At 42.7% G+C, this 72,089-nt stretch overlaps 2 protein-coding genes and 1 long non-coding RNA gene across 3 annotated transcripts; 1 reads left to right on the top strand and 2 right to left on the bottom strand.

Moving 5' to 3' along the window:
• Positions 1-12,111: 12,111 nt before the first annotated feature.
• Positions 12,112-14,667, bottom strand: S100Z (S100 calcium binding protein Z). The gene is made up of 2 exons (XM_045566433.1): positions 14,478-14,667; positions 12,112-12,626 (listed from the first exon to the last, which is right to left on the bottom strand). Exons 1-2 carry the CDS (start codon positions 14,616-14,618, stop codon positions 12,468-12,470), a joined length of 300 nt encoding a protein of 99 aa, XP_045422389.1. The 5' UTR covers positions 14,619-14,667; the 3' UTR covers positions 12,112-12,467.
• Positions 14,668-36,016: 21,349 nt separating this feature from the next.
• Positions 36,017-46,583, bottom strand: F2RL1 (F2R like trypsin receptor 1). Its single transcript, XM_045566432.1, has 2 exons — positions 46,353-46,583; positions 36,017-37,845 (listed from the first exon to the last, which is right to left on the bottom strand). The coding sequence occupies exons 1-2, from the start codon at positions 46,432-46,434 to the stop codon at positions 36,734-36,736; spliced, it is 1,194 nt and encodes a 397-aa protein (XP_045422388.1). The 5' UTR covers positions 46,435-46,583; the 3' UTR covers positions 36,017-36,733.
• On the top strand, positions 45,492-47,336 carry LOC123648570. The gene is made up of 3 exons (XR_006738660.1): positions 45,492-45,737; positions 46,373-46,563; positions 46,856-47,336. It is a non-coding gene; the product is annotated as an uncharacterized LOC123648570 (long non-coding RNA).
• The last annotated feature ends 24,753 nt before the right edge of the window (positions 47,337-72,089 follow it).

Below are 72,089 nucleotides of genomic sequence, written 5' to 3'. Positions count from 1 at the left end.
TGAGACAGAGTCTCACTCTGTTGCCCTGGGTAGAGTGCAGTGGCATCATGATATCTCACAGCAACCTCAAACTCCTGGGCTCAAGCAATCCTCCTGCCTCAGCCTCTCGAGCAGCTGGGACTACAGGCATGCGCCACCATGCCCGGCTAATTTTTCTATTTTTAGTAGAGACAGGGTCTCACTCTTGCTCAGGCTGGTCTCGAACTCCTCAGCTCAAGTGATCCTGCTGCCTCGGCCTCCCAGAGTGTTAGGATTATAGGCGTGAGCCACCGCACCCAGCCTTAAACTACCACTTTCATTTTTTTCCCTCAAAGCCAATTACCTGAATGTTGGGGGAAATTGACCTTGTTTTTGTATTTCCTTATTGGTGAAGCAAACATAAAAGTGCATCTCCCTGGAGTACTATCAGCTTCCACTTGGCAGCCAGGACTGCAGCATCACACTTTGCCACCCCTGTGGCTATGAATCAGCAACTCTGAACTTGTCACCAGATTGGATAATTCTTTGCTCTAATATCCTCAATTAGGCCAGGGTAGACCCTGGGTACGTTCTAATTGTCACTCTTCAGACGAAACAAGTTTCTGCACTATCCTGTATCTAAACCATCCCCTGCAATGCCCAGGAACTTCACCTCTGCTGTCCTCTGTAACCCATGTGCCACAGCTACACACACTGAATCAACTCCTTTACCAAGCTTAGAAGCTATGTGCCCTTGTATTTTTATGTAACTTTATATTAAGTGATTTCTTACTGCCAGCCATTAAATTCTTCCTACAACAAGCAGCATAGAATATATAAAGAGGTTCCTAAAGAGTAAACCTATAACTTTTAAAAAAATATATAGCACTTGTGGGAATTGGGGGGGTGAGAGGTGTAAATCACATCTAATAAAGGACTTATCCAAAATATACAAAGAACGCTTAAAACTCAACAATAAGAAAATGACAACCCAATTTAAAAAATGAACAAAAGACCTGAACAGACACCTCACCAAAGAAGATACTCAGAGGGCAAATAAGCCTATGAAGCGGGCTCCACATCTTATGTCTTAAGGAATTACAAATTAAAACAACAATGAGATACCACTGCATACCTATTAGGATGGCCAAAATTCCAAACACTGATGACAGTAAATGCTGGCATGGATGTGGAGCAACAGGAACTCTCGTTCATTACCACACGCTCCGGCAATTGCATTCCTTGATATTTACCCAAATGAATTGAAAACTTATGTCCACACAAAAACCTGCACATAATTTTTTATCAGGTTCATTCATTATTGCCAAACCTTGGAAGCAACTACGATATCCTTCAGTAGGTGACTGGATAAATGAACTGTGGTATATCCAGACAATGGAATATTATTCAGTGTTAAAAAGAAACAAACTATCAAGCAATGAAAAGACATGAAGGAAACTTAAAGGCATGTTACTAAGTTAAAAATGTCAATCTGAAATGGCTGCATACCGTATGACTCCAATTATATGACACTGTGGAAAAGGCAAAACTATGGGGAAAGTAAGATCAGTGGTTGCCACGGGGTACACGGAGGGAAGGCTGAATAGATGGAGCCCAGAGGACTTTTAGGGCAGTGAAAGTATTTTGTTTGATACTACAATGGTGGATACATGTCATTATGCATTTGCCCAAACCCATAGAGTGTACAACACTAAGAATGAAATCTATTGTAAGCTACAGACTTTGAGTAATAATAATGTGTCAATTTAGGTTCAATTATAACAAATATGCCCCTCTGGAGAAGGATATTGATAGTGGGGGAGGCTGTGCACACGTAGGGGCAGGTGGTATATGGGAACACTGCGTCTTTCCACTTAATTTTGTTGTGAACCTAAAACTGCTCTAAAAAATAAAGTCCATTTGTTTAAAAAAGCAAATTAAAAACCCATTCTATTGACAAAAAATAAAGAAGGCTAATATCCAATGTTAGCAACAATGTGGAAAAGCAAGACTCACATAGGGATGCTAGAAGTACAAATGGGTGTAAGATTTTTAGATGGAATTGTACAGACACATCAATCAAAATTTTAAATGCATATACCTTTGACACGAGTCCAATTTTAGGAATTAACCCTCCAGATAGACTCCCTTAAGTATACACAGACATATGTTTAAGGACTGTCATTGCAGCACTGTTTGTAGGAGCAAAAAGCAGGAAACAAAAACTAAGTGTCCACCAACAGGAAACTGGAACTTTGACATAATGGAAATATTGCGTATTGAGGTTCACTAAGAATCAGTTTTGACCTTGGTACTCAGTCAGTTTCTGATTTTTGACCTACCTTTTCTCTTTGACTCTGGAAGACCAAATAGCCAAATGCCTACTTTAGTATCATTTCTGACATCCCTAAACTTGTGTGTGGTTGTGAAATTGTGTAAGGACTTAGGCAGCCTGACAATGTCAGTAATACCAACAAAACCTGTCATTTAGAATGATTGTGACTGTCTATGAATAGCATATGGAAGCATACTAGATAAAAAACAGACTGGGAATCTCATGTTTTATGTTTTAAAATTCTATTAGATGAATGAAATATATATTAATACATGTTTAATTATATATAATTAAACTTTTTCTTTTGAGATAATTGTAGATTCACATGAAGTTGTGAGAAATACTGATTTTAGACTTCTCTTTTCTAATGTAGGGATTTAACACTATAAATGTCCCTCTCCAGATTTCTTTAGCTGTGTCCCATAAATTTTGGTATGTTGAATTTCCATTTTCATTTAGTTCAATGTGTATTTTAAATGTTCGTTAAGATTCCCTCTTTGGCCCATGGATTATTTAGAAGTGTGTTATTTAAGTTTCCAAGTATTTAAAGATTTTCATGTTATTTTTCTGTTATTGATTGCTAGTTTGTTTCCATTGTGGTCGGAAAACACACTCTGATGATTTCAACAGGTTTTAATTTTTGAGTTGTTTTGGTTGTTGTTTTATGGCCTAAGACACGGTCTGTCTTGGTGTACGTTCTGTGGGCACATGACAAGAACATGTGGTTGCCTGTTGTTGGGTAGATTGTTCTATAAATGTCAATTAGATCCTGTTAGTTGATGGTGGTGTTGATTTCTTCTATGTCCTTGCTAATTTTCTGTTGTTCTATCAATTGTTGAGAGAGAGGAGTTGAAGTCTTCAACAATAATTGTGAATTTGTCTATTTCTCTTCTCAGTACTAACATTTCTTGCTTCACATGTTTTGTAGTTCCATTATTTGGTACATATACAATTAGGATTGCTATGCCTTCTTGGTAGATTAACCCTTTTATGATTAGTAATGTCCCTTGCTGTCTCTGGTAATTTTTTTTTGCTCTGAAGTATTAATAATTTTTTTAATCAATTTCAGTATAATTTTTTCTGTCCTTTTACTTTCAACCTAGATTATTGTATTTGAGGTGAGTTTCTTGTAGAGATCATATAATTGGGTCATGTTTTTAATCCATTCTACCAATCTCTGTGTTTTAATTGTTATAGTTAAACCATGTATATTTAATGTAATTATTGATATATTGGGGCCTAAGGTTACAATTTTATTTTTTCTTTTCTATTTGTTCTCTGTTTTTTCCTTTACTTTCTTATGGGTAACTTGAATATTTTTTAGAATTTCATTTTGATTAATCTGTAGTTTTTTGAGTATATCTTTTTGTATAGCTTTTTTAGGGATTGCTCTCAGTAGCATATTCAGTACAGAAGCAAATCTAGCTGTGGAAAAATTATTGTCCCTGTAGTATAATATTCAATGGGTAAAACTATGACTACCCTAAAATTTAATAAAATAATAATTATTATTTTAAAATCTTTTTTTTTTTTTTGAGACAGAGTCTCGCTCTGTTGCCTGGGCTAGAGTGAGTGCTGTGGTGTCAGCCTAGCTCACAGCAACCTCAAACTCCTGGGCTTAAGCGATCCTACTGCCTCAGCCTCCCGAGTAGCTGGGACTACAGGCATGCGCCACCATGCCTGGCTAATTTTTTCTATATATATTTTTAGCTGTCTAGATAATTTCTTTCTATTTTTAGTAGAGACGAGGTCTCGCTCTTGCTCAGGCTGGTCTCGAACTCCTGAGCTCAAACAATCCACCCGCCTCGGCCTCCCAGAGTGCTAGGATTACAGGCGTGAGCCACTGCGCCTTGCCTAAAATCTTAAATTTATAATGAAATCTATTTATTCTTTTATACTAAAATTTCTTTCTACAATGGTGATATTTAATTTCAGCCTCAGCTTTGACCAAATATTGAATTTAACGGTTGGCCATTTGCCAAACACTACAAGCTACAATCAAAAAGAATGAAGTAAACTATAATAGCAAATATAATTTTGAAAAAGAAACACAGTAAGACTCAGACTATTTTATCTCAAAACTTAGTATAAAGCAATAGTTATCAAGACCATATGGTATTAGGAAAGGATAAACATGTAGATCAATGGAATGGAATAGAATTCAAATAATAGGATGGGCCCACAAATATATAATCAATTGATATTCAAAAAAAAGGTGCAAACGCAATTCAGCAGGAAAAAAGGATAGTATTTTCAACAGATGGTGTTGAAACAATTGGATAACTTGCCAAAAAAAAAAAAAAAAGAAACTTCAGTAACCAAGATATGGAATCAACCTAAGCGTCCATTGATACATGATTAGATAAAGAAAATTTGGTGTATATACACAATGGAATACTATTCAGCCTTTAAAAAGAAAGAAATCCTGTCATTTGCAACAGTGTGATAAACCTGGACATGATATTAAGTGAAATAAGCCAGGCACAAACAGGTAAGTACTGCATAATTGCACTTACACATGAAATCTAAAAAAGTTGAACTCCTAGAAGCAGAGAATAGAATGGTAGCAGCAAGTACTAGGGGGTGGAGGGGGAAGAAATGGAGAGATGTGGTCAAAGGTACGTAGTTTCAGTTAGACAGGATGAATAACTTCTGGAGATCTATCATACAGAGTGGTGACTATAGTTAAGAATATGTTGTATACTTGAAAATTGCTAAGAGAGTAGATCTTAAATGTTCTCATCACAAAAAATAATAAATATGTGAGGTGATCAGCAAGTTAATTAGTTCAATTTAATCATTTCACAACATATACATATGCCAAACATTGCATTGTATATCATGACTATATACAATTTTTATTTTGTCAATTATGCCTTAATGAAAAATAAAAGAATAAAAACATTTATAAAGTACTGTGATGGCTTAGCTACTGACATGAGTTCTTGATTTAAAGTTGAAAAAATAAGAGACTCAATCCATATCTTACACTATCTACAAACATTCTCCCACAATGAATCATAAACTTAAAATTTAAAATTTCTTTTAAAATAGGCCAGGTACAGTGGCACATGCCTGTAGTTTCAGCTACTCAGGAGGCTGAGGTGGGAGGATTGCTTGAGCCCAGGAGTTTGAAGCCAGCCTTGGCAACATGGCGAGACCCCATCTCTTAAAATAATAATAATATTAATAATAGAACAAAATCTTAGTGACCTTGAATTAAGGTTATCAACCTTGGTACTATTGACATTTTGGACTGGATAATTCTTTATTTTGAGAGGCATTTATTCTGTGCATGGCAGGATGTTTAGCAGCATTGCTGCCCTCTACCCACTGGATGGCAGTAGCACCCCTACCCTTAGTAAATCAAAAATGTCTTTAGACAGTTGAGGCAGCCCCTCCCCCTTCCCCTCAAACGTTCCAGGGGTGAGGGGCTGCCCTCCATTTGAAAACCAGTGGGATGGGCAAAGATTTATCTGATTCATCAAAAACATGATCCATAAAGGAAAAAATTGATAAAGTTGACTTCTTCAAAATTAAAACTATCTGCTTTGCAAAAGACAATGTTAAGAGAAGGAAAAGGGAGAAAATATTTGTAAAACACATACTTGACAAAGGTTTATATACAGAATATATAAATAACTCTCAGAACTCAAGAATAAAAACATAAACAACTCAATTTTTAAAATGGACCAAAGATTTGCAGAGATATTTTATCCAAGAAGAAATATAGGTGTCCAATAAGCACATAATATTCAATATCATTAGTCATTAGGAAAATTAAAATTAAAATTATAATGAGATAATACTATGTGCCTATTAGAAAGTTAAGATTTTAAAATCTGATGATACCACACTACCCATAAGTACTCAAACTTAAGTATTTACCCAACAGAAACGAAAATTTATGTCCTTGTGAAAACCTTTTCACCAATGTTTATAGTAGATTTATTTACAGTCATCCAAAAGTGGAAACAACCCAAATTTCCTTCAATTGGTGAATGAATAAACAAACTGTGAAAGACTACACAGCAATAAAAAGGAACACAAAATCATAAGTAAAATGTTCCTAGGCACTAACTTTCAATTATTTCTTTGATGGCACTAGATAATATTTGATGATCAAATTTCTATCATTTAGGAATTGTTGGTAGGAATGTTTGCCAATAATACCTTTAAAAAAATCATTTCTTTATCCCTGAGGAACGCCACGGACCAGCACATTGTAAGTTGCTCCTTCTCACTGAAGGGGCAGGTGGCTCTGTGATTCGGCTGGTGCTGTAATTGTATGATAGAAAAGCTTTAAAATGGTGATGATGTTAACAAAGAAAATCCTTGGCATTTTCAAGCTAGATTCATTTCAAAGCGCATGCACGTAGTTTCTTTGATTTGCTGGTCCTGTGCTAGAAGCTAGCATTATTATAAAGAAATTAATGACAATTCAGAGGGGAAGTGGCAAAGAGTGTCCGAGGAAGTTGTCTCAGAAGATGTTTGAGTTTGTAAGACTAGGGCAAGGGAGGAAGGGAGACATTTAAAGCTAGAGTTCAGAGAATTCTCTAATAAAAATAAATAACATAGCACTTTTTTCTGATCATTGTTCATTATTGAAACATCAGAATCTAGATAAAAGTATAAAGAAAGAATTTAAATTGCCTATAATGCCACCATTCATAGTAAACACCTCAGTGAGTTTCCTTCCAGTCTTTCTTCTAGGCCTATGTATCTGGATGTTAAAATTTTGGCGGATGCCTCGAGACAATAGATGCTACATTCCAAAGGAAAATTGGAGAACATGATATAACACTTGCAAAAGGAGATGACAGAAACCCAGAGTGCACCCTTAGCTGACCACCCGCCTCCAGTGGCGGGTGTATGTGCGTGTATACAGAGGAAGATGGGAGGCTGAGAAAAGGTTGGATGGTGGAAAAGGATTCCTTGGAGATGTCATGTGTCCGTCCTCCCCTGGGGACCCACACACCTCTCTTTCTTCCAATGCTCGAGGGACTCTCTGAGGAAATACTTCTCTCAGGGCAATTCCCTTTCTCTTGACATTTTCCTTGGAGGCACGCAATATAATTGCCTTAGTGGCTCAGACTCTCGAAAACAAAAGCTAGAAAGGGAAGTGGTTTGGGGTCAACTTTTGCTTTCCTCCCTATCACAGACCTTCCCTTTGCAAGGAAACCCGTTCTCTTCTTGATTGGAAAAAAGAAAATAAAAAATTGCAAGTAGAAACAAAGCAATACCTTAAAAACTCATGCTACAGTGCTTTTTAAACCAAATTTGGACCAAACACCCTGTTGTTTAAAGTTATTATATAGCAAATACTTTTTATCATAGTAACTGTTCTCTGAAAACATGTTGTTTAATGACTGCATAGTGTTCCATCTCTTGAAAAGGAACCCTTTGAGAAAGCATGAGAGGTCCAGGGACAAACAGCCGTGTGGGAGTGCCCCACTTACCCTGTGGCAAGCAGCTGGCAGACGTTTTCAGTAGGGACCAACTTGAAAGATTAGCATGATAAAACCCCTGTTCTGCAGAATCTTGCTGGACCAGAGATGTTTGCCCTATCACCATTACCACCATCATCACCATGGTTACTACTTATTGAGCACTTACTATGTTCCAAGCACTTGCTATCTTATTTTAACCATCAAAATTCTAGTTCTCCTGCATAATAATCACCCAGCGTGCATGCTATCAATTCTGATTCTTACCCTTCCTCCTCCTCATTTTGGTTCTTTGGATGAGGTTGGGGCCTGGGAATTCCAATGTTCAATAAGTACCCCTAGTTGATTCTGAAACATATGAGGCCACTGTAGTAGAGACACCCCCCTTCCCCCCACCCCACCAAAAAAATGAGGCTTAAAGAAGTTAAATAGGGCCGGGTGCGGTGGCTCACGCCTGTAATCCTAGCACTCTGGGAGGCCAAGGCGGGTGGATCGCTCGAGGTCAGGAGTTCGAGACCAGCCTGAGCAAGAGCGAGACTCTGTCTCTACTAAAAATAGAAATAAATTATCTGGACAACTAAAAATATATATAGAAAAAATTAGCTGGGCACGGTGGCACATGCTTGTAGTCCCAGGTACTTGGGAGGCTGAGGCAGGAGGATCGCTTAAGCCCAGGAGTTTGAGGTTGCTGTGAGTTAGGCTGACGCCACGGCACTCACTCTAGCCCGGACAACAAAGCGAGACTCTGTCTCACAAAAAAAAAAAAAAGAAGAAGAAGAAGAAGTTAAATAACTCGTCCCAAACCTTTACCCTGTGACATCCCTTCTGTCCTCCTCCCCACTCCCAGGGTCCTTGGAAACGTTTGTCCCTGGTCTCTTTCACCTCTCTCCCCTTCCCCCTGCCCTCTCTGGGCCTGTGTTGTCTTACTTCTTCCAAAGGAAGTATGCTCCAGCAAGAACTATGCCACAGATGTCTGTGTTCCCAAAATTTTCCTCCATACTTCCTTTTAAACCCTCTCTTCTTCATCCTAGAGTCTAGACCATGTCTATTAGCATCATCAGCATCACCTGGACATTTGTTGCAAGCGCAGCATCTCAGCTCCACCCCAGCCAGTCGGTTCTCCGGGTGATTCATAGGCACATTAGAGTCGGAGCAGCTGCCGTCCCAGACAGTTCTCAGTCAGATGTTGATCTGATTATTTGATCGCAGCAATTCACCATAAAAGCAACGATTTTCAACCCTGGTTAAATTTAGAATCACCTGATGCTCTTTGAAAAATGCTGATGCCTGGGTCCCATCCCCAGAATACTGAATCAGAATCTTCCTGGGGTGGGTTTTATTCTGCTACATTTTTAAAAATACCACAGGTAATTGCCAGGTACAGTAAGGGTTCAAAACTACTGCTTTAAAAGTTTAAAATTTTTTAGGAAGATATTTACATATACAAAACTGATTTAGTAAGAAGGAAAGACTAAAGTCTTACAATGGTTTCCCATAATATTCAGGATGAAATTCAAATTTCTCACATTAGCATCCAAGGCCATTTCTGATTCTAAGTCCTGTTCTCCTCTCCAGCCCCATCTCCGGCCCTCACACACCCAACACCCCCGGGCACCCCAAACAGAACATTCTGCCATTGCACACCTGCATGACTTTACCCATATTCTTTAATAACCTTCATCCATTTCTTTGCCTCATTAAAGACTGGACTCAAAGCTCTGCCTCTGGAAAGCCTTTCTTGTCCCCACTATCCTTCGGGGGGGGGTGGGGGGGAAGAAAAATATCTGTTTTCAAAACTAAATTTTAAGGTGTTGTTTTGTTTGAGCTTTGTAGCTATTGGCATTGTCAGTCACATCTGAAACCCAGGGTTCTAAGCAGAGTTGGGCTATTGTTTCCCACAAGATGTGCTGTCTAATAACCACAGTAGGAAAACGTTAAACATTAGAATGTGCTCATTCACAGATGGCCCTTGAATGTTGTTCAAACTTCAAGTTTATTTAAACTCCAGAAAATGCAAAGGCCAGTGCCCCTGGGCATAAGAAATAATCAATTTTGCCTCCTAAAAAATTATTGTGTGTACCTAACATAAAAAAAGAAAAAGCCTCTCCTTTACTAGAAAAGAACTTTTGGTACATCACGTAATTCTTATTCATTTGAAATTTAATTTGAAACATAAATTGCTTTTCCCCACTTTTGATCGATTTTTAGAAACACCATGAAATGAACATTGTTTTTCCATTTATTTCCCTGTGTTGAGAATGTCCTTCCTAGAATAGAACGTGAGGAAAATTTTGGATTTACTTTTCACATTTTGGTGACCCACTTTAGAATATGTAAACTTTGGAGCAAATTAAAATGAAAAGTTTAAAGGCCCCTGAGAAATGTTCAGACCCTGTCTTGCATGAAAAGAACCTGAACACATCTAAAATATATGTTCAGTTTTTTTTCTTGTTATTTTTTCTTCTAACCTTTTGAAAGACAAGAGTAAGTAAATGCCAATAGTATACATTTCTTCTCTTGAATGCTCTGCCTTCTAAATTCTCCCTGTCCTATCTGCTCAGTACTGGTTTGAAGGAGACAAAAAATATTGTTCTATTTAAGGAAAAATATGACAAGTCTTTGTGTTAGAAACTCAACAATTGGCAAGTTCTTTCATTTGATCTTCAAACAAAGATTTATTGAGCACTCCCTCCCTGCCAGATGGGGGGATCGGCTCTTTTGTCAGTGTCACTGATACCTACCTCGCCAAATCTACCTTGCCAAATCTAGTGGTCAAGTCTCAGTTCTTGTCTTACTCCTCCTCTCAGTGCATTTCACTCTCTTTCCTTCTCCAGATACTTCTGAAGCACCACACCCTCCTGGTTTTCCTTCCATCTCCCTGGCCATGCCTTTGTTGTATTGTTGCTGGCGCCTCCTTTTCCTGACAGCTAACTGTTGGACCTTTCTTCTTCTCTAGCTAAGTCATCTCCTCTAGTCCTGAGGCTTAAGACCATGTAGATGCTGGTCATTCCCAACTCTGTGTCTCCAGTCCCCTCTACCCTGAGCTCTAGCCTAGATCATACATGCAGCTTCCCATCTGTTATCTCTGCCTGGATGTCCAATAGCCATCTCAACTAGAGCTATTGATTTCCCACCAGTGCCCTCAGCCTTTCCCATTCAGTGAATTGCATCATTTGTTTGACCAAATCTAAACATTAGAGATGTGTTTGGGCGCATGTAACAGAATCCAACTTAACTTCAGAGTTGCCTGTTTTTCCTCCCACATACTGGGAGGACCAGAAGCAGGCAACCAGGGCCGTGCAGTGCCTCCTCAGTGACAACAATGTCCCAGGTTCCTTCTATCCTTTTTTCCCACTATCCTCATGGTTGAAAGATGGTATCCCCACCTCCAGCCTCACATGCACATTCCAATGGAAAGAAAAGGAAGGAAATAACAAGGTGGAAGGCATAGGGCCTCTATGGAAATATTGAAACATTCCCGGAAATTCCTAGTAGACTTGTGCTTATCTCTCATTGCCCGGAACTGTGTTACAAGCCCCACCCTAGCTGTAAGAGAGGCTGGGAAGTATAGATTTTTAGCTGAGGCACCTTGTCACCCTGCGCAAATCAGGGTACTTATGTATGGGAGAAAAGTAGAAGGGATATCAGGTAGACAAACGGCAGTGGCTGCTCTGTCGTTGTGGACTGTTCTCTTTTCCTCACACTTCACTATGATTTCATCCGTAAGTCCTAGCAGCCCCACCTCCAAAATACTTAATAAATTCAAGTGCTTCTCATCATCTCCCCTGCTGAAATCCTGGTCTCAGACACAATCATCTCTTACCCAAACCACGGCAACAGCCTCCTAACTGGTCTCTGTCCTGCACGACTGGCCTCTCCGTAGGCCTTTCTTTACAGAGTAGCTAGGGTAATCATTTCAAAGCACAACTATAGTCATAACATTCCCTTTCTTAACATTCTCCAAACGATCTGTCATAGTTTGGGTCCCCCCAGAAACAGACCCTGAGACGAGGATTCACGTGCAAGTCATTTATTTGAGAGGTGCAGAAACACAGGGCAGGGGTAGTGCAGTGAGACAGGGAAGGGAAGCTGCCTCCCCAGGGCCCACCGAGGCTGCACCCCAGCGGGGAGCACTGGGAAATTGTGGAAAACACTTGCCTCAGAGTTAGCCAACCCAAGGGGCAAGGGAGGGCATTTATACACCAACCCCCAAGGGTTGCTGGCTTCGGCTCTCTTGGCTTGAGCACCGAGCCCTGAATCTACCTGATTCCTAAATCACTCAGAAAGCCAGCACTTCTACTTATCAGCCTTCTGCTGACCAACCCTCACAGCTTCTTGCATTGGAAGTAAAAGCACAAGCGTATGGGGAGAGCTAGTTAATTAATAGAGTAAGAAGTTCAAATACAATTTAAGGATGTCTTAGAAATTTGCTAAGTTCTAGTCTCATTTGAAAGTAGCTAAATTTTTGTGATGCTCTCTTTTTGACAGACCAAAAAAATGCATATAACATCTTTAATAATAGGCAAATTTCAGGTAGGGAATATAAGACTTGGAATAATTATATAAAGTCAATATATTAAGGTACACATAATTTAGTAATACTAGCAATTCATTATATGTACTATATATTATATTTGTAAATGACTTTACTGTGTCTATAGATCTGAAGGGTATAGATGAAAACTAAGTAAATAACTTTGGATATTTTCTGACTTTACTACTTATCTTTACTTTCCTTTCTTCTTCAATTGTTCTACAAAGTAATCATTACAAGCCACTGTCAGAGCCGCCACCATGACCACGAATTCATTAAAATCCACTTCGTTGTCCTTATTGGCGTCCAGGTCCTGCATTATCTTATCAACCAACTGGGGATCCTTTTGGCACTAAAAGGAAAGGGGAAATTTCTAACTCTCAGGGTTTGAGGTTCATGATGACCATTGAAATCACATTGTCCTTTTATTTACATTAAAGCCTTAATTTCCATTTTTAGCATCTAAAGAAAATTTCCAAGAGCCTCTTTGCAGGAAGATTTGAACCAGGCACAAATTCTAAATGAGCCCCCTGCCCAATGTCCATATGATCCTGGCTCAGACCTAAAGACCAAGCAAAGCAAACAGAAGCTAATCAAAGTGAGCTACAGCTGCTGAATATGCACTTACAGGACATCCCAGGTGGGGGCCAGGACACTGGGAGGCAACCAGGTGACATGAGGCTTTGAAGCCAAAGAGGGATAGTGAGTGGCTCTACAATTTACCAACAATGGGACTTAGAGCAGATCACCTAACATTTTTACATTTTTTAATTTATAAAATGAGGAGGATAATATTTACCCACACATTTTAGGAGATACGTCAACATGCTTTTGAGAGTGCTTAACACCAAGGTTGCTAGATTTAGCAAATAAAAATACAGGACACCCAGCTAAATTTGAATATTACTATACAACAAATAACTTTTTAGTATGTCTCAAGTATTGCATGGGACACAGAATAGTTTATCTGGCAGCCCTACTTAGCCCAATGCCTGACACACACTGGGTGCCGGGCACCCAATAAAGGGTAGACCTTGTAAGGATGGCTGTATTTTATGGGTGGAAAGCGAAGCAGGGAGCCCAGAAAGACCAGGCTTCCCGAGGGTGGGCTCGTGAAAGTGCCACCTCTCCTACCACGGTTAGTGCTTGAGAAACGTTTCCAAAAGCAATTCACTTCCTGCAGGAATTCCCCACTGTCCTCTCATTTGTTGCCAACCATTAAATGGTCAGAAACTTAACTGAACAAAATCAACTTGATCAAAACAATTACAAATTTCACTTGAATAAATGAAGGTGCCAAGTCTGACCCACTGAGCTTTTTATTCTAAATGTTATACAATATAGGAGCCAAACTGAATTTAAGAGGGAAAAAAATAAATTTCTGGAAACTCCTAAAATCACTAAAACGTTATTGTCAAGAATGACTATGTTTAAAGATAATAATTTGCTTTAAGCTTTTCCCACAGAGGGTGGGGAGAAAAGAGGATTGTAATTGCAACCTGTAGTCTTAATACAGGGTTTGGACAGAATAGTACACAGAGCAGTACATTGTGCTAAAAATCAATTTAAAGCAACTCCATAAACATCAGAGAGAAGTGTTTTCCTCAGAGGGGGCCCCAACCCTTCACTGCAAGGCTTCACATATAGATTTCTTCAACTCTGGCTATTTTGAAACGTGAATCTGTTGGCTACCCCACTGGTCCCTGGCCAAACACATGCATTCCGTCAATTCCAATCAGCTTGTGCTTGCCCGACAAAGCCAAGCGTTTGTTACTCACTAGAAAATTTGTCACCACAGCATGAAGTGCCCCAGGCCTCATCTCTGACCCAATATATAATATTAATTCACAGACAGCAGGACGCATCTCCAGGTATAACTAGCTAGAGCTAGTTATAACTATAGCTCGGGGTATAACGAGCTCTATCTTTGATTGCTGCAGCAGAATGTTGAATAATTGGTGAAAGCGTCAAATATAATTTTCAACCCTTGGAAACTCTTACCCCAGGAAATATGGAAAATGGCACATGCCTGTGTACATAGAAAACAAAGGTCTCTAGCGTTTGCTTCCCCTGCATTTTGAATCTGTATACAAATTATGCTGTGTTGGTGACAGAATCCTAGGACAGTATGGACATAAAGGCTGTCCCTGAAGCCGTACCTCATCCACCCTCGACTGAATGAGGCAGAAAAACTGTGACTCACCGAGAGGAATTCCGTGAGTTCTCGCTGTAGGAGCATTTTCAGTTCCCCCTTGTTGAGCTTGAATCTGTCCCCTTCCTTGCAAGAGTAGCGGTGGAAGATTCTAATCATGGTATCCATGGCCATCTCCAGCTGGGTGGGCATGTTGGCAGCAGAAGTGACCACTCCAGCAGCAGGCCACCAAACCCTAGGAGAAGACGCTTACTCAGCATAAACAGAAGAGGAAACATCAACGTTTTCGTTAAAGCAGAATATTACAATCCCCCAGTCGGCTCACTACACAAGTGGTGGTTGTTAAACCATAATCATCCTTCTTAAAAGAGACTGTTCTGCCCATTCTAGGGCAAGCTGCAAATGAGAGCTTTGCAGATGAGCTTTTTCTCCTTCCTACCCCTACTCCCCTAAGATGTAGCAGTTTCAGCGCGTTCATAAGACAGTCAGACAAGTACAGTGTCATATTAAAACACAGAACTAAAAAATAAACAAAAGAGGAAGAAAATACCTAACTTCATACCTGTTCAACCAATACACACCTCTGTCCACAGTTGTTTACAATTAAACTCTTAAGTATTCTTGCCTGGGGTTCCACCCCAGCACACCTGTTCCCAAGAAGATGAAAGTTACCAGTGACAAGAGACTCAAATGGAGGTGCCTCTGCTGTTTTTAATCACCAGAATGAACAGGTGTGAGCTGCCCCAAGGGGCAGCCAGGAAGACTGGAGCCATGGTGTGCAGCAGAGGAGAAGGCAGGGAGAGGGAGAGAGGAAGTCCTCAGTTACCTCTCATTAACCGAAATGCAGTTGCTTGCTAGGAAGTTGATGACCTAGAAGAACACTAAAAATAGCGGAGCAAAGAAGAAACTCTGATTCAGGCCCGGAGACTCCCCAGCAAGGTCAAGGGAATGAACTCAGAGCAGAATAAACTAACCCAAAGGACAGTTGTACAGCTGAAAAAAAAAAAAGAAAAAAAAGAGGAAGCTCTCCATGTGCTGATTTAGAAAAATACAAAGTGGTGATCCAAACTAGTAAAAAGAAATAAAAATAAGAGTATACATCTTATACAAGCAAGCATATATGTGCATGTTTGCATTTGCCTAAGGAATCACCGAAAGGAAACATAAGAAAGTAATAAATTGGTAGCTGTAAGGGGAAAGAGGAGGAAAAGGGTAGAACAGAGTAGTTGGGAGTAAGACCTCAATTTATATCTTTTTCACTGATTTTAACTTTTTCAGTAATAGGAATGTATTACCTAGTCAAAAAATTGAAATAGAATAAATCTCGGAGCAGCTGTGTATGCAGGAACCCACAACGGGATTTCCAAGTGAGACAGACTTAATAAAGAAAAAGAGCCCCTGGAAAAACCAAAGTCAGAAATTGGCCGTGGTTTTAAATGTGCTGCCTGTCCTCTCAGGACTGAAACTGAGTTATACAGAAAGCAAGCCAGTGTCTCCTCTTTATTTCTTCCAACAAGCCAGTCGGGGGAGGGGCACGGGCTGGATGTGACCTTCCCCACCCGCCCTCACCGCCTCCACACCCCACAGCAACCTGCAAGGTCCCCAGCGATGCTCTCACTGTACACCCAGTGCCCAATTCTCAAACATATATTTAAATTAGTGTTTTATTATTCATTTAATATATATCATTTAATATATCTTAAAAATCTCTCTATATCAGCACTTAGAGATCTGTTCATTTCTTCATTAAAGTTGCATATTATTCCACTGGGAGTGGAATAATACAGTGAAGAAATATTTATCAGGTTCTTATGTTATTCCTATGACAACATGACCGAAGACTCTTGCCCTTGGAGCAAATCCCATTGCTGTTTTTATCAGGGTTATGCTAAGTACATAGAATGCAGGGACACTGATGGCTTTTTATGTTGGGTCTTCCTCTCCAAGAACACCCCTATGGCTTTGTGACCACACTTTTCTGGGTCTCTTCCTCATTTTTTAATGCACTTTCTCCTCTCCAACTTTTAAATATTGTTCCCCTGGTGGTCTCAGCTACTCCTTTAATTTCAGTCACTCCCCCAGATCAAGTCTTTTGGCCCAGCTCTCTCTGTTGAGCTTCCCAGCTATCCGACTGCCTCCTGGACCCCATTCCTACTTGCGTGTCGCACAAGCTCTTCAAACTCAATTAGGACCGTTAACTAAAGAAAAGCTTTACAAGAATCTAGTTTCATTTAGAAGTCTCACTGAGGACTATAGACCAAGGCCACAGCGTGGGAGTGGTCCTTCAGAGAGGTTCTGCCAGGCACCTCGGTACAGGATTTCAGCCCCCTGCTTACATACAGCGGGGGGGACGGGGGGTGTCAGCATGTGCAAAATCGTCACACTTGCTCAGAAGTTGCATTAAAGCAGAATCACGCCAAAGTCTGGGTGTAAGAGTACATCTGGTGATAGATTACAGAAGCATAATCGCTGACCCCGTCGGAGGTTATCTCACGTGCAGGAGAAGGCAGGGACTAGGAATATTTACCTATTGATGAATGCAGTGACTCAGGCAAGAGACATGGGGCCATGTGCTTGATCCTGTTTCGTCTTCAGAGCTTTCTGCGCACATTGTCACAGAGTCAGGGGTTCAAGCAGAAATGAACAAACATGGCTTCTTTCGTGTGCCACTTTGCCTCACAGGACCAAAGCAGAACTTGTCCCCTCTTCCCACCTTTACCTGTTCCTCCTCCTGTGCACTGTCTCAGTCACCCGGCTCCACCAGTCACCCAGGCTTCTGTCACCATTTTAAACACCGATTGAATGCGTCCACTTCTCTTCATTCTTCACCATATTCAGGACCTCATAACTTCTGGTGTCTGTCACTGCGCTAGCTTCCTTACTGCTCTCTCACTGCTCTCTCTACTTTCTTTCTATGCCCCTCTGTTCTGATCTCCATTCTGCTGCCAGAGTAGTTGATCTAAAACGCAAATCAACAACCACACTCCTGTGCATTCAAACATCTGGCCCTGCCAGCAAACTGACCACAATGTTGGGCTCTGTCATCCGTCCAGGCCTTTGCACACTCTGGGCCCGCCGCCTGGAGTGCCAATTCTACCTACTGCTCTAAGGCTCAGTTCAAATACCATCTCCTCTGGGAAGTTTTCCTGCACTCTTCCCCGCTACCTATCCCACGTCCCCCACGTCTGATAGGTGCCCACCCCTGTCCTCTCTTACCCCTACTGCAACTGCTTGTCTTTTTTATCTTTGCATTTATCATACATGCCTGGAATCACTTTTTTTTTGGTCTGCCTTATACTTCCCAGTCTCTGAACTTTGAATGAGTTCCTTGATTTCAGGGTTGATATCTGATTCATCTTTGTATTCCACAGCATATGGAAGTGCTCAGAAATCTTTGTGGATAGATGGATTAATGAAGAAATCAATCAGGGAGGGAAACTGTAAGATCTCCCAAGAATTGAGCCTTGTCTAGTTTAACTGTCCAAATTATTATCTGATTGCCTTTATTCCACATAAAAAAGTGCTTTTTATGTGGAATAAAGGGGGGGGGGATAACATACATACAGACAATAGTCATTTCAATGAACACAAAAAGTTTGAATTTGAAATGAAATATTATCAGGTTAAGTTGCTTAAGTTAAATGCACTGATGTTTTAGATGCACTAAAATTGGTACATCTTACAGAGTATGTGGGTCTCAGCTGTATTATATTTAAATCGTATTCAACCACAAAATAATTTACTTGGAGAATTCAACTGGCGGATAAAACTCTTATTAGAATATATATTGAAAATTGTAATGCTGTAATTTGATTCAAGTGATGAAAATTTGGCCTCTACATCTTGTGCTCTTGGGGTTTAAAAGCAAGGTGGTTTTCTCCTTTCTGCTGGGCTTTGGCAGAACTAAATGTTTCCTTTGGTGTGTGCTGCCCCTTAGTGTCAGGCCCTGGGGACTGCATCTGGGAGCCCTCTAATTGCCCAATGTGTTTGAAATCATGTTTATAAGGCAGGTGACCCTTCTTCAGGGGCTTATCTTTGGTATAAACCAGCCCAAGCCTCTGCCTTCTAGGAGGCCTTCAGAAACAAAGGTAATGTCCAAAGGTTCAATGGGAATCTGTCAGGCTAGAGACACAGATTTACAGGTGACAGGAAATCCTAGGATGGGGAGACACACCTGCTTATAGCATGGCCAGGTTGTCCTGTGCACCTTGCTTGCTCTATTAATTATTACCATTGTACTTTGCAATTTTTAGTATGAGTCATGACCTTTAGAGCTAAAAGGTCTGAGATAGTGTGCAAAGAATGAGGGAAATGGAAATATAAGATTTGTAGGAGTTTAAAAGTAAGGACTATTTTAGAGAAAAAAAGCTGGTATAAATCCACAAAGATGGGAGCAAAAAGAGTACAGATATTTGAAAGTGAGGCATTGGCTGTGGAGTCTGAACGAAAGGAAGTATGTGAAGAAAAGGCCATCACATTACCTGGGGCATGGCTGGCACCCTCCTCAGGCTAAGGACACCCCCAGGGCACCTGAGCCCGCCACAGATTGCCAGCAAGTTCTGCCTGGCCCTAGGAACTGCTCTGGGCCCAAGACAAGAGTCATGCAGGAGGATGAGCTGCTTCCTTCTAAAGTTTTCAGTTTTTGTCTTGTTATGTAACCTGGTTCAAATGTTCTGTCATTTTCATAGCAATGACAGGAATGAATCTCAGTAATGAGGGGTGGGGGGAGGGACCACAGAAGGCCATGAGGAAACACTTGGAGGATGGATATGTTCATTGTGGTGACAGTTTCCCCAGGGTAAACTGTGTCAAACTTACCAAAATATAGAATTTAGATATGTGCAGTTAATTGTATGTCAACTACAACTCAAAGCTATTCAAAAAAGGAAAGAAAGATTTCTCAGGCTCATATAACTAGATTGTAACAGAGCTGAGACTCAAACCCATGCTTATCTAAAAAACAAAATCATGCAGTCATTTAAAATTGGAATTATAAAGGCTACCAAAATGTAAAATATTTTTCAGTAAAATGGTAAGTGAAAATAGCAAAATAAAAATTTTATGTATACTGTAATGGCTAGATTTTGTGGAGAAGGAAAATACAAATAGTCATGTATCACTTAACAGCAGGCATACATCTTGAGAAATACATCATTAGGCAATTTGTCATTGTGCAAACATCACAGAGCTATGCAAACCTAGATGGTATAGCCTACGACACACCTAGGCTATATGGTATAGCCTATTGCTCCTAGGCTACAAACTTGTACAGCATGTTACTGTAGTGAATACTGTAGGCAGTTGTAACACAAGGGTATTTGTGTATCTAAACATATCTAAGCATAGAAAAGGTACAGTAAAAGTGCTGTAGAAAAGATAAAAAATAGTAATATCTGTAGAGGGCACTTACCATGAATGCAGCTTGCAGGACGGGAAGTTGCTGTGGGTGAGTCAGTGAGTGAGCGGTGAGCGAAGGCCTCGCACATGACTGGACATTGCTGTGGACTTTATAAACACTGTATGCTTAGGCTACACTACATTTATTTTAAAAAACAGTTTTCTTTCTTCAATAATAAATTAAACTTAGTTTACTGTAACTTTTTTACTGTATAAAATTTTAATTTTTTTGACTTTTTGACTCTTTTGTAATAACACTCAGCTTAAAACACAAACACATGTACAGCTATATGAAAATATTTTCTTTCTTTATATCCTTATTCTATAAGCTTTTTTCTATTTTTAACTTTTTAATTTATTTTTACTTTTTAAGCTTTTTTATTAAAAACAGACACAAACACACAGATTGTCCTGGACCTAGACAGGGTCAGGATGATCGCTATCACTGCCTTCCACCTCCATGTCTTGTCCCCCTGGAAGGTCTTCAGGGGCAATAACATGCATGGAGCTGCCACCTCCTATGATAGCAGTGCCTTCTTCTGGAATACCTCTCAAAGGACCTGCCTGAGGCTATTTTACAGTTAACTATTTTTTAATATGTAGAAGGAGTACACTCTAAAATAACAATAAAAATTATAGTAAATAAGCTGGTCCAAGTGAGTGGTATTTACAACTAACTGATCACAACCAGTTACAGATTCCTTTGTTCCTTCTCCACTCCCACTGCTTCACTTGACTAGCCAAAAAGAAATAGAAGCAGAGTAAATACATAAAGCAGTAACATAGTCATTTATTTTCATTATCAAGTACTATGTACTGTACATAATTATATGTGCTATACTTTTAAATGACTGGCAGTGTAGTAGGTTTGTTTACACCAGCACCACCACACACACAGGTGCTACTACACTATGATGGATATGACTTCATTAGGTGAGAGAAATTTTTCAGTTTTATTATAATCTAATGGGATCAGCATTGTATATGCAGTCCACTAATGACCAAAAAGTCATTATATGGCTCATGACTGTAGTTTTAGTAGTTGTGCAATAGAATTATGGATGATTTAGAAATTCTCTCGCTGCCAATAAATTGCATTTTCAATTAAAACATTTATTGTAATAACACAGTATTTAAAATTCTAACCTATCTCCATATTAGGCATTGTCTTTTAAGGTATACCATGGAATTAAAAACTTGCAAAGGCCTAGATTCAAAATTTCCAGTTTATAAAGAAAGCCTCTCTCACACACACTATTAATATTAAGCAGTAACTATTTGCCCGTGCTGGATAGAGTTTTTGCAAGATAATATAATTCAGGACAAATGTTCAAAATAATACTGAAAATACATTAGAGATTATTATTAAATGCTGAACCAACATGGGCCTCCTTTTTCACAAATGTAAAATGACAATCTTGGGCTAAATGACCTTGAAGTTCCCTTTCCTTTAAAAAATTTTTTGATTCTAAAATTTGTTTCAGGGTCAGTGTGTGTGTGTGTGCATGCTCATGTGGGTGGGTGTCAGTGTGTGTGTCTTACATCCTGCAAAAAAACAATTCACACAATGAAGTGAAAGTCAAAGTTCACTGGAGGAACTTCAAGGAAAGCCCTGTCTGCACACTTTTCCTCCTGGCCCCTGCAGTCTAGAAAAACAGGTTCAGAGAATTTGCCCCACATTTCTGCCAGGAAAGTCAGATGTCTCTGCTCCAGGAACTACAGAAAGTGTTCTCTCTTCTCCAAATGGTGTCCCTACGCTCGAGTTACGGGTACTTTGTTACGGGTACTTTATTTTGCCCTTTACCTACGGTCTAAAGCTGAGAGAGAAAAAAAGAGGAATTTTAAAGGCAAGAGCTTGGCTATTAATTGTCTTTTCACAAGTCAAACACCAGTTTCTCTGGATGAAATGAGAAGGTTTCTGCAGTTGTTTCATGATAATCCTTTGGGTGGGAGGAAGGTGGGGTGGTGGGAAGTGTGTAGGGAAGACTTTAAACCAGATAGGCCATGAGTCTGGGTGCTGGGTACATGGGAGTTCACTGGACAGCTCTTCTATTTTCTATGTATTTGAAATCCTGCTTTATAAAAAGTTTACACACACATGCACACAATCCCCATCCCTGTCAGCATGAAAAAAAAGGTGACGAAACTGGAATTATTCTACCAGAGGAAGAGGAGTAACTTAATGGCATTGAGTATACGGAGGATTATTGACAGACGAGAAACGGACTACTTGCTTTGTGTCAGTTTGCAATCAGATGAAGGTGAATAACTCAAATAATACTAAAGAAATTTTTTTAAAATCCCCTCACTATGAAGGCTATTAAACACTGAAATAAGTTAGTAGCAGAAGATAGCTAAGGAAATTCTTCCTCTGAAAATAGAGGAAAACTGAGTTGTTGATACTGATTACTAAGAAGTAGAACATGAATGCTTACTCGTTGCCCAAATTTATTCTTTGGGCAAAAGGAAGTAGATGAATTTTAATCTGAACCTCAGCCAGTCACATTAGCCGGACTGAAAATAAGCACCTAGAATGTGTCCAGGCAAGTGGCAGGAAACTACGCCCCGGGTCTGAGCCTCAGCTCCTGTCTACTGTCAGGACTAGCCATTGGCGAGTCCAACAATTACACCTTCATGCTCAATTCAAACCACACCCATCCCCCACAGTGATGCCAAACAAGGTCCCACACGTGGCCAGCATTCAAAATGGCCTCCAGTGACCCTTCTCTCCTGTTATTCTCGCCTCTGTGGAGTCCCCTGCCACACTGAGGACAGCTGACCTGTGTTCCTGCAAGGCCATTCTGAGTGACTTCTGAGGCCAGGGCATACAAGACACCCTAGTTCTGTCCCGCTTGCTCTTGGATCACTCACTCTGCAGGAAATCAGCTGCCACATTGTGAGGACATCCAAGAAGCCCCATGGAGAGATCCACATGACAAGGAACTGCAGCCTCCTGCCAACACTAACTGACCAGGCCAAGCCACCTTAGAGGTGGATCACCCCGCTGCAGTCAGGCCTTCGAATGACTGCGGCAGCATCCTTTGAGAAACCGAGAAAACCAGAACCACAGCTAAGCAGCGCCTGGAGTTTTGTCCCACAGAAGCTGTATGAAATAATAACTGTTTGTTGTTTGAAGCTAAATTTGTGGATAAATTATTATGCAACAATAGATAACTAATATAGCTTCTTAGTTAAACGTTTAGAGTCTTTCTTACAGGACTCTTCAGAAAAAATGGTACAATGTAAATAGATGTATTTCTTCTATTAGAATGTTTCAGAAATAAAAATGTGAGTAATCAAATTCTCATGTGTAGCTTCAGAAAGAACACGCATGCCAAGTTCTTACAGGAGAGGGCACTGTTTCCTATTTTCTACAGTACCTTTTACTACAAAGCAGGCAACGAAAATTTAAGAGAAGTGACAATGAGTTTCTACGTGCGAACTCCTTGACTATCTTAATAGAGTTAATACAGGGCTTTTAACTAAGTACAGTGTAACCATAAGTCATTGTTTCTGATTCTGAAAGCATCACCACATATCATAAAGCATTGCTCTGTCACTCAGCATCAGCTGAGCAACATCTGCTTAATTAGAGCCTCCCACCAGCCCCTCCCCAGCTTCCCCCAAAAGGCAACGGAGAGGGCAGGGCCATTGCAGAATCTCTAGGAGAAAGGTTTCTCCTGGCTCCCTCTCTAGCCTCCTTCAATAAATAAATGGCAACCCTAGTGTATGTTGTTGTCTGCTTTATCAAAGATCAGTTGGTTGTAGATAGATGGTTATGTATATGGGTTCTCTGTTCTGTTCCATTGGTCTATGTCTCTATCTTTGGACCAATACCATGCTGTTTTGTTTACTATAGCCTTGTAGTATAGTTTGAAGTCTGGTAATTAGTTGCCTCCAGATTTGTCCTTTTTTGCTTAAGATTGCTTTGGCTATTTGGGCTCTTTTCTGGTTCCAACCTACAGCCAGGATTCAAGTATTACAAAAGCAATCCATGTAACCTGAAACATCTGTACCCCCTTAATATTTTGAAATTAAAAAAAAAAGAAATGGCAATTAACAAAAAATATATATTCAAAAAAAAAATAAGTGGGAACCCTAAAAGTCTTCTGTTTTTGAAATTTGATCTATAGTGCAAGCCTATTTTTTCCTTCTGTTTTCTACCACAAATGAGGTTAGAGTTCCTGGCATACATGTAGTGTCTCTATAGTGGCAATGGTTGCATAGTCAGGCAGGGCTACCTGTGGCCTCCAGTGCTTGGTGGCCACAGTGACAGTGGTTTTTCTCATCTGGCCAATTTTGTGATTTGGTTTTGGACATCGTTCCTGGAAGATTCACCTGAAGCCTTGTTTCTTCACAGCTCTCGAAAGAGTTCTGTGGGCTACCCAGACTTTCTTTTTTGCTTCAGCAGCTAGAGTCAGCTTCCATGGCCTGCAATTAAGAGCCCTGCCCAGGCTGGGTGCAGTGGCTCACACCTGTTACCCTAACACTTTGGGAGGCCGAGGCGGAAGAATTGCTTGAGCCCAGGAGTTTGAGACCAGCCTGGGCAACAGTGAGACCCTGTGTCTACAAAAAATAGAAAAATTAGCCAGGTGTGTTGGTGAGCGCCTATAGTCCCAGCTACTCGAGAGGCAGAAGCAGGAGAACCACTGGAGCCCAGGAGTTTGAGGTTGCAGTGAGCAATGATGGCACCATGGGACTCTAGCCCGGGCAACAGAGTGAGATTCTGTCTCAAAACAAACAAACAAACAAAAAGCCCTGACTGATATACTTCATTTAAGACTGATTCTGCCAAGCAATGCGTCTCCAGGGAGCCCTGCCCTTGGTCCAGAAAACCAGCAGCCTCTCTTCTCCACAAAGAATTGGCCTTGAAAGACTGGATTTGCCAGTTTGGGGTTAGGTTACAATCCCAATTTATCCAAAGTCCCAGAGGTTAATTATGATTGCATCTTTCAAGACAAATAGACTCCCTAGGGTTTGCAGCTACCCTCCGTGTGATGAAGGCTCCCCACTTTCAAGCCAAGCTGGGTGTGGCCATGGGTGTAAAGATCCTGCAAGATTTGATTCTCTTTGGGGCTTTAACACTATATGTCTCCAAGAGACCTGGATTCCAGAAAAGGGATTCTCTCATTTTCCATGAGCTAACTCCTTTTTTCAGAAGTTCAGACATAGGTTATGGTGATAAATGTGGCTCAAAATGCTAATCTTGTCAACATAAGTTCCAAAGTTCATTTAATAATAATATATTCCTCCTATCTTGATTTCTTTCCTGATTATATAGACGTCATGTGCTTTAACATTTACATTTCTCCAGCAAAAGCAAACCATCTGGTTGTAATTTAATAATCTTTGAGGTTTGTTTTTTTTTGGGAAAAGATGGCCCCAGCTAGAGTGCAGTGGCATCATCATCGCTCACTGCAACCTCAAACTCTTGGGCTCAAGCAATCCTTCTGCCTCAGCCTCCAGAGTAGCTAGGACTACAGGTGCGTGCCATCAAGCCTAGCCAATTTTTCTATTTTTTTGTAGAGAGCAAGTCTGGCTCGCTATGTTTGCCCAGGCTGGTCTCAAACTCCTGGGCCCAGCAATCCTCCTACCTTGGCTTCCCCAAGTGTTAGGATTACAGGCGTGAGCCACTGCACCTGGTCTCTTTAGATTTTTCTTTTTATAGTCTATGTATCCACCAAGTTGAAACCAGAAGGATTCTTTCTTATGTATCATCCGACCAAAGGGATGTGAATTGAAAAACTCCTGTCCTTATTTATAAACATAATTTATCATTGTGGAATAACAGTTCAGAGGCTAATTCTGAAGACTTTGTATTTTAGACTTCATAACAATGAGCTTCCACCCTGCTTGTCATTGTCCTTGGATGCTGGGCACGCTGGACCTGAGTTGGATCAGCCATCTCCCATCACCTTACTCTTGACATGATGTTCCCTGAGCCAGTTTGTGCCATGACTAGACGCCAGGAGTAGATGGCAGAAGACTGCGAAGGAACGCAGTGTGTTGGGAACTGGAGTCTCACATTCTTCTGAAACTCCATTCTGATTGTCTCAAGAGAGAGAGGCTCCACTGCTTGTACCTATCAAAAGAAAAGTAACAAATTGAAACTGGTCCTGGCAGTTCTATCTCTTAGCAAGTGCAGGCTTTACCACTTCAACTTCTGGTTAAGTAAGAAATTCCAGAAAGCCATTTTAAAAATTGGTTAAGGAAAATCGTGATTAAAACAAAATAAGAAAGTAGTTTCTAGGGGATCATGGAGTTAAATTTCATTATAAAGTATTTTTATCATTTCTAAAAAATCTTGGGTAAGAAAGTTCCTGGGGAAGACTCTAGGTTTGGTTATTAAAAACAACAATGGGATAGATTTGGGGAAATATTTATCTACAGAATGACATCTCAGAGGGAGTATGTATTATCTGTAGCACAGTTATCATTTGATATGTGCAAGCCCTTATGTTATTGGGGTGTATTTGACACTCTTCCCCATTCCTGCCTTTCTGAAAGCCTTTATTCTCTGGTTTCTGTGACCTCTCACTATGCTAGGTTTCCTCTAGCTTCTCTAAATCTTCTTCCTTCATGTTCTTTCCTAAGAAAGAGCCTTGTCTTCTAAGGACTGTATGTTGGGGGCACAGGGGAATGGAGGGGATGGGGGCAATTGGGGAGCCTATTCCCTCTCAAGAAGTAGTGACTGCCTCTCAGCTCCAGCAATTGTTGCCAGACGGGGAATGGCTCAGAGTTCCCAGAACTTCCAATTCTTTTTAGAAAAAGCCAGAAATTCTATTTTTTGAGAACTCCTGAATTTTAAGACGACAACTCAAAAAACAAACAAACAAACAAATCCTACAAAAACCAGACAAACATAAAACTGACAGCCAGCTCAAACAGTGGAATTCAGCTAAACCCAGCCAGCTTGAGATCTCTGCTTTCTGCTGTGTATTTTGTATTAACCTCACTCCTCCCTCTGGGCTACATTTCATTCTTGTTTTTCTTTTGCTTTCTCTCCTACTTGATTTATGTCTTACTCTATTTTACCTACCTCTGTGAATCACTTTAAACTCTACCCAGGACAGAGCCCAGTATAAGTAAACTGACCCCAAGACATCTCCACTTAGATAACCCGCCAGCATCTCCAACTCCAAGTCACAGCAGACTGAATTTATCGTCTGCACTCCCTGCCCCAGAGGGGACCCTCCTTTGTTTGTCTGTGTCTCAATCAGCAGCAATACCCCCAATTCATACAACTGCATGAGCCAGAAACCTGAGTGTCAGGCTACTTCTTAGCTCTCCCCTTCTCATTCAATCAGTTGCCAGGTTTTCTCTCTCCAGTCTCGGTTCCTCCTCTCCATCCCTAGGACCATAGTTCAGGCCCCACCATTGCTGGCCTGAATTACTTTAAGAGATCCCCACTCACCTCCTGAGCCCACTTTGCCCTTCTTCAAAATCAGCCTCCCCCACCTGCCAGGTTGCACACTTGACCTTAACCTCCGGGACAGGCCCCACCATCTCTTGGTTAAATCTACTCTCCACCCGGCTCTCCCGCCCGTGGCATCTGCACCATCTGCGCCTCACAGGTAACACTGCCCTGTGACACTCCATTTCTCCGCTCAGGTGTCAGTCTTCCAGGGAAGCCTCCTGACACACTTCAGCTCCTGGGAAGACTCAGCGAGCCCTCCTAGTGCTGTCATGTCGCCTATGCTTTCCTCTAGCCCTGCACAGGCAAAATGAAAATGATCGTAGCTAACAGTAATTATTAGCACATGCTCGGACCAGGGGTGGGGAACCTGCAGTCCTAAGGCCATATGTGCCTTCTGGGTCCTTAAGTGCAGCCTTTTGATTGAATCCAAATTTTACAGAACAAATCCTTTTATTTTTATTCATTTTAACAAATAAAAATTTAACATTTTTGTTTGTCTTTTATATTTTTTATTTTATTTTTAAAATGAACATGCTTAAAATACCAAAGAATGAAATGAGTTTCAATGAAATAATCCTCCCAAGTTGACCGGCACAATTAGAACATGAGTCAGCCATAAGGGCTAAAGTGACAGCTGCTACACTCATGACTTAGTTCGAACTTCCCCAGCCTGACTGGCACCACTACTCCATGAGACAGGCTGGTGAGAGTTTATGGGGGTCAAGTACACCCCAGTCTGTTAGCAGCTTTTGACAACAGTGCACTGTGTTTCTGATTGAAGTCAAATTTGTGGATAGTTGTACAGCTCGACGGTATCTTTTAATTCTGTCTGCCTAACAGCCCATCATGTCAAAGAAGACCAAGAGAATGTTGGAAGAAGAAAACAGATTTCTTAATGAGGATTGAGAATTAAAATATTATCTTGTTTCTGCTAAAGATAAGATGATTTTCCTCGCTTTGCAATACTGTAATATCAATATTAAAGAAATTCAATGCTCTTCAACATTATAATACTCATGAGGACCACAGATATTTTAAATCAGAGAGAAAGATTGCATTGCAGAAATTAAAAGATGAAAAGCAAAAGCAAAGACAATTCTTTCAAGCAGCAATAAGACCTGGAAATAATGCCACTGAAGCAGCTTATAAAGTAGCTTATATACTTGGGAAAAAAGGGAAGCCATTCAGTGATGTAGACATTGTGAAAGAATGCATTGCTGAAGTTGTAGGATGCTTAGACCCCCATAACATTCAAAGTACAAACAACTGCCTCTTTCAAGAAGAAGCATAACTGATCAGCAGCATGAATTAGCCTTCAACTTAACAGAACAACTTCATGAAATACCTCAAAAGGAAAATATATATTATTCAATCACTTTTGATGACACTACTGACTCAGCACAGGTTTTATACTTCATTCGGTTCATAACAAAAGATTTTCTTTGCTACAAAGAATTACACACCTTGGGCACTCTTGCAAACAGAACACAGGGAATAGATATCTTCAACAACTTTCAAGATAAAATGTCATGCAATTGGACTGAATTTGGTAAATTTAGTGAGTGTGTATGTACAGTGTACTTTCCATGACAGGAAAACATGAAGGGTTTGTTGCACAGATTAAAAAAAGTACTAACAGATCCAAATGCTCTCATTTCTTTTCATTGTATCTTTTTTTTTTTTTTCTTGAGAGAGAGTCTCACTCTGTTGCCTGGACTAGAGTGCTGTGACGTCAGCCTAGCTCACAGCAACCTCAAACTCCTAGGCTCAAACAATCCTCCTGCCTCAGCCTCCCAAGTAGCTGGGACTACAGGCATGTGCCACCATGCCCGGCTAATTTTTTCTATATATATTTTTAGCTGTCCATATAATTTCTTTCTATTTTTAGTAGAGACGGGGGTCTCGCTCTTGCTCAGGCTGGTCTCGAACTCCTGAGCTCAAACAATCCGCCCACCTCGGCCTCCCAGAGTGCTAAGAGTACAGGCGTGAGCCACCGTGCCCGGCCTTTTCATTGTATCTTGCCTCATCAAAATCCCTGTCTTAAAGCTACTATTTTAAGTGACACTTTGCAACAAGTTACAATATTGTTAACTATATTCATGTAAATGCAACACAGCATTGTCCGTTTCATAACATGCTAAAGTGAGCAGTTATATAATCAGGGTTCTTGATCAGCCAAGCCTGATCATTTCCTCAAATATGCTTTTCCAATTTCCAGTTCTAGATGCAATCAGCAACATCCAGACTGTGGGAAAAATCTACAACCTGGTTTCATCAACAAATAAATTATAATGGGGAGAGGGGAATGAATTGGGAGATTTAAAAGACATCAACCAATTGCAATGTCTGAGTTTTATTTAGATTCTGATTCTTAAAAAAAACAAAGAAACTACTTTTTTTTTTTTTTTTTTTTTTGAGACAGAGTCTCACTCTGTTGCCCAAGCTAGAGTGCAATGGCGTCATCATAGCTCACTGCAGCCTCAAAATCCTGGCCTCAAGTGATTCTCCTGCTTCAGCCTCCCCAGTAGCTGGGCGTATCGTGGGCCACATGCACCACGATGCCCGGCTAATTTTTCTATTTTTAGTAGAGACAGGGTCTTACTCTTGCTTAGGCTGGTCTTGAACTCCTGAGCTCAAGTGATCCTCCCACCTTGACCTCCCAGAGTGCCAGGATTACAGGCATGAGCCACTGCACCCAGCCAAAAATAAACTACTATGACATTTGAGACCAGTAGAAATTGTAGAACACCAAAAGGATATTTGATAGTAAGGAATGAGTTCTTTTTAAGGTATGATTTTAAAAATTTTTATCTTTTAGAGACACTGAGACATTTATGAGTGAAAAAAATATGATTTCTGAGGTTTTCTTCAAAATAAACAGTATGGGAAGGTGGATGGGGTGGAATGGACCGAGGGCTGAACACGAGTGATAGGGGCATGGAAATTCCCACTACAATTCTAGTTCTGTGTGGGTATAAACTTCTCCATATTAAAGCCTCCTTGCCCTGTCATTTTTTTAAACCATAAATTCTGATAAATCACTTATATTTTTAACAGGGTTTCCCATCTACATAAATCTCTGGTTATAGGGGAAATCTCTTTCACCAGTAAGAGCTAAACACAGTCCCCTACAAAAGCCCAGGTGGCTTCTGAAAGAGCTCAGAGCACAAGGCTTGGCTAAAACTGCCTTCTCTGGATTAGGTAATTAAGTTTACGCGATGCCACATAGAAGCTGTAATTAAACTCTTTTCATGGACTTAAGTCATTCACCCCAGGCTACATGGGGAAGCTGGGGTGAGAAACTAGGACCTGAGCCAAGACCCAGCGATGCTGGGCATTAATCTCTCACGTGCAGTGAGCTGGCCGGAACCCAGGGCTGAGACTCCAAGCTCTTCCGTACCAGCTGTGGCAGCTGCTGCCATGCTCTCATATTCTCCACGAAAGCATGGTAGAGAACTTTCCAGAGCAAGGAGTGTTCCAGATGGAACAGAAGTTATCTGCAGCCCACCCAGAAGAATCGCTTAGATTTCCTCTCGAAGCTAATACAAAGAGAAATGGCACCAAGTGTCTACACGGCCAGCACCGTTCAAATGGCACTGCCTTGGTGGTGAAGAGTGGCGGGGGAAAATATGCCTGGAACATATAGTAAATAAGGGAAGAAAGACAGAGCTTCCTTTCTTCCAAGATGATTACAGTCCTGCATGATCCTCAAACTCAAAATTTATGAAGTTCAGACCAGCAAATGTTTAAAACCATGACAACTCAGCACAGCGTGGATGGATACTCACACACATTGCTGGCAGGGGTGTAAACTGCCGCAGCAGCTCAGGAGGGTGATTTATCACGGTCAAACTTGCCCATGTCCTGTGACCCACAATTTTGCTTCTAGAAACACAATACACCCAAAGGCACGCATGCCATCTCCCTCTCTCCTGAGTGACCCTCACTGCCACATAAACGTGTCAGAATCACTCTCACTGCCTGGCTGGCCCCCACGTGCCTCTGCTCCCTTTCACAGCTAAACTTGCTGTGCAGGATCATCCGTTGTCACTGTGTGCACTTCCTTACTCTCATTCTTTCTTGAACACACCCCATTCTGGCTTCCTTTCCCCCCTCATTGTCTTGGATCACTCATCTTGGGGGAAGCCAACCTGTGTGTTAGGGGGTCACTTCAGCAGCGCTGTGGAGAGGCCCGCGCGGAGAGGAGCTGAGGCGCACTGCCAACAGCCAGCACCAACCCGCCAGCCTGTGAGTGAGCCCCGTTGGCAGTGGCTCCTCCAGCCCCAGCCAAGCCTTCAGCCAACAAAGCTCCAGCCAGTGTCCTGACTGCCAGCCAGCTCCTGAGCCCCAAGCCACAGCCATCCGGCTGCACTCCTGAATTCAGAACCCGCAGGAATGGTGCCAGTTCGTAAATGTTTATTGTTGTTTTAAGCCACTAGATTTTGAGAGAATTTATGTATAAATTTAAGTAATGCATAGTATAACTCCTCTTTTACTTTTAAAAAGTGGCCAGGTGGGGTGGCTCAGGCCTGTAATCCTAGCACTTTGGAAGGCTGAGGTGGGAGGATCGCTTGAGGCCAGGAGTTCAAGACCAGCCTGAGCAAGAGCGAGATCCTGTCTCTACTAAAATAGAAAAAATTAGCCAGGCGTGGTGGGGCCCACCTGTAGTCCCAGCTACTGAGGATCTCAGGAGGCTGAGGCAGGAGGATCGCTTGAGCCCAGGAGTTTGAGGTTGCTGTGAGCTATGATGATGCCACTGCACCCCAGCCCCAGGAGACAGAACAAGACAACTCTCAAAAAAAAAAAAAAAAAAAAATACAAAAAATGTATAATTGGGTTCTGATGTGGGTGGGTAGGGAGGGGACGTGTTCATTTTCACTACACGCTTATATTTTTTTACATGAATACTTATTACTTATAATTTTTTTAAAGTTATTTTTTAAAAGGTGTAAGCAAAGCCATGATAAGAGGGGTAAACCACAATAGTAGCCCTTCCTAGGCCTTCTTGTCCTTCGTGTTTTCCATACCTTTCTGCCACTCTCAAGACCTAGCTGTGGGACAAGCTATGCTTTAAAGGCTTTTGAGTAGCCTAAAGGGTTGGGTTTGGGTTTTTTGGTTTGTTTGTGTGTTTTAAATATTGATGTATTTCGCTAAGAACATCAACCCTGAAACTAGACCGCTGCTAAGGTAGCAATCCTGATTTAATTATTTGCATTTAATAATGAAATAATGTTGCAATACATGTTTGTAGGATGAACAAATGACCCACTCCACTGCTGCCAGGTGCTGACAGCTTGCCTCGAGTTCCTGGTGGAGCCCACAGGCTCGGGCTGTGGTTTCTGCGGGAGGAGGTAGCCCGTGACACTGGCCAGGCCTAATTTCTCACCAGTAAAGACAGAGGCTAGGAAATACTCCATAGATTTACCAACTTGTAGAGGCAAGAGCAGCTCATACCCAAACCACAGAATTCTTTATACTTTCCCTCAGTATAGGCATTTCCAAGGAGTGGTCTGGGTGACTCCAATTATTTACATGGAAACGGAACAACCACCTCAGTGAAGTTCCAAGGCTTAAATAAATCATAGGGGCTTGATCCCTGATCACTAAGGGTTTGTTTTTCTCTTCAGAACTGGGGGACAGGGGAGTAATGGACACATGTCTTTGGTATGGAATCAAAAACTTCTCTTTGAGAAGATCCAAACACCAAAGCAAAACCTCATAATTTTAGAGACCCGGAAGATAGCAGTGATTACTTGTGATTCTGCAATATATTCTAGTCCTCTCAGGGGCCTACAAAGGGTTAATGTTTCAGGAACAAAGTTGTAATACCTAAACTATGCATACTGATGAGATTATTGCCCCAGGGTTTATGAAATCTTGATAAGCAGGAAATTATAAGTTTGAAACTACAGCTGCAAACAACTGAGTGACACACAGGGAAACCCAGTAGACAAGTCCAATCCAGTCAGCTCAGCACTGTGTCCTAAACAGCAAGGCTGCAAATCTGTATTCACTTGCAAATTAACACGGCCCTCTTTTAGTAAATGAACCAGAGGACTGCAAAATGTTCAGATTTTCAGACATTTTCGGACTCAGTTGAGAAAAATTAAACAATAGGACCCATAACACAAGAGCAAAGACAACCACATCTAAGGTAGTTAGTTCTCTGCTGGGGGCAGAGTTCCTCAGACCTCCTATTAAGGGCCTAATGTAGGCAGACCAGGGGTTTTCTAAGCCACTTCAAAGGCAAAAGAAACATAATGATTTGGGAAGCTTTTGCTTTAGCAAATATTCTTATGATTCTATTTCTCTAATCATTCCTTTTATACTTTTTAATATAGATTCAAAGGTTTGGTGAAAATGAACCAAAAAAAAGTACCTTTACTTTTCTATATATTATCTACTATTCTTTAATAGATTGATTAAATTTTGGGTCATCTATTCATGGAATACTACCTGGTCATTAAAAATAATGAGAAACAGTGAATGAATGAGTTAAAAAAATGAGGCTGATCCATATGTTTTAACATATATGCATATATGTATGTAGATATACATACATATTCTTTTTTTTTTTTGAGACAGAGTCTTGCTCTGTTGCCCGGGCTAGAGTGAGTGCCATGGCGTCAGCCTAGCTCACAGCAACCTCAAACTCCTGGGCTTAAGCGATCCTACTGCCTCAGCCTCCCGAGTAGCTGGGACTACAGGCATGTGCCACCATGTCCGGCTAATTTTTTGTATATATATTTTTAGTTGGCCAGATAATTTCTTTCTATTTTTAGTAGAGATGGGGTTTCACTCTTGCTCAGGCTGGTCTCGAACTCCTGACCTTGAGCAATCCACCCGCCTCGGCCTCCCAGAGTGCTAGGATTACAGGCGTGAGCCACCGCGCCCGGCTACATACATATTCTTATTTTAAGAGTATAGGATACATGTATTTTCTATAAACAAATTATAAAAATTAGTTTTGTCTGGGAGATGAATATTGGCATAGGTAATAAAGAAGAAAATTCTTTGTATGTTTTTGTTGAGGATTTTTTTGGTGGGGAAGGACAGGGTCTCTCTCTGTCACCCACCCAGGTTGGAGTGCAGTGGCACGATCATAGCTGACTGTAACCTCAAACTGCTGGGCTCAAGTGTCCTCCTGAGTAGCTGGGACTACAGGCGTGTGCCACTGTGGCCAGTTTTGGTTTTTTTTGTTTACCACCAGTATACATTATAAAAATGACTAATATGGAAATGACAAGTACAAAAAAAATTTTCTCTGCTGACTCAGCCCATAGACAGCCTGCAGGGCCACTGTGAGCCATTCCTTGCTGCTCCCTTTTGCCCTTTCACCCTGTGTCCACCATCTGTGTTGGTTCCTCACGTGTAAAATAAGGACAACCTCACGGGCCTGCTATGAGACTGAAAGCAGGGCAGGAAAGAAAGCAAAGTGGCCCTGACGTAAAAGGGGGCAGAGTTCTCACCAGCAGTCAGGGAATACGGTAATGATGCTACACAATACTTACGAGCACATCGATTCACCAAACATTTTATCTGTGTATGACTTCATGAAGAAGATAATATTATCTCCATTTTATGAGAGAGGAAACTGAGATGTATCTTCCCTAAGGCAACAAAAACTTCTCTAAGGTAAGAAGCAATGGAGTCAGAATTCAGCCTGGTTGAGGACCTGCACTCTCAGCTACCAGGCTGTGCTGCTGCTTCAACACAAATTAAAGCAACAGTGAGATCTGATTCAACAATCAGATTGGCAACATTTCAAAAGATCGATGCCATGGAGTGTGAATGAGCATTTGAGGCAACAGGTACAAACATACTATTTTGGTTGAAGTATACCTTACTGAAGGCAATTTGGCAAGAGTTATCAAAATTAATATGGACATCTAACTTTGGACCTGGCCATTCTACTTCCAGGAACTTATCCTTACAAAAATACTCCCAAAGATGTCTATATACAGCTATTCAATGCAGCACTGTTTAATAGCCCAAAGGGTGGGGTGATGTCAACTTAAGGAGCCATTGGTAGGGAAATAACTACATATATTGCAATATATCCAAAATATTAAATAGTCTGTATCCTTTTAAAATGGTCAACCTGTAGACACAGGTGTGGAAAGAATTCTAAAACACATTGTTGAATGAAAAACAGTTGTCACAGAGCATGGTGCAAGCGTCGCATCATTTCTGCTTAGAAGAAAGAGTGATGCTCTTGGTTCCTTTCTCTCGCTCCCCCTCAAACAAACACATAACTCAGAAATAAGGTGTAAAAAAAGTCGTGTTATTTATAAATCAATCATACAATAAAATAATTATTTTTAAAAGTCACAAATACAACAGTTGTATGAAGTCAGTTTGGAGTCCAGAACCTCTTAACTATGTTACACATCCATTTACTTTAGTGCTTTCCAAAGAGATGTGGGCCAAACCCCGTGACGGCTTTATAATTTCATATTTGCTAACAAGTGAACAAAACTGACAATAAATAATCCAATAATAATTTTTAAAAATACTCAATGGTAAATGTTATTCTCAGTTGCAAAACAATCTATTATTCAGACTACATAAAAATTTCACCAAAGTCAGTAAAAAGTTATACAAAATTTGTATTTACATGTTTAAAATCCTCATTGTACTTTTCTTGAAGTAATAAGACATACAAAGCTCAAAGGATTAATAATTAAAAGCCCTGATAAGTCAACAAACAGATTTCATTGTAAGCTAAATGTAAGAGACACAAAACAATTCTGTTTGCTTTTTTTTTTTTTTTTTCTCAGAAATTATCATGGCCCCTTGTCAAGCGGAAACAGCACTTAGATCAGTAGTTCTTGAACCTTTGGTGCATAAACATCACACAGGCTTGTAACATGCAGATTCCTGGGCCCTGTTCCCACAGCCTGAGCTTTCATTACTGAATCTGAGGAATCTGCATTTTAAACAAGGGCCAGAATGATTCTGATGAAGTGGTACAAAAACCCGGCTCACTGAACATTCGTATTCTACTGTCCAATCCAAATTCACTGCTATTGATTGGAAACCTGACTCTGGGCAGCTTGTTCACCTCTTCAGTTTCCTCATTCATAAAGTCAATCAATTGAACTGATTATCTCCGAGGGCCCTCAGGCCCTAACAAGGCTATGATTGACCCCAGATGTAAAAGAAATACAGTTTCAGCTAGGAACTTAGTCTTCATGCCAAGCCTAGTTTTTACAAGTCACTGGGCTTCTGTCTTTTTGCCCCCTTCTGAAATGTCTGCTTCTTTAGTTCAGTCTCTGGGAGCATCTGCATAGCAGAATTCTGCAACTGACATCTGTGTTAATTTGGGGGACTTTTACCATGCAAACAGGGAAGGTTCTAGCAATCCTGAAAGACATCACATACACACGGTATGTGGTGAGACCCACTTGGTGAGGCAATAACAGACACGTCCCCATCAGATTAAGCAGGTCCGCATCCTACTGTACAACTCCCCCATGAGGACCTGGAAAACTCAATAGGAGGCTTTAACACTGGTTGAACTTGAAGAGTAAGAGCTGGATTTCCTGGAGAATTTCTTTGAGGAGAGGGATACTTGCATCCGCTTTACAGTTCGGACACTCCGACAAAGGAGAGCGTTCTTTGCGTGGTTCCTGAAATCTTGTGAAACAAAGTAATAGACAAAGGGGTCGATGCAGCTGTTGAGGGTGGAGAGGCAGAGGGCGGCAATGTACAGGGCATAGACGTGGCTCTGGCCTTGGGTTTTAATCAGGAAGTAATGTGCCACGAGCAGAAGGTTACTAGGCGTGAAGCAGATCAGGTACATGGCCAGGACGGTGACGACGAGTTTGATGGCTCTCTTCCTTTTCCTCTCTGAGTGTTCGTCCATGGCTGAGGATCGCAGCATCCTGATCATCAGCACGTAGGCAGAGGCTGTGAGGAAGGCTGGGAACAGGAAGACTCCAATGGCCAGGGAGAGGAAGTAATTGAACATGTCCCCCACCAACACGTCCTCGGGCAGAACATCGTGACAGGTGGTGATGTTAAGAGCTGGAATGAAGATGGTCTGCTTCACAACATACAGGGGGATGGTTACCAGCAGAATGAGCAGCCATATGCCCAGGGAGACACCAATGGCAATGTTTGCCTTCTTCCTGGGGTGCGCCATGGGGTTCACGATGACCCAATACCTCTGCACACTGAGGCAGGTCATGAAGAGAATGGAACAGTACATGTTGCCGTAGAAAAAGCCGATGAGCACCTTGCAAAGAGCTTCCCCGTAAACCCAGTTGTTGCCATGTATGTGATAGGCGATCTTCAAGGGGAACCAGATGACAGACAGGAGGTCGGCCAAGGCCAGACAGGCCATGTAAATCACAGCCGGGTGCTTCTTCTTGGTTCGGAAGAGAAAGACCCACAGGGCCAAGCCATTACTTGGCAAACCAATCACAAATACAATCGTGTAGACAATCGGAAGGAAGACGGTAGTCAGTTTTCCAGTGAGGACAGATGCAGAAAACTCATCCACGGAGAAGCCTCGTTCCGCTGTAACTCCTTTTCCAGTGATGTGAGATGAGCTGTCAATCTTACCAATAAGACTTCTTCCTCCCGAGGGTCTTTTGGCTCCTGTACAAGACAGGCAGACAATGCTCATTACAGAAATAAACATTCTGGCAGTAATGCAAGTTGGTTCAAATGAAAGTACTTTAGATGAAGATGGAAATATGCTATGGGAGGATTATATTATACAAAATGCTTACACGGGCTTTCTTTGAGTGATGAGATTATTGGGATTTCTATTGTCTGGTTTTGTTTATTTTTGTGTTTTTTATTTCCTTACAAGTACTTTTTTATTGGAGAGTTGTAGGGAGTTGTAGGGTGCCTGTGGAACATGGAGTTCTAGGAATCTCAAAGACGCTGACAGTATTTTAAGTGGCTTTTTCAAACTGTCCACACTCATTAGTTCCCAGCTGTTCGTATCATACTATCCATCATCAGTCCTTGGATGGGCCAATTAGTAAAAACCAGTTTAGGACTATCTAGTAATTCCTTTCCAAATTCTCAAGTGTGTGAAATAGCAAGCCCCACCCTGCCATCAGCTTTCTAAGTTCTCACTTCATAGTTGTCACCTATCCCACTCTGGCCCTGAGCCAGGATCCAGCCCGGCCTATTAGTCATACCCTATCCCAGAGCTTGGCATGGGGAGATTCCGGGGACCACAAGGGGCATCTCCTTTCCACCCACAAGGATGACCTCAGCAACAGGCAGGGATTCCCCCGAGGCTGTGCCAGCTTCCTGGAGAACTTCCATGGAAGCCGGCTGGCAGGCAAGCCCTCTGCCCCCGGGGCCACCGGACAGGAGGGTGTGCTGATGACAGATTTGTGTTCTGACTTTCAGGCACTTAACCTGGCAAGCTACTTTACTCCCCCTCTCCTATATTATGAATTTAACTGTAAAAACCACCCTACATCCTGCCCCAACCAAATGTCCATGGACCTGCAAGAGACAGTGAGGAACAACTTGAGGACATTGAATATTTTTGCTTTAATTCTGAGGAATAGTAGGCCTTCACCAAGCAACTCAAACTGTAGGATACCAGGGAGGACATTAAACCTACTCATGAGTTTACCTAACGATTTTTATCCACAGTTATCATTTTTCCTCTTCTAGCTTTGCACTATTGAGCGGGAACATTCACATTTTAAGGCTTCCCTATTTAGGACTAACAGAGGCTGGCCTGGGTGGAGTGTCGGAGGATGTAGAGATCCATACTTTGCTTTTAACTTTGTGTAACGGGTTCAGAGGTAGCCCCCCAAAAGATATCCATGCCCTAACCCCCAGAATCTGTGAATATTACCTTATTTAGCAAAAGGGTCTTTGCAAATATAATTAAGGATCTTAAGATGAGAAGATCATCCTAGATTATCTAGGTGGGCCCTAATTCCAATGAAAATATATTTTTTTTAAAGAAGCAGAAAGAAACTTGAGACACAAAAGGAGAAGACACAGGAGAAAGTGGTATGAGAATGGAAGCAGAGATTGGAGTAATGCCAAAGAACAGGCCAAGAAATGCATTATCACAAGGAAAACCCATTTTTTCTTCCGTACCAAAAAAAAAAAAAAAAAAGTTATATAACTTGCTCCATAAAAGGGAGGAAATTCTAGGCATTGATTATCCATGGCTACTAACATCACAAAAAGAGATGAGCAGACATCCTGTGCCTCCTCAGGGAAGAAGCACCTGTGAAGTATCCTTGCCAGAAAGAACCTGAATCTTACTGTCTTAGTTTGTTCGCGCTGCTTTAACAAAGCACCACAGACTGGGTAGTGTAACGATGGAAATTTATTTCTCACAGTTCTAGAGACTAGAAGTCTGAGATTAGGGTGCCAACATGGCTGGGTTCTGGTGGGGGCTCTCTTCAGGTTGAGACTATCAATTTCTTCTTGTATCCTCACGTGGCCAAGAAAGTGCAAGCTAGTTCTCAGGTCTTTTTTTAAGGGGGCACTAATCCCAAGATTAAGGCAGAGCCCTCCTGACTAATTACCTCCCACGGGCCTCCACCCCTACTACCATCACAGTAGGGACTAGAGTCCAACAGATGAAATGTGGAGGACACAAACATTCAGTCTATAACACTAACCAAGCACCTGAATCCAACCACCAAATTAATGGGCAATGGGATGTGTTAACGCAAGAATGGAGTCAGCAAAATGAAGGCTGTGGGAATTGCTACAAGATAAAGGACCTAGTTTCTTCAAAACATAAATTACAAGGCAAAAAATAAGAGGTGCAATTTATAGATTAAAAGATTTAAAAGACACATCAGTTCTATAATATGTGTAACTTATTTGGATCCTGACTCAAACAAACCATCAAAATAACATTTATGAGGCTGGACATGGTGGCTCATGCCTGTAACAGCACCACATTGGGAGGCTGAGGGGGGAGGATTGCTCGAGCACAGGAGTTCAAGACCAGCCTGGGCAACATAGCCAGACCCTGTTTCTACAAAAAGTTTAAAATTAGCTGGGCATGGTGGCATGTGCCTGCTGTCCTAGCTACTCTGGAGGCTGAGGTGGGAGGATCATTTGAGCCTAGGAGTTTCATTGTTGCAGTGAGCTATGATTGTGCCACTGCATTTTAGCCTGGGTTACAGAATGAGACCCTGTCTCTGAAAAAAATATATATGTAACATTTATGAAACAATTAGAAATTTGAACACTGACTGAAAATTTGGTTGTTTTTTTTTTTTTTGAGACAGAGTCTTAATCTGTCGCTCAGACTAGAGTGCAGTGGAGTGATTATAGCTCACTGCAACCTCACACTCCTGGGTTCAAGCAATCCTCCTGCCCAGCCCTGAGTAGCTGGGACCACAGGCATGAATCACCACAACCAGCCTTGAATATTTAATTATATTAACAAGTTATAAGGCAGGGCGTCATGGCTCTCACCTGTAATCCTAGCACTCTGGGAGGCCAAGGCTGGAGGATTGCTTGAGCTCAGGAGTTCGAAACCAGCCTGAGCAAGAGCAAGACCCTGCCTGTCTCTACTAAAAAAAATAGAAAAATTAGCTGGGTGTTGTGGCACGCCTATAGTCCCAGCTACTCGGGAAGCTGAGGCAAGAGGATCATTTGAACCCAGGAGTTTGAGGTTGCAGTGAGCTAGGCTGACGCCACTGTACTCCACCCAGGGCGACAGAGCAAGACTCTGTCTCAAAAACAAAAACAAAAAGGTTATTGTGTGGTGGTGTTTACAACTAATTCATCACAACTAGTTACGGATTTCTTTATTCCTTCTCCACTCCCAAAGACTAGCCTTAAAAGGAAAAAGAAAGAAAAAGAAATTATTGTTAGAAGATACTATAATGGTATTATGGCTACATATGAAAAAGAAATCCCTCATCTTTTATGAATACATTCTAAAATATTTTAGGATGAAATTATATCTGGGATTTATTTCAAAATCACAGGGATTGGAGCCTTCAGACATTGCTGGTGGGAATATAATATGGTTCAGTCACTGTGGAAAATTACCTGGCAGTTCCTCAAATGCCTAAAGAGAGTTACCACATGACCCAGTAACTCTACTCCTAGGTGTACAGGCGTCCACACAAAAACTCATACACGAATGTTCACAGCAGCATTATTCATAATAGTCAAAAAGTATTAACAACCCAAATACCCATCAACAGATGAATAAAATGTGGTATATGTATACAATGGAATATTATGCAATAAAAAATGCAGTACTGCTACATGCCATGACATGGATGAACATAAGCTAAGTGAATGGAGCCAGTCACAGAGGACCACCTATTGTATGATTCCATTTACATTAAATGTCTAGAATAGGCAAATCCATAAATAGAAAGTAGATCAGTATTTGCCAAGGGCTGAGATGGGAAGATTGGTGGGTGACAGCTAACGGGTTTCTTTTGGCATAATGACAATGCCCTAAAATTGATTGTAGTGATGGTTGTACAATTCTACAAATACACTAAAGCCACTGAATTATATACTTTAAATAGGCGAATTGTATGGTATGGAAATCTTAATACAGCTGTTAAAAAATAAGACACGGAAGAGGGGTGGGAGGTGGGTTGGGGTATAGAAGAAACAAGATTAGCTAAGAGTTAATAATTATTGAAGTTGAGTGGTAGGTCCATGGGATTCACTGTAATAATCTACTTCTATATGGTTAAGATTTTCCATAAAAACAAACATATACCAAGTCAGAAAGGTTCATGTAAAGAGAGCTCAAAAATCTATTTTAAATAAGAATGCTAGAATAAAGAGAAAAAAGGAGCAAGGAAAGGCAATATAATAAAGGAATGTGGCTTTGGGTTAGGTACAAGAAATATTTTTTAAAAAGGAAGAATTTTTTTCTTATAATATTCCAACATATAACTTTGAATGCTCTCAATCAAAAATACTGTTCATATTAACTGTATTTTAAACACTGGTATAAAATGTCGAGACTGCTTAAAGGTCCCTGAAGCCGTTTCAGCCTAGTGTGCAAGCTCGGACCCTGTGCCGTGTCCTATCCCACTCACCAGAACTCACAGACCTTCCCAAAGAACTGGTGCTATCCCAGCGCCCCAACTGTACGCCAGGTGAAATCATTTCTATTTCATGGGGTTGTGGAGAGACTAAATGCACATATGAAGTTTAAAAATACATAAAGTACCTGGCTATAAGACCATTCCCATTTCTAGGGCTGTAATCAACAATTCTTGTCCAAGTATGCAAAACTGCACACGCACAGATGCTCAAGGCAGCATCCCCTGCCCCAAGGACAGACAAGCAGGAAACAGGTGACGTACATCAGCCCCCTATAGTCCTAACTTACCACACCCCCAGCACAGTCCCCAGCACTAAAAGTAGACGTTATACTATTCAATAAATACTGAAATGGAAAGATAGCCACGATATACTGTCAATTGAAAACAGAAACTGGGAGAGCGATATGCCCCCATTTGTATGATAAATTTATAATGTACATTTATTTGCAAAAACTGAAGTCCATACTCAACAAACTATAAAACGTGGCTATCTCTGCAGAGTAGAATGGCTGGGGAGGGGAGAACTTTTCTCTTTATTCTATACCGCTCTATATTATTTCGATTTTTTTTATCCCAAACGAGTATAAATTGGTACAATCTTTTTGGAGGGTAATTTGGCAAAACATATCAACATTTAAAATGTACTTGGCCCTATGACATTGCAATTTACTTCTAGGAATTTGTCCTGCACATACTAACTAAAGTGTACACAACTACTTTATGTACAAGAATATTTACTAGAACATTATTTATCATGGTAAAACAAAAATGTTAATCTCAACATCTATCAAAAGGGAACTAATTCAATTACTCATGAAATTTGTGCAATGAATAATAGTCCCCTTGTACAAGTATGGACAAATTTCTATACACTGACCATGACTAGGTTAGTTAAATAAATAACACAGCATGTACAGCATGATTCTTCTGTTACTATAAAATATTTGTGCATAGAAAAGTCTAGTTGAGAGGGGAGAGGAGAGAAAATTGGGAGATTTTCACTTTATTTTAGACCCTTCTGATTTGTACAATTTGGAGGAAAAATGAACTTAAAATTTTTAATTTAAAAAGCACCACTTGTTCTTTTAAGGATACTCCTCCTGTGGCCCACACTCCCCATCAAACTAAGTATAGCGCAAGTACTTTATTTGCATTAACTCTCTTCTTCTCACCTTCTCTTCTCTATGATACCCTCACCCCAAATGTTCTTTTTCTCCCAACCTTTAGGAGCACCGGCTGAAAAAGAAAAGGTTTCCATTGCCAGCTACCCCTCCCTGGGTACACTATTAGTACATTTTCACAAGTGTCCTTTCACGATGAACTGTTTTCCTCAATACTTGCCCAGCTAATAAAACCACAAAAAAGTCAAATACAGACTTTACTAAAACATCACCCATCAAGGTTAATTAGTAACTACAAGCAAGCAAGGGGACCAAACACAAATTTAAACTCCCACCCTCAAGTTCATTATAGTGTTTTGCCATATTACAAAACATTGGAAATACCATGTGTCTATCAACAAAGGATTAATTTAAAAATTATGATACATTCTCCTATTTTAGAGTCATTAAAAATGTTTTATATGTATTGACATGCTACTGATCAGCTTATATAATACAAAAGCTTAGTGTATAAAATATATAAGCTTATATGATATACTATAATTTTCAATATTTGTGAATACATATTTTATGCATGGATGTATGAAAGCATAGGAAAGGATATAAACCAAAATGTTAGCAGTGGTTACTTTCGGTATTAAGGTTTGGGGTGATTTAATTAAAAATTTCCTCTCTTTTTTTTGGCTCATTTTTCTTCTACAGTGATTACATACTACTTCTATAATTAAAAAACCAATTATAAGTTGGCTTAAATGCCACACTGCCTTCAATCAGCCAGGTCACTATAGCAAGTCTTCTCATTAATTCTTCATTCACTATTTACTGAGGTCCTTTAGGCGATGAGACTGTGCTAGATAGACGCTGCCATGGAGATGGTGGTAGGGTCCCTGGCCTCCAGGAGTTTATTTATGATGCAGTGGGGACACAGATTAAACATATTGATGCAAATAATTATCAATTACTATTGTGAGAGGAAAGAAAGGGGGCCAGGGGCCTGAGGGAGTGTTTTCCTTTCCTTGCTCCCTCCCCAATTCAGGGTCTCCCACTGGTAACACAAGAAGGCTGTATTCTAGGCTGAGTTCCTTTCTGGGAGACAGTCCTTTGGTTTGGGAAGAAAATCAAAGGCAGCATCTGCCCTGCAGCAAAGAGAGGAGCACAGGGGATCAAGCTGAAAGAGGATGAGCAAAGACCTACCTTGAGGGACAGAAAGGCTTTGCTGATGCTCTATTTCTTATCAAAATCAGTTTAGTTTCACGTTGGGAGGAAAGCTCCATCTATCTAAAGTGTCAGTGTTACTTAACTAACCCTTTAGGAGAGTTACTCTGCAAAGGAATAAAAGTATAAGGGCGGGGGTCAGGAACAAGGTGCAATATTAAATAGCTCTGGTTAACAAGTAACCTGATTTTTCTTTATTGTTAAGTCAGGTTCACCTGATACTCCAGGGATCTCCCCGGCCCCGGCCCCTCACTTTTCGGAACAAGCCAAATAATCAGGCATGCTTCCTATAGGAACTGTCTGAATCACAAAAGTGTTGAATCATCTACACCCACGCATTAACCTTTGCTCCTGGATTTTAAGCTTCCAACTTCAAAAGACATGGGCAAATGGAGAGGTGTTAATTACATTTTTCAATACTTCCCAGAAAAAAAATGCCTTTATTCTGATACTGATTAATAAAATGTATACCAGCAGTGCGCAGTTTAAGCTTACACCGTACACCCTTTTCTGTAGTTCCACAGGGAAAAGAACTACATTTTTCAACCTAATTCCAACTCACTGGGATTTGCTCTTTCACTTCGTCCTTATGAAGAGGAAGACAAAAGTCAGAAACTGCCTTTTACAGCAGGTCTGCAAATTTCGCAGGGAGATTAAAACTTCCCTTTTACTACCCAGGCTGCCCCGAACAGCGGGATCTCAGCATCACAGTCGCGATCGAAGGCCAACCCCCGCCAGGCCCGCAGAGGCCAGCTCAGCCCTGGAGAACGCGCTCCTGGTAGGACGACTCGGGCACACCCGGGGCAGCAGCCCGCGCGGAAGGCGGCGGCCGGGGACAAACTGGCACCCGAGCGCCGCCCGGGTCCGCTCACGTGCTGCTCCCAGAGCTGGCAGCTTCTGGCCTACAAACCCGGGTGGCCGCCCGTCACGGCGCCGGAAGGTCACCTGGTCAAATAAATACGAAGCAGGGGCCAAAAAGTTCCACTCGTAAATCCACGTGACAGCCAAGTGGCCCAAAACTCGAGGCCGAGCGCTCGTTACCACCAGAACCCCGCAGGGTCCCGCCCTGACTTTCATACCCGGGCCGTGCACCGCGGGTGCCAGGAGCTGCAGGCCCCGGGTAGGTCCTGAACGCCGTGGCCAGAACCCAAAGAAAGGGCTCCAGGGGTTGGAGGGGAGCGCAAGAAGCAAGGTTCCCGGGCCGCGGGTTCCCACCCACGCCACCCTGCCTGGCGCAGCTACTCACTAACCCCCGGCGCCCCACAGGACCTGCAGGAGGAAGTCGCCAGGGTGTGAGAAAAGCTCCTAATGACTTAGTATTTACAAAGACACCAACCCGGGGGAGGCGACCCAGTCCCCTGGGTACCCGTTAGACACGAGCTACTCCCTCCCTCCCCTTCCCCGAACCCCCGCTGGCGGTGGAGGTGGTTAACACGAGAGGTCTCCGGTAAAGGGGGTCTTTCGGGGCCTCCTGCCGGGCTCTGCCGACTTCAGCTGCTCCTGGATGTCCTACCAGTTTGCCCCCTGGGTTCAGAGATCCCCCATCAAAGCCAGCAAGGGGAGGCGGAGGGATGACGGGAGGTGGAGGGATGACGGGAGGTGGAGGGATGAGGGGTGGTGGAGGTGCCCGCAGCAGAGCACCCTTCGCACACCTGCCCCGCCACCACCACCTGCCCGGCGTGCCCAGGACCCCAGCCCCTCCGCCGTACGAGCCCTCGGTGGCCAAGCTTCTCACCTTGGGCGGTGCGGTTGCAGGAGGCAGAGGCCGCCAGCAGGATGGCACCCGCCAGCAGCCACGCCGCGCTCAGGCTTCGCATCCTTCCCGCAGCCCCGACGCCGGGCGGACGGGGAATCCGCCGCCACGGATTCGAGACTCAGAACTCCGAGAGAAAGCCAGCCTCGCGCCTGCCCCTAATCCGAGCCTCCGCGCGCCTCCCCAGGGCCGGGTAAGTTTCAGGGAAACCCGAGTCGCCCGGCGCACCTGCGGGAGGCCACGCCCCGGGACCGGAACGCGCGGCCAGGCCCCACCCCCCTTCGAGCGCCCGGCCCCACCCCCGGCCACCTGGCCCGGAGCCTCGCCGCCCCCTGCTCCGGGAGCGCTAACCCTAGGTCCCCGAGGCTGCGGGAGCCGCCCGCGGGCGGGGCGGGGCTGGCGAGGTGGCCACATTGGAATGCAAACGGCAGGAATCCTAGTCTGGGCTGTGCCTAGAACTACCTTTAACCTTTGATTACTCCTAGAGAGCTAGTGTCGTCAATCTCCCTCACCTTTCCTGACCGTCAAAAAGCCATGACCGAGCTCATTGCAATTATCGTTGGCCATTGATACGGGGAGATCTTCCCCGTGCAGTGCGCACTGCGGGACGCGGGATGAGCTTCTGATCTGCAGAGACAAGGCGGACGGCTGCAGACACCAACGAAAGTGAAAGCGGTGTGGAGCAGAGGGGTGGGGGTCTAGGATTAGGTTCCTGCTCCCCTGTTAACCAGCTGTGACCTTGGACAAACCTCTTCACCTGCTTCCAGGCCTCTTCTGGGAGGTGGAGCAGGAGAGAATAAATGGAATGGCGACTTTAAGTGCCAGGTGTCAACGCTTTAGGAGCACTATCTTGTTTCATCCCCACAACAGCCAGTGCAATAAGTAGGATTCTTCCCATTTTACAGAGGAGGAAATGGAACTTAGAAAGATTATGTAAATTGCCCAGAGTTACAGTTTATAAATGTATGTCACAAACTCTAGTCTATGACTGCCACTTTCTTCCATTAATCACTGCACTGTAAAGGCTTCTGCTAGGGGCTCTTCTGCATTCAGATCCCGTAGAGGCCAGATTAGTATGTCAGCGTGTAGAGGGGGAGGGGAGAAGAGGAGTGCGCGACTGGAGATGAGTGCGCAGGGTCGTCATCACGTTGGTAATGTCTTTTATTTGCTTTTAAAAAGATAGAGTAAAACAAAGTTTACTCTTACCTATTTAAACTATTGGTACTGGAGGAACAGAGAAGAGAGACGTAGGTGTTTTCAGATTTTTGAACGATTAGCTTGTAGAAGGGACTAGATGTGTTTTGAGTAGCTCCAGAGAGCAGAAATAGGTGGAAGCCTGATTTCAGCTCAACCTGTAAAGAGACTTTCTAACACATTCCTGCCTGTCCCGGTCTTAGGGGCTGCCCACTGTGGTTGAATCACTGCAGGGCTCACAGCAAAAGACAAGGGCATCTGTCTGGCATGTTGGAAAGAGGGTTCCTTCCAGGGTCAGGGTCCAGAATGAGTGAGTCTAGGTAGCCTCTTGAGGGGCTCGAGCCCTGAGAGTTCATGATTCTCCCTAGAAGAACAAAGTTTGGTAAGTTAGTTGCCAGTGACCATTATTAATTTCTGAACAAACATAAACTAAAGGCCACAGTCCCTAGGCATGTGAGTGTCTGGGGTGGAGCTTACATCTAATAAAGGGCCTGTGTCTTGTGTGTGACCTCTTGCTAAATCCACCATGGGGCCAATTAACTGAACTGAGTTCCAGACACATTGAGGAAGACAAAATTGCATAAAATGTCATGTTAGCCAGTTGTTTTAACCATATCCCCTATAAAATAGTTCCCCAAAATTATTCAAATGGATGGTTGGTAGTCTGTCCTTCCCTCTACCCTGACAGAGGGGCTCACAAGAGCAGGGAAGTAAATGTCTAAAAAAGAAGAGACAGAAATGCCCCTGAACATGCCACAGGAGTGGAGGGATTGCTGTGTGGATTACAGAAATGGACTGTTTTAAAAAAAAATTTTTTTTTTGCCTAATACTCACAGACAAGGGTGGCCAGAGAAAGCTGTCCAGCATATGAAACAATTCCTTTTAATGACAGCCATATCTCTTAGGGGGGGGTCTCTGAGCACCCAAGAAAGGAGAGCTGTTATAGAATGACTGCCTTCAAAGTAGAATCTTCCTCTTTCCAGAGAAAAATGCATCAGCATCCAGCGGCTTTACATTCAAGTTTTCATGGTATTTTACAGGAATATGCTTTGAATCATCAAAATTTCCAAGAAAAGATCTTATTGAACACGCTATGAGTTAATTATCTCAAGAATGTGGTTACTTACAGGAACCTGATAAAATGGACTACACTCATTTGAGTCAGTTTGCAGGTGTTTTCCCCATAACTTTAGCAGGACAGTATTTATTTTTTAGGTGTTGGTGACTCCTTTGCCCTGAAGGGATTGGGGTGTTGTATGGCTGTGAGGAGCTGTACAGAGAAATGGCCGCAGGCAATTCCAGACTACCTGGCTTCCACAGATTGGGAACTTTGTGAAATTTCTCCCCCCTTATAACTCTAAGGAAGAACTTAGACACTAAGGGAAAAGGCATTTAATTCAAATAATTCTACAATCATTTATGAAATTCATCAAACTCTTCCTGGAGAAACAAAATCCCTGAGCTCTTGGGTCCTGATGAAATATAATTAGAGGAAAATTTATGCTCATTCATTCACTCATTTGCTGAGCACTGACTCTGCACAAGTTTAGCAATGACCTCCACTACCCAACCTAACTGTAGAATTTGACACAATTGATCTCTTCCTCTTTCTGGAATATTATATTCACTTGGCCTCCAGGCCCACTCTTCTCTTGATTCTCCATCTACCTCAATGGCAACTCAAAAATTCGTTCTTTGTTGGTTCCTACCCACCCTCCTAACCTATGTATTCTGCAGTCCCCTGGGTTAATCCTTGAGCTTCTTTCCTTCTCAGCATACACACTCATTCCTTTGGTGAGTCGGTCTTTGCTTCTCCTTAAATCACAACTCCATCCTTCCAGTTGCTCAGATCAAAAATCAAGTCATCCTTGACTTCTTTATGTTCCACATAAGATCTACCAGCAAATTCTATCCTGAAAATGTATCTAAAATACCATCCTGGTGCAAGTTACCATTATCTTTTGCCTGGATTATTATAACAGTCTTATAACTTGTCTTCCTTTTTTCCCCATAACCCTCTACACAGTCTTCTCTCAGCAAGAGCGAGAGGGTTCCTTAGAAGCCAGAGTGCGGCCTTACTCACCCAGCATCTCTTAGCTTGCCAGCTGTAGAGCTGAGAAGTCAGATGGCAGCCAAAGAGTGAACTGGTATTGGTGGTCTCTCATCTATCCAAGGCTTCCTAGACGGAAAGAAATAATCTTTAATGATAATCATTTCAGGCATTAGTGGCCAATTGCTAGCTAGCCTTATGGTCTTTGGAGTTTTTTAGCTTTTTAGATTTTTTTTCTGCCATTCAAACAAAAAGGGGAAAATATTTTTAAAGAAAAGAGTTATGGAGACTTTCAAACTTGGACTAGAATTGTGGTTGGGTGATGCATCACCGAGACATGTGTAAGTTAATCATGACATCATGGGAAATGCAGCCGCCACAGCAATCTCACCTTTCTGAAAAACAGTAATGCTGTAGGGAGCAGAACTGGCATCCCCAACCTCAGGAAGGGTCAGGTGGCAGCATCTGTGCCAGTGATTACTTAATGAAATAAGTACATGATGGGGTGCGGTGTGGAGAGTAGTCATTATGCCGTATGCTGATGACTAAAGAGATGGGAAAGGTTGATCTGCAGGGGCTGAGAGGCTCACTTAGGCAGCTCTTGTGGTAGGATTGTATCCCTCCACTCTCCCCAGTTCCATCTCCCTATCTCTTCCACCTACAACTTCTACCTGATTGATTCTTTTTCTTTTGGTCCCGGCAAGGTTATCCACCGATCTCAGTATGTGAAGACACGGTTAAAAGTGGATGGTTCCCCTGCCAACAGCTCCCATTGCCCTCAGGCTTAAAGTCCAGGGTCTTGGGTAAAAACAAGACCTTTGTAGGTGGGCATGGCCTTCTGGGAGAGCACAGCGCAGGGTGGGGATGGCGCCAGCTTGGCTTACTGGGGCAAAGAAGGGTGACACCAAAGACAGACTCAGCCACTTTGCCCTACTCCAGAAGCTTTCAGAGTCAGAAGGGAGTCAGGGCTCACCTGGTCTAACCACCAGTGGTGAAAACAACCAGCCTTCTTTCAAAGAAGCCTAATTGCTAACTTTTCTTATAAATTCATTCACAACATCCTCTTTAGATAAGTGGTAAAAGGGGATGGGGGGATATTTTAATACCAGAATATTTTCTGCCAGTTGCTAGTTGTTCCCTCTTATCTGCTTCCAGCGACCACAGACTCCACCCGCCACCTTCAGTGGTTCCTGAGTAGCTTCTTCTTAGACTTTCATCTAAAAAAGAAATATTTCTTCTATCTGATCACAAATGCAGCACAGGTTTGTTGGATTTATTGGAAAATAAAAAGAAGAAAAGAAGGAAAAAAGGAAGGGAAGGAAGAAAGGAAGGGAAGAATGAAGCAAGAAAGCAAGGGAGGGAGGAAGGGAGGGTGGAGACAGATAACTACTCTTAACATTTGACTGTCTGGCTAGTGAGAGCTATCTTTTTAAAAATCAGAGTGAGATGACTTGCATACTTGTTTTGTTACTTAGTTTTCCCCCACTCAACAACATAGTGAACATGTCCCAAAATGGTTAAATATTCCTCCATAGCACCGTTTTCAATTACTGTAGAATAGTTCATCTTCTCAGTCAATTTTAATTTAATGAATCTGTTATAAAATATTTAGATTATTTCATGTCTTTGTTGTTGTATTTTATTGTATTTTTTTTTTTCTTTTGAGACAGAGTCTCACTCTGTTGCCCAGGCTAGAGTGCCATGGCGTCAGCCTAGCTCACAGCAAACTTTTAGGAAAAAATATTTTTAGAGATGGATGAATTTGCTAAAGAAAAAAGTCTATTTATTTTAAGAGATCTTAATGATTATGATCAAATTGTCCCTCAGAAACAATACACTAATTTATATCCCATCACTGGTGCATGAGTGTTTTTATCTCCTTGTATCTTCACCAGCATTGGGTGTTATAATTTTTAAAAATCTTTATTAATGTGATAATTTGGCCATCATCTTTTAAGATTGGTCAACCTTCATCTTAATATTTACTTATTCAATTAGTAGGCCACACAAGATGATTCAAGCCTGTAATCCTAGTATTTGGGGAGGCCAAGGCCGAGCAAGGTCTTAGGATCTCTGGAGGCCAGGAGATTGTGACCAGCCTAAGAAAGCATGAGACCCCATCTCTACAAAAAAATACAAAAATTAGCCAGGCGTGGTGGTGTGCACTTGTAGTGCCAGCTACTAGGGAGGTTGAGGCAGGAGGGTCCCTTGAGCCCAGGAATTTGAGGTTACAGTGAGCTGTGATGACTTCACTGTATTCACCCAGGGGACAGAGGGGACCCTGTCTCAACAAACACACACACAAACAAAAACAAAATCAAGTAATAGAGGAGGGAAAAGGATTCTTTAGGGAGGTGAGAAGAACCTAAGAGATGGGGAGTTGCGATTCTAAAGCATAATCTGAGCACATAATCAGTAAATACCTGCGTAAGTAGTGTGTAGTGTGTAGATCTTTAACAGTGACTTTACTTTGGTGGATATATCTCCTCGGCAATTGGAGTAGGAGACCTGCCTCAGGGTCCCTTGTACGTATTCACTACAGAACAGACAGCAAATCACGAGACCTCTCAGCTCAGAGTTCTCTTATGTGAAATGGTGCTATTAACACCCACGCTGCCCATCCCACAGGGTGACTGTGACAGTGAAATGAGAAAGTGTATGTAAAAGTCCTTTGGAAACCATGAAAGCACAATACAAACGCAGGGGATTATTATAATATTATTGCTGTCACTGACCATGGCAAAAGGTCATGTTATAACTGATCTTAAATACATCATATTGGTTTTAAACAAATCATTCCATAATCCCTGGTCAACTAAAGGTCTTTCCTCTGCAACCTGGCAGAACTCTGTTGCACCATCATCCTTGGGATGTGGTAGATTATCAGGGTGAGAGACACAGAGCTCAGAGCCACTTCCCAACACCCCAGGGGCTTAGAGCTTAACGAAGTTACTCTGGGTGCATGAGACAGAGGCACCTACAAAAACCAGTCAGGGATGTCAAAAGAGGAATTGAGACCAGTGTGCGCTCTCAATTCTGTCTCGTGAAAGCTACTTATCGTTAGCACCCAGGACAAGCCCCACCAGGATTTTGGGAGGGACAGGAACTGGGCTGAGACCGTGTGGCCCCCAGCAGGGCCAGATCTGAGGTTTCTCTCAAGTGATTCCGAATCTTGGTCCTTCCTCAGACCCTGTTCTCATCCAGACTCAGTTGCTCCGTCCCTCCTCCAATCGGAAATGTCTCTTGTCTCTAGAAAGGGGACATTGTGATAACGAGGATGGGCTTGGGCAGGGTGCCCAATAGTCCTGTATTAAGTATTGGTTCTGTCACTTATTAACTGTATGATTCTCGTTAAGTTATTTCACCTCCTGGGTGCCTGTTTTTTCGTCTATAAAATGGAGTCAATTCTTCCTACCTTATAAGAATATTGTGAATATTCAAAGGACCAAAGGGCTGTGCCACACACACCGGGGCCACCTCAAGGACCACTTCAGTCCTGGTAGGGGCTGGCAGGAAGCTGCTGTGTGCCTGGCATCCCTGGTACAACTGCAGGGAAAGGCAAAGGCCTGTGAAAAGCTGGTAAGGAGAGGAAACAACAGTCAGAGGGGTTTGGAGAACTGGGGGTGTCCGGATTTCATGTGAAGTCGTTGGGGGCCACATAGGCCCAGAGAGAAGAGTTACAGCAGGTGGGTTCCTGGCAATTGAAGGGCAGCTGGTGGGAATGTGGAAGGAGGAGGGCCTGGGAAATCTCAGGAAAGGGAGGGTAGGGCAGTAATTCCCAGCTGCTCCGGGTGGCAGAAACCAGTTTGGTCCTGCTGTTTAGCTTTTGTGAGCTGCTCATTAGCATTTGAAGGAAGTGCCTGCAGAATACACCCTGAGTCTTTGGAGTCCTGCAGTGCGTGCCGGGCTTGGGGTGGGGGCGGGGAGTGAAACAGCCCTGACTTCAGCACGATTTCCCAAATCTACATCCACCATCAATAAGAAAGGACTGAATCTCTGTTCCTCTCCCAGCTAAAGCTAAAATTTGTCCTATTTACAAAACTTCTCAAGTTCTCAGCTACTTCTATCATTGGTCCAATATAGAGAGCATAATGATTTTGGAAAAAAAAATTCTAATAAAAATAGGTAACATGATGAATGTATTAACTCAATCGTCACTGTATCTTATGAAATAGAGACTATTATCTTCTTGTCAGAAATCAGACCATTCTGAAGTCGTTTCAGAAAACAGTTGCCAACTCTTATGGTGCAGGCATTGCTTGTGTGTAACACTAAATGCTTGTGTTACCAGAAGATTCCCTGAATTTTTTGCACACTGAGAAAACAACTAGGTGTTTATTTCTTAGGGTAGAGGGGTAAATCAGGCCAATTTTTGCCTTTAGAGCCCAATGGTTTTTATTCTCAAAGAATCACAACCAGGCACTGCATATGAAACTGTCTTATCCACCTCATCTGGGAGGTAGAAAGATGTCCTGGAAGAGTATAGAATTTAAAGCGCACAGAATCTCTGTTCTGCCAGCTCTAATGCCCAGTTACTGACACACACAGTTCAGCCCAGTTATTCTGAAAGGAAACTCACTTTAGAAATGCAAATGACTCACCGAGGAGTGAGGAATGTTAGTGTCTGACATGTGAACTGTGGCTTTGAAGACCGTTTGGGAGCCCTCAGTGTTCTCCCAGGAATACCCCCCAGGGTGTTCGCTGGAGCCAAAGGAGATCAGAACTGTAAATGGCCTTGGTAAAGTGCAAAGTATTAAGGAACTTTTATTTTTATCACGAAAGTGTTGAGTCCTGAATAATAGCTCAGAGCCCATTGAACTAGCCTATGAAAAAGACTCTTGTCTTTTGGCCAGTGTAGACACAATCTTGGTCTAGAGCTGCTTCTATTCTTAAAATCTGATTTCCAGTCTCTCTCTCTCCCCCCCATCCTGCCACGCTTGCGAGTCGTCCTGTGCTAGATAGAGTTTAGCGTAAAGAAAATAGACCTGACCCCTCCGGCAGGAAAGCCTGGGAGGTCACGGCAGAAGCATCACAGACGGAGGGCAGTGAGGATGGGGTGGGGAAGCCAAATGAGGAGGAGGATGGGAGAGAGGCCCAAGACTCAAGACACTGCAGGAGCTCGCAGCAAATTGCTTATTACTCAGCGCCCTGAGGGCTCCCCAACAGTCCTGAGAGCTGCAGCTGGCTTGTCAGATGCTGAAATCCCTTCCTTGATGAGTCCTGGCAGACAAGTAACAAATGTGAGGAGCCACGTTTGTTTGCGCATTGCTGCTTGCCAATCTAATTCCACAGAGCCCCGGACTCTGTGATGGCGTGCAGCTATCTGGAAAGACCTTTTGAGGACAAAACAGGACAGAGCACGTGGCCCACCATGTCTTGGGTCACTATATTCCTCAAAAGATAACCCCAATCCCTGCCTTTTCCCAAAGGTAAGATAACCTCTGACAGGGTTATGCTTCTGTAATCTATAACCAGATGGACTCTTAAGCCCAAACCTTGATGTCACGGTGCTGTAATGTAATTTCTGAGCGAGTCTGCTATGACTTGGCACGTGCTGAGCCCGCAGCCCTGTGTGCGAGCCTTGTCACAGGACTGCCCCTGCACTGCAGGCTGTCTCCAGTCCTCAGTAAGACTTCTGAATAAATCTAACTTTCAATCTTTAAAAGTTGATTTTTTTTTCTTTAGTTGATAGTCCTGTATATCTCCAAAAGGAGTTTTTTGGGTTTCTTTGAGACAAGGTCTCACTCTGTCACCCAGGCTGCAGTGCAGTGGCGTCATCATATCTCGCTGCGAGCCCAAACTCCCAGGCGCAAGCGATTCTCCCACCTCAGCCTCCCAAAGTGCTTGGATTACACCTGTGAGCCACTGCACCTGGCCCCAAAGGAGTTTTATAACAGAATAATGGAGCTGGACAGAATAACTAAAAGGCAACTTAGATACACCGGGTAAGAGCTGGGTTCCTGGGCAAAACTGCTTGAGTTTCAATCTCAGCTCCACTGTTCATGAGCTGTGTGACTTTGGGCAAGATAATTACCCTCTCTGTGCCTCAGTTTTTTCCTACTGTAAATCAGGATGGATAAGAATAGTACCTAGCTCTTAGATTATTGTATAAATGACAGAAGTTATTATTTGTAGAGTGCTAGGAACAGGATCTGGTACAGTTTCACTAAAGTGGGTTTTTTTTTAAATCTTATTATTTTATTAATGCATCTCCATGACTAGATACAAGCTCTGAGAGCAGAGGCTCAGTCTGGGTTTGCTCATGATTGTGCACCCATTGCTTGGAACAGCATGTGGTTCATAAGGAAAATCCCCGTCTATTACTTGGCACAGCAGCCTCCTGAGACCCGCCCCCCACCCCTCAGGGAAAACCCGCATCAGCATAATACTAACCTAACACCTGGCCCATCAACTAATGTACTACCTGGCGCATCAGCATAACACTAAACCTATCACCTGGCCCAACAACTAATCTATTACCTGGTTCATCAGCATAACACTAAACCTATCACCTGGCCCAACAACTAATCTATTACCTGGTTCATCAGCATAACACTAAACCTATCACCTGGCCCAACAACTAATCTATTACCTGGTTCATCAGCATAACACTAAACCTATCACCTGGCCCAACAACTAATCTATTACCTGGTTTATCAGCATAACACTAAACCTATCACCTGACCCATCAACTAATCTATTACCTGGTTTATCAGCATAACACTAAACCTATCACCTGGCCCAACAACTAATCTATTACCTGGCGCATCAGCATAACACTAAACCTATTGCCTGGTGCATCAACTACCCTATTACCTGGCAGGCATTAGTCACCTGAGATCCCACCTCTCAGATCACCCCAACTTAATAAAAGTGGCAAAAATTGGGTGGCTGGGGCTCAGATTAGTGGCAAGACCCTTCTGAGCCTGCCGAGAATACATCTTGATTCTCCGATTCTCCGTGTGCCGTTCGGTTTGTCCTCGGGACCACTCGCTGTAACACTTGCAGTAACATGCTAAGCATTCAACTATTTGTTGTACGAACAAACGGACAAAAGGAACCTCCGGAGCCATTCCCAGACTCAGACTACAGAATAGGAGTATGGTGCTCCATTCCCACCCACCCAAGAAATAAAAAGTCACACCTGCTAGCAGCCAACAAAGCTGGAGAAGTAACCCTGTGGGCTATGCCGTGACACGGTTTCTGTGACACGGTTTCTCAGACCCTTGGACTTCTCCTCGTCTTCACCACACAGGATGTGGGGCCCAGATCTTATTTGACCAAGGAAGTGCTTGTTCTCTGAGTCAGGAGTGTCTGCCCAGGCTCAGGTGTGGGCCGAGTGTTGGCTTGTCCTTAAGGAAGAACAATCAGCAGCTGGGAGAGCTCTGAAGCCGGTGGGCAGAGGGACTGCCACCCCTCCCCTGCCTGGCGGGGCACCTGGTCCTGTCTGCAGCGGCTTGGGCTGGAGGTATCTGCAACAGAGAGACTGCTGCAGCTCGGTTTCTTGCTAAAAATGTGTCACCTCCCCCTTCATGTCCCGAAGTGAACAGCATTTGCAGCGTCCTGCTTTGCAATCTGCAACGGAGAGCTCTAGTTGGGACCAAAGTAAATGGATGTCCTGTACACAGTTCACCGAATCTAAATTACTTTTGACAAAAAGTCTTCTATATTGTACGTAGCACTGAGAAAGAATAAATACCAACAATTCCGTTGATTTTAAGATTTACTCCAATTTCACAGATGTTAAAATATGAAAATGATGGCCAGACAAGGTGGCTCACACCTGTAATCCTAGCACTCTGGGAGGCCAAGATGGGAGGATTGCTTGAGCTCAGGAGTTTGAGAACAGTGTGATGAAGAGCGAGACCCCATCTCTACAAAAAAAAAAAAGAAAAATTAGCTGGGCATGGTGGCGCATGCCTATAATCCCAGCTACTTGGGAGGCTGAGGCAGGAGGATCACTTGAACCCAGGAGTTTGAGTCTGCAGTGAGCTATGATGATGCCACCACATTCTAACCTGGGTGAGAAAGAGAAACCCTGTCTCAACAAAAAAGAAAGGGAAAAGAAAAGAAAAAGGTGAATCCTAAAATTGATGAAAACTGTACCATTACTACATACAAACAAAGCAGAGAAGAAATGAGAAGGAATCAAAAAAGAATGTCCACATGTTCCACCAATAGATATACCCACCCTGTATCCTGCCCTCCCTCTTTTGACAATGGATGAACTGCCTGGACACCTGTCTAATCCACTGTGGGCACATGTGCACCAGGTCCCATCCCCTCTCATTGACTTCAGGACATCACTCCAGCAAACCTCACTCCACTCCTCAGCATGGTCAATTTTTTCCTCTACTGGTTCATTTCCATTGCCTAAAAATATGAAATAATGCCTTCCTCCTCCTCCTTCTTCTTCTTCTACTTCTTCTTTTTTTTTTTTTTTTTTGAGACAGGGTCTTGCTGTGCGGTCCACGCTGGAGTGCAATGGCTATTCACAGGTGTCATTCCACTACTGATCAGCATGGGAATTTTGACCTGCTCCAATTCCAACCTCAGCTATTCACCCCTCCTTAGGCAACATGGTGGTTTCTCGCTCCCAGAAGGTCACCATATTGACCATATTGATGCCAAACTTAGTGCAGACACCCAATGGGCATAGCACATTGCAGCCCAGAACTCCTGGGTTCAAGCACTCCTCCCATCTCAGCCTCTGGAGTAAGCTGGGACTACAGGTGAGGGCCACCCTTCCTGGCAGTGTCTTCCTTCTTGATCCCTCTCCAATTCTATTTCTTGTTTGCATTTTACACAAAACTCTTTAAAGTTTTGACTACTCTTGCTATCTTCTCTGCTTTTTCCCTTTGAACCCTAATGGGCACACCAGGCTTCCATCCTCATGACTCCATCTAAACAAGCTTTTGTCAAGGTCACCAATGACCTCCTATTGCCAAATCCAACAGTTTACCTTGAGTCCCTATCTTACTCCCTCTTGGCAGCAACTGGCTTCCAGGATTCTGATCTCTCTAGTTCTCCTCCCTCCTCCTTTGCTGATCCTTCTCAGTCTGTTTTACTGGTTCCTCCTCTACACGCTGGAGTGCCCTGAACATCAGACTTCTTTCCCACCTGCCCTCCCTCCCTAAGTGATCTCACTCAGTCCTGTGACTTTAATTACTGTCCTTACTTTGATAACTACTGTCCCCAGCTCTGACCTCTCCCCTGAACTCAGGGCTTATATATCCTAATAGGCATCTCAAACTAATGTGTTCAAACCCAAGCTTTTGAATTCCAGGCTCAAAGAGGTTCTTCTCAAGAAGTTTTCCCCATCTTAATAAGTGGCAGTTATTCATTGGAATCTAGATCATCCTTGACTGCTCCCTTTCTCCCACATCCAATCCAGCAGCAAATCTTTTTGGCTCTACCTTCAAAACATCTCCCGAATAAGATCCACTTCTCAATTTCCTCTTGCTACCATCCTCACCCAAATCACCATCCTCTCTTACCTGGACCATTGCACTAGCCTCCTAACTGGTTTCCTTTCGTCTACCCCAGCCTCCCAAATTCTAGCCCTGGCACAGAAGCACGAGTGACTAAAACAAGGTAAGGTAGAAATTGGCCCATCTCTGCTCAAACTCTCCAAGGCTCCCATCTCACTCAGAAGAGCCAAAGGTCTCTTCAGGATTAACCCCTACCCCCTCTGGGCTCTTCCCTCCCCTGCCCTGTTCCAGCCGCACTGGCCGCCTTGTTGCTTCTAGAACACACCGAGCACTCTCCCACCTCGGTTTCTTCTTTGCCCAGCCATGTGCTAAGCCCTCACCCCTTCGGGTCTTGGCTCCACCATCGCCCATCACAGTGGTCTTCCTTGATTGCCCTGCAGAATAGCCACTGCTCAGCACCGTCTCTCCCTCACCTGCTTTCTGTCCTTTCCGGGTGTCACCCCCTCACAGACTGTGTAGCTATTGGGGGTTTGGGCTGCATCTGTGGCCCCACTTGAACGTGAGCTCCATGAAGTCAGGGATTTTGTTCACTGCTGTATCCTCAGCTCCTCAGACCACACCCAGCACGACACCCCATGAAGATTATACAATGACGTCCATTGTAGCAGAAAATGTTCTTTATGCAGAAATATTAGGGGTGTGACCATTTTTTCCTACTCCTTTCTACAACTAGGTCAATGGAAGTCAAAAAGAAAGGCATATGAGTAAGTGTTTCCTAGACGCTGCCTGAAAACGCAGAACACAGCTGCCTTGTTAACCTTACAGAAGAATCGTGTCTAAAGGGCCTGAATGTGGTTGTACCGAGGAGCCCAGCTGGGCTTCACCTGGTCACTGAAATGCCCTGGCAGGTCTCCTGCCAACGGCCTTCTTACCCCCCACCCCCCTTGCCCTCCGTGTCTCGCTGCTTGTCGGGGCCTGGGCATCGTGCCCAGCTTCTTTCTCCCTTCTCCCCTCAGTTTTTCCTCTATTCACCCCCAGCTCTGCTCTAGACCCTTTTAAAGTCATTTATAAGCCTGTGTGGCACATGTCTGTGTCCCATTCTGTGCCTGTCTGCCCCCTCCTCATCCAGCCTCTCCTCAAGACCATGATGCATTTGAAGCTGGGCCTTGTCACTTATTCATCTTTGTATCTCTAACCCCTAACACGGTGCCTGGCACATGGTGGGTGCTCAAATGTTGTTTGCTGAATGACTGAATGAACTCTCCAGTGTCCACAAGTTGACTCTCACAAGTTCCCCAAGACAGGCTGAGCTTATTCTTGGCAAAGCTTTGTTATACCATGCCCTTCAACCCTCATTTCTGCACACACACACACACGACCATCCTTCAATAGCTAACTCTTAAACAAAGTATTTCAGCTCAATAATATTTATTGTCTATTTGCTAGTACTGTACCCGGCAGTTGATAAAGTTGAGTTAGTGGCTGATTTGTTGGTTCAAGGTCCATCAACTACCCTTTTCTTCACTGGGCCTTTCTTTAAGCTCTCTGGCCTCTCACTGTTCCAACTTGTCAGACATGCAGAATCTGGGGCCCCACCCCAGACCTAAATCAGGATCTAAACTTTAACGACATCCACAGGTGATTCATATACACTTTAAAGTTTGAGGAATTATGATCTAACCTTCAGTGTTCCCGTCTGTAAAATCAGGCGAACAGGAAAATGAGAAACTAGTACCTTAGTACAGTATCCCGTAGAGTTACTAGCTATCGCTCTTTTTCCATAGCAACCATCACTTTCCTTTTTATAATGCACATATTCATGTTTTATAATTTCCTGGTTAACTATTTATTTGTCTTCCTTATCAGAATGGGAACTCTATGGGATCAGGAAATATGCTGCAGAAATAGAAATAAAAACCTAGGTTGTCCTACTTACTAGCTGCTTGGCTATTATATTCACTGTTGTATATCCAGTGTTTGTCACAGAGTATCACTTGGTAAGTGACTGCCATACTGGCTGAATGAATGAACTGGCTCCAGGACTATGCCCAACTCTTTTTCTGTGACACACTCAGGAGAGGGGCACATTGCTTTATCCAATATGCTCAATAAACCAATGACTTATTCAACCCCCATATTTTATAGATGAAGAAATTGATTCTCGAAGTCATTAGGTATAATGCTTTACAAGACATCTACATCTACATGGTATCAACCTCCAGCCTCCAGTAAGTTCAGTCTCCTTGGCTGATTCCTTTGTTTTAAACATCTCCCATGTACAACGGCCTTGCAGAAGATTGTCCTGTTGGTTTGGGGATGGACTGCCTGATTTTGTTTTTTAGAACTAACATATTTAAAATTGATCTACTTGTCAGATAGGTTGCTTCCCATGCTCATGAGAGCGATTTTATTAGTGCCCTCCATTTATTTACTCTATATGTGTTTATTCTCAGGATAGCCCTGTTTCCCAGAATAGCACTTCTACCGTTATTGTTTCTAAAATAGCTGAATACCTGATCTGTTGATCAGCTTTGCTAAACTGCTATCAATGCTTTCTCCTAATTTATCTTTAAGTTACTCTTATCTATTGACCCTTAGTTCTCTTTGTAGAACAGTGTTAACCCATTTAAAAGGAAAAAAACCCAACACCCAACAGTGCTAATACTGATAAACCCCCTTCCCACTTAGTCTCAAAAGGTGGCAACAGAAGAAAGTGGCTTTTCCATCTGCTGGGTACACACTGGCATTTAGGAGATTTCTACTTCTGCAGCATATTACTGAATTCAGTTAGCAGGTTTCTTACATTATCTTGCTAGGTTAAAAATAATTTGCTTCCCTGCCTTTTCTTATTTGTTATGGGACATAGGGGAGGATATAAAATATAGAGGGGCAGGGAAGAGAACCTCAGAGGAAGGGAGGAGGAGGCAGAGGAGAAAGAAGAAGATGACAGGTGGGAACAAAAAAAATGAATGGTAAGAGGAAGTTGAGAATAAGAAGGGAACAGGCAGTGGATGCCAAGATGTAAAGAGACATAAGATTATTTTTATAATATTGAACCATGTACAATATGCATTTTAAAAGGCTGGAAGGGGCCGGGCATGGTGGCTCACGCCTGTAATCCTATTACTCTGGGAGGCCAAACCGGGTGGATCCCTTGAGCTCAGGAGTTCGAGACCAGCCTGAGCAAAAGCAAGATTCCCATCTCTACTAAAAAAAATAGAAAGAAATTAGCGGGCCAACTAAAAATATGTAGAAAAAAAAAATTAGTCGGGTATGGTGGTGCATGCCTGTAGTCCCAGCTACTCAGGAGGCTGAGGCAGGAGGATTGCTTGAGCCCAGGAGTTTGAGGTTGCTGTGAGCTAGGCTGACACCACAGCACTCTAGCCTGGGCAACAGAGTGAGACTCTGTCTCAAAAAAAAAAAAAAAGAGGCTGGAAGGATATACACCCATATGATAACAGTGGTTGTGGTAGATTGCATCGTTGTTCCTGCTGTGTAAATGGATAGTGCTCTAGAGTGCACAAAACATACTTCTCTACCCCACCGATGCTGGGCTTGGCCAGATGACTGGCTTCGGCCCATGGAATGTGAGTGGAAGTTACAGTATGCTAATTTCAAGTGAAGACCTTAAGAGACATCATGTTTTTCCACCTACTCTTTTGCATTCCTGTGATCTCCTATGAGAAAAATGTCTCCTAGTAGCTGCTGGCCTGAGAAAAATGAGGAAACGTGCAGCAGACCTAACCCAAAGCATGGCCTGAAGCTAAGCCCAGCCAAACCCAGGGCAGGACGCGGAGCCTCAGTGGACCCACCCGCCTGTGAAAGAGAAAATAAATGCTTGTTGTTGTCAGCTGGGTTGAGATTTTGAAGTGGGTTGTTAGGCAGCAAAAATGTATTCATTGCGATCATCTCTGAATGATGAAATAGTTGACTTTTATTTCCTTCCTTATTATTTTCTGTATTTTCCAAGTGTATTTGAATGAGTTTGCATTACTTCAGAGATAAAAGGTAAATAAAGCACGAGGAAACATGCATTTCCTGCAAGGTCCTTCACTATCATGACACAAGATCAAACTTGTCAGAACTGTATGTATAAAGAATGTGATGTATGAAGTTGTTAAGACAGCTTTAAAAACACAAGTATGCTGATTCACATGTGTTTTCTCTCACATCCCTCTCTGCCTAGTTTACAAGAAGTCAGCATTCACATTCCTACTGCCTGAGCATAGACTCTTAGTGTTTTGAAGGAGCAGATATTTCCAGGGCTGTATTTTAGGATCCGATTATATCGCACACAAAGGCAAGCTTTGGGGCCTGGAAGACCTCATTCAGTTGGGATTGATTCTCCAAGAGCTCCTTCCTTTCCTATCACCCTTTGCTTGGAATACTTCTGTGCTTCATTGATTTTTCTCATTCATTATGGGACATAGTGGGGTGAGAATAAAATCAAGGAGGCAGGAAAGGAACCCTCGGAGGAAGGGAGGAAGGAGGCAGATGGGAAAGAGGGAGAAGACAGTTGAGAAGAAAATGGACCAGAAAGAGGACACTGATGGGCAGAAGTGGGGAAGGGACGCAGCAGACAAACTAGGAGAGGCCAGGCTCTAGGAGGACTAGCCAAAGCGGCTCTGTGCTGTTGTGAAATGGGGCCGCTGCAGTCTCCCCGGCTCCCTGAAGCATTCCCAGCCCACCCTGTTGTCTGCCTCCTCCGAACCCCGAACTCTGATCTCTGGTCTAGATCCCTTTCCTGAGCATCAGACTCATAAATCTGATCTCCACCTGGGTGTCTATTAATAGTAGATATCTCAAACGTGTCTGACTTTCCCGAATCCTACATTAGGAGGAAAGCTCTATGAGGCCGGAATGTTTGTGTGGTTTCTTCACTGCTGTGTGCCAGTGCCCCAAAGTGTGCTTAGCACTGATAACCCCTAGCTGAATAAATGAATAAATAAAGCCCCCTAGCAGCAACGGCCAGGAGCACACACTCTGTCCCTGTTGCTTTACATGCTGATGTTTCCTGGCTGTCTGATTTTCCCAGCTGAACTGCAAAAACCCTTTAAGATCAGGAATCCTGCGCTTTTGTATTCCCCTTGGCTTTTAGCACAAAGCTTTGCCCGTAGGTGATTTGTTGACTGATTAAACAGCAAGTCCCACCAGCAGAACAAGTCCACGGCTAAGGCCACCTTTCTCAAATCCTAGGAACCACTTGCTAACTCAGGGAAAGAATGTGTTAATTTTTAAGCACTTCAGCTTGAACCTTGTGCCATGTCAGTATAATACTGTTCCCATGTTTGAGTCTCATCCTTCTTCAACAGAGCATGCCTTGCTACACACTCGAAATGTCAGCAGGTCTGTCTCACACTCCTTTCCACCCCTCAGGGGTTCACCAGCACGACTGGAGCACATAGAAGCGCACCCCTGCCTGTCATTGGCCTCTGACTTTGATTTGAGTTAGGGGCCACGTTGTGCTAGAGGCCCATTGTCTCCTAGCGGACAGGCCCTTCAAGTCCCTGCTTGGCTGGAAGAAGAGGTTCTGATTTGCCACCAGTGACGTCACCATTCTGGTAACCTTCCTCTGCAGATGTGTGTCTGCTCTGTTTATCTTACAGCCTCCTTTCATGGCAGCAACAAGACACAACAGGAAGCGAATGTCTCAAGCTGTTCCCATCCACCCCAGTTTCGGGGTTTCTCACAGCACCTCTGAGACACAAGAGTGGCTCAAAGTCAATTATGTGGGCTTCACTAGGAACTGGTTCCCACCAGGGTTGCCGTTGTGGGTGGAGCAGGCTTTTGTTCTGGCTCATTTGCGCTCTGCGTGGAATTGCTATTGGAATGACTAATACCTGCATCATCCCTATGTTAGGAAGCAATTATCTGAAAACAAATTCATTTCCTGAGTCATCCAGCTGATTTAGCCTGTGCCTCTCTCTTTTTTATTTCAGCAGTTAAGTAACTGAAACGTCCTATAGCACCTCCTGCTATATTTGTAGGAGATTATACATCTGGTTTGGATGGGTCAACAGAGTTATTACTTTCGTCCGTGTTACTCACTCTGTCCTGCTCTAATCTCGGATTTATTTTCAAAAGACGAATGGTTTTCAGGATTAATTGATTTGGCTCTCACTCCTTTGTGTGCTAGGTGACTAACATGGCACCATGGGCTTACCCACTGCTTGGCCCCGTTCCTCGTTTCAGTTTTTTTGTTTGTTTTAAAGGTATGAATACTCTATCTTCTTCGTATTCTGTATTAGCTTCCTGTCCCTGTAGTAACAAACTTCCACAAGCTAGATGGCTTAAACCAACAGAAATATTATATATTCCCTCACAGTTCTGGAGGCCAGAAATCTGGAATCTGCATCACTATGTGGAAGCAAAGCTGTCAGCAGAGCCTCACTCCTTTAGAAGTTTCCAGGGAGAATCTGTTCCTTGCCCCTTCCAGCTTCTGGTGGCTGCGGCATTCCTTGACTTGTGGCCATTTTACTCCAGTCTCTGTCTCCGTGGTCACATTGTTCCCTCCTTTTCCGTGTGTCTAGTCTCCCTTTGTCTCTCTCATGTAAGAGTGATGGTGTTTAAGACCCACCCAGAAAATATAGCATAATCTCCCCTGGCAAGATCCCTAATTTAGTCCCACCTGCAAACACTGCTTTTCCATCTAAGGTAACATTTACAGGTGCCAGGGATTAGGATCTGATACCTTTGGATGACAATGATTCAGCCAGCTACACCTTCCATTTCCTGCTCTCCAAAACACACAGAATATTTTGTAACTAGATAAAAAGTGTGGTGAGGAAGATAAGGGATGAAAGAGCCAATCTAAAGGAAGCAGAAGATAGTTAAGGAGTCTATTTTTGCTGTTGTTTCCTTTTGGTTTTAGAGTGACCCTCCTGGTGTGGGTTCCTGCTTCCTGTGGAAATATGGGATGGTGGGGGATACCCTACTCTGGAAGCCAAAGCGGGTACAGATATTTCCTCCCCTCCACCTTGGCAGTCAGGGAACTGACATATGACATAGGCTACACCAATGAGATGTTCGTACCCAGGGTTTTGACTTGCTATGGTGCGGTACATAGACGTCGGGAGAATTGGAGATCATTTCCAGGCAGCACGGTCAAGGGTCCAGGAGCAGCCATCGCCAGCGCCCAGTGGCTTCCCGCCCGCACTGTTGCTGTGGCAAGATCTGGCTGCGTCCTCGCTGTGCTATTTGGCCTCCACGGATTCCTGCTCACTTCCCCACCCTGCGTCTCCAACATTCCTATCGGTTCTGCGATTCTGTGAGCTGCCGAACAGCCTGCCAGGACATTCCCGTTCTGTTTAAGTTAGCCCCGGTGGCCTCTGCTGTTTGTGACCGGGAGCCCTCCCCGACTTAGAAACTGCCAGCTGCAAGGCTTTTTTTATTTCCAAAGGCTCTGTGTTTATTTGCTTATTTTTTAGAGATGGGGTCTTGCTCTGTCACCCAGGCTGGAGTGCAGTGGCACAATCATAGCTCCCTGCATGGAAAAGCTGTATTTTTAAAACTTGACCCACACAAAGAAAAGATAAATGATAGAGATGATGGACATTCCAATTACCCTCATTGGATAAGTACACGTTTTATACAGGTATCAAAATACACATGTGTCCCCAATATATGTACAACTATTATACACCAATTTTAAAAACTTGAAAAAATACACAAAAATAAAGCTTAGCAGTAGCCTTCCACTCAAAGGGGAGCTTTGTCACTAGAAAAAAACAGGGAAGGAAGGAAAGGGTCTGCCCAGGTCCACAGTAGGACTGTTGGGAAACATCCACGTGCCTATCATAAAAAAGCCATTTCATACTGTGAATCACTGTGCAGTGTTCGAAATGAGGAAAACTATGGCTCTCAGCTATCAGGCCCTGCACCCTTTAAAAAATATTTTTAATGCCCCCTTTACTATCCTGAAATGACACTCATAACTTATAACTTACCTAGTTATGTAATTTTAAAATGTCAATAAATATAAAGGAAAAATTAAAGAAAAAAATTTGTATAAAATAATTATTTGTATATAAAATAATAATAGAATTAATTAAAGGAAATAATATTTTTATAAAAATATGTACTCGAACATGTAAATGCATGTGTATGATACATCAGAGGACCCCACAAATTTATATCTGCACAAATTTACAACAGCGTCTAACCATGTCCCACTGAATGAAAAATGCAGGACACAGAACCAGGCCTAGAGTACGATCAAAGGCCTTCTGAAAAGCGGAAGATACAGGTGCACATAGGCCTACTTGCAGTTACGTGCACAGAAAGGGAAACTGGAAGGATGTCCTGTAAAGTGTCGGCCGAGGTTAACTCTGAGGAAGGAGGTAGCCAGAGGTTGTGAGGAGGAAAAACATTCACATTTGGCTCTGGTTTTGGTATCCTTTGCATTTCTAATAAAATTAACATATTCCTTTTGCAATAAAAACCACAGAAGGAAAGTGATTGAGTAGCACTGTGTGCCACAAGCGCGTGGGAAGTAGTCAGATGAGAAGAAGTGAGGAAGGGAAGGGCTGGGCAAGCTCGGTGGTAAAGACTGCAGCTCCAGGGAGGAGAACGCATTGACTATGTCTATCATGGTCATTCAGATGAGTCTGGCAATTAGTGCCTGTGTGATCTTGAGCAAGGTCATCTGTCACGTGTGCTATCCTGAGGCCACGGTGCTTCCTTCTTTACAGCATCACACTGTTGTTTGTGTCAATACTACTGTACACCTGGGTAGAAGCCCTTACCTGTGGAGCTGGTAGCTGTCTCCAAATAGCCACCCAGGGCTTTTTGGTTGTGGCAGTCTGCAAGCCAAGCACCTGCAGGGTCTATCCTCTTTGGTTTATTCAACTGCCATTAATTGACTACAAAGCTAAATAAGACACTTCTTTGCTCATCAAAATCCATAAGCTTTGGAAACTGCATTGGATTTAAATTTCTGCTCTACAACTCAGTAAATATTCTCTGAGCTTTTGTTTCCTTATCTGTAAAATAGGGATAATGTATATTTACTTCATAGGGTTTGTTAGGAGTAATAAATAAGATAATGTATGTCAGCACGAGGTAAAGTGCCTTCTGCACTTTAGGTGTTTATTGTTATTGTGATCCTCAATTTTACAGCATGGACTTGCTATGGTTTGGATATTGATGTCCCCCCAAAATTCACATATTGAAACCTAACCCCCAACTCAATGGTATTGAAAGATGGGGTCTTTGGGAGGTGATTAGATCATGAGGACCCTGCCTTCATGAATGAGATTAGCGCCCTTATAAAAGAGACACGAGGGAGTCTGTTCGTCCTTTCCGCCTCGGAGGGCACTAAAGGTGCCATCTATGAGAAAGTGAGCCCTCACCAGATGCTGAATCTCCCGGTGCCTTCATCTTGGACTTTGCAGCCTCCAGAACTGTAAGAAATAAAATTTCTGTTGCTTATAAATTACCCAGTCTGTGGTATTTTGTTATAGCAGCTGAATTGACTAAGACAGAAATTGCTGGGCACTGATATTATAGTTTTCTCTTTTCCTACTTGTCTTAGTTCAGGCTGCTATAACAAAATGCCATAGACTGGGTGGCTTATAAACGACAAAAATTTATTGCTCACAGTTCTGCAGGCTGGGGAGCCCAAGATCAAGGTGCTGCAGATCCAGCGTCTGGGGAGGGCCTGTTTGCTAGTTCATAGAGAGCCATCTGCTCAGTGTGTCTGCACATGGCAGAAAGGGGCTCAAGAGCTCCCCGGGGCGTCTCTTATAAGGGCACTAATCCCATTCATGAGGGCTTCACCCTCACGACCTAATTACCTTCCCAGGGCCCCACCTCCCAACACCATCACATTGGGGGTTAGGATTTCAACATATGAATTTGGGGAGGACACAAACATTCAGTCCATTGCACAACCTCCTCTGAATTTCTTTGCCCTCTGGCCCAAGAAGTCCAAACTATCATCTGGCCCAGGCTTCTCTGTCCCAGCTGCAGTATAGGAATTGGTAAGTAGAGCTACTATGCCTAGTGCTCTAAGGCAGTTCCCAAAACTCAGTTCCCAGACCAGCAGCATCAAGATTACCTGGGAATTTGTTAGAAATAAAAATTTTCTGGCCCCGGCTCAAATCTATTGAATTAGACTTTGGTGGTGGAGCTCAAGACTAGGTGATTTAACAAGTATTCCAGGTGAATCTGATGAGCTCTAAAGTTTGACAACCACTGCTCTAATCCAGTGGTTCTTAACTGGGGAAAATTTTACCCCCCAGGGACATATGACAATATTTGGAGACATTTTTGGTTGTCACAACTAAGGAGGGTGCTACTGGGCCTGTTGTGGGTAGAGGCTAGGGAAGCTGCCACACATCCTTCAGTGTACAGGACAGCCCCCAGAGAAGGAACTGTCTGGCCTGAATTGTCAGTAGTGCTGTTGAGAAACCCTGCTCTGAGCCAACATTTTTCAAAGGGATAGTTCCTTAGATGCCAAGTCTTATGAAACTTTGAAAAAAATGTCCTGTGGTGAAACACATTTGGAAATGTGTGTCTCTCTCTTTCATGAAGACCCATGCTCTGAGAATTTGATAGAGATTTTGATAGAAGATATCTGTTCTACCTAGTATTTCCCAAACCTTATGTAGCATCTTAGGGAACAGTGCACTCTCTGTACACTAAGGAATGCTAAGCCAATGCCACTGTTACATGGCTTGCCATCATTTTGCCTTCATCCCAGGAGTCAGTCTGCATCAATTTCCATCTAATAGCCCATAGCCCATCAGACCTCCCACCACATTCCTGCTTCTCCAGAGGTCCATTTCTGGTTCCCAGCTCAAGGGGAAGGCTGCTGAGTGTCTGGCTGACCCCTGAACTGTGTATGCGTGGGATAGATTCTAGGCAGTCCAGGTAAGGCTAAAAGAACTGAAAAGAGGTTTCAGCTGCCACATACCACGGGGGAGACAGAATTTGGCGTTTGAATTCAGCCAAGCCAACTGCCTATTAAACCAAACATTAAGACTCTTCAGATGAGCATAATAGAGTTCCATAATCTCCTCAATATATCACTCACAATTGTATCAGTCTGGGTTCTCCAGAGAAAAAGAACCGATAGGATATATATCTATTGAGAGAATAGGAGATAATAAGATATATAGAGACAAAGGCTGTCCAGAAAGTATCCAACCATTGTTAATGTAATGGTTACATGGCTTGATACTTTCCAGACAGCCCTAGTGTATGAATGAATTGGCTCATGTAGTTATGGGGGCTGAGAAGTCCCAAGATCTGCAGTCAGCAAGCCAGAGACCCAGAAGAGCTGATGGTGTAAGTTCCAGTCCAAGTCCAAGGCCAAAGGCAGGAGAAGACTGATGTTCCCAGCTCAACGACAGTCAGGCAGAGAGAACAAATATTGTGGTATTCAGCCTTTTTGTTGTATTCAGGCCTTCAGCAGACTGGATGAGGTTCGCCCATACTGGGGAGGGCAATTTGCTTTACTCAGTGGACCAACAGAATTGTTAATCTCGTCCAGAAACACTTACAGGAACACTCGGAATAATATTTAACCAAATATCCAGCCACCCCATGGCCCAGTCAAATTGACATGTAAAATTAAACATCACAACAACGTCCAGGATAAAATCCAGACTCTTATGGCAAATGCGTGGGAAGGCAGGGGAGGCTGGTTAACATGAAGATGCTTGGGCTCCACCTGTGACCTACTGAATCGGAGTCTTTGCCCAAAGAAATCTGCATTTTTAAGAAGTTTCTCAAAGGCCTCTTATTTACATTATAGTCAAAGAACCCCCGCTTTAGGGTCTGGCAAGATTCAGCAACATGGACCTAACACTCAGCCTGAAGCATGTCAGAATCACAAGAATAATCCTGGGGAGTGGGCAGGTCTTTCTCCTGACGGTCTATGGCCATGTTAAGGGGTGGTTTATGAGTGACATATGTGTTGATCTAGGACAGGGAGAAACCAGTCTGAGTGAATAATGCTCCAGGGCACACCCCCTCACTCGCCTGCACCGCAGAATGATTTCAGAAGCTTTTTGTTCAGAGTCCAAATGACACAGGACAGTGCTGGCTTGTCATTGTTCTGGGTGAGTCATGCTTTATTGCTTACTAATTCCTCTGCCTCCTCAAACCTGTTTCCTTCCCTTCTCCTGAGCATTGAAGTTTGTTTTTTTTTTTTTTTAAATCATCCTCCACAAATGTGAGCCTATTTTCTATTCTATTACCAGGATCTCTCCTCTCTCTCTCCCTCTGCTTGTGTGTGTATGTGTGTTTCTGAATCATGGAGAACTTTTATGAAGTTCTATGTGATGTGATTTTTTTTTTTTTGCACAATGAGGTTCAGTTTTAAAATACATCTTTATGTAATTTTTAAAATGTATGTAAAATTGTTGAAGTATTACATACCTACAAAACTGTGCATTTAATAAGTGTGCAGCTGCATGAATTTTTACAAAATCCATGTATTCATGTAACCAGAACTTCAGTCAAGAACCAGAATGCTATTAGAACCCTAGAAGACTCAAGCTCTCTTCCAGTCATTAGTTCCTACAAGGGTAACAACTGTTCTAACTTCCAGAAGGATAGATTGGTTTTGTCTGTTTTTTAACTCTTGATTTTTATATAAGTGGCATCATATAACATGTACTTTTTTTGTTCTGGCTGCTTTTGCGTTCCCTTTGTGAGACTCATTCATGCTGTTGCTTGTAGCTGCAGCTTATTCATTCACATTGTTTACACTGTTCCATTATGTGGCTATACCACCGTTTATTTTTCCGTCCTATTTTTAACAGGCATCTGGGTTTCCAGTGTTTGGCTCTTGTTAATAGTGTGAAGCATAGCTTTTATGCTGAGCCCTTGTTTTAAGAGGGAGTGTTAAGTATTCAAGTTAAAAAAAACAAAGGCTGCTTGTGGCAAATAATAGAAACCAATGAACATTCCACAGATGCCTTTGTTCGCCCTGAAAATGGCTCCCAGGGTTGGAAGCCACTATGGGAGAGAGGGAAACAGAAAGGGAGCCCAGAGCAGAGAATGAGTTGGGTTCAGCCTGCCACCCTTATTTGCTTC

This window comes from Lemur catta, chromosome 12 (assembly GCF_020740605.2).
Source record: "Lemur catta isolate mLemCat1 chromosome 12, mLemCat1.pri, whole genome shotgun sequence".
Taxonomy (NCBI): Eukaryota; Metazoa; Chordata; class Mammalia; order Primates; family Lemuridae; genus Lemur; species Lemur catta.
This window is presented reverse-complemented; position numbering and strand designations above follow the sequence as displayed.

Excerpts from the sequence above, each read along its gene's own strand:
- S100Z (XM_045566433.1), bottom strand. The coding sequence starts at position 14,618 with ATGCCCACCCAGCTGGAGATGGCCATGGATACCATGATTAGAATCTTC. Across the intron at positions 12,627-14,477 it reads AACTCACGGAATTCCTCTCG|TGCCAAAAGGATCCCCAGTT; the intron begins GTGAGTCACAGT and ends CTTTCCTTTTAG.
- F2RL1 (XM_045566432.1), bottom strand. The coding sequence starts at position 46,434 with ATGCGAAGCCTGAGCGCGGCGTGGCTGCTGGCGGGTGCCATCCTGCTG. Across the intron at positions 37,846-46,352 it reads CTGCAACCGCACCGCCCAAG|GAGCCAAAAGACCCTCGGGA; the intron begins GTGAGAAGCTTG and ends TGTCTTGTACAG.